Source organism: Eupeodes corollae, chromosome 1 (assembly GCF_945859685.1).
Source record: "Eupeodes corollae chromosome 1, idEupCoro1.1, whole genome shotgun sequence".
NCBI lineage: Eukaryota > Metazoa > Arthropoda > Insecta > Diptera > Syrphidae > Eupeodes > Eupeodes corollae.
Window position 1 is genome coordinate 62,656,201 of NC_079147.1, and position 55,547 is coordinate 62,711,747.

General features: G+C 34.1%; 4 protein-coding genes across 5 annotated transcripts; 1 reads left to right on the top strand and 3 right to left on the bottom strand.

The window, feature by feature from the left end:
• Positions 1-5,477: 5,477 nt before the first annotated feature.
• LOC129939699 (facilitated trehalose transporter Tret1-like) lies at positions 5,478-15,028 on the bottom strand. The gene is made up of 7 exons (XM_056047811.1): positions 14,632-15,028; positions 14,054-14,123; positions 13,820-13,978; positions 9,884-9,958; positions 6,689-6,831; positions 6,506-6,614; positions 5,478-6,436 (listed from the first exon to the last, which is right to left on the bottom strand). Exons 2-7 carry the CDS (start codon positions 14,103-14,105, stop codon positions 5,532-5,534), a joined length of 1,443 nt encoding a protein of 480 aa, XP_055903786.1. The 5' UTR covers positions 14,106-14,123; positions 14,632-15,028; the 3' UTR covers positions 5,478-5,531.
• A 7,531-nt stretch (positions 15,029-22,559) lies between these two features.
• LOC129939705 (facilitated trehalose transporter Tret1-like) lies at positions 22,560-24,657 on the top strand. The gene is made up of 5 exons (XM_056047824.1): positions 22,560-22,773; positions 22,838-23,005; positions 23,313-23,455; positions 23,514-23,622; positions 23,693-24,657. The coding sequence occupies exons 1-5, from the start codon at positions 22,728-22,730 to the stop codon at positions 24,598-24,600; spliced, it is 1,374 nt and encodes a 457-aa protein (XP_055903799.1). The 5' UTR covers positions 22,560-22,727; the 3' UTR covers positions 24,601-24,657.
• A 3,495-nt stretch (positions 24,658-28,152) lies between these two features.
• LOC129940090 (facilitated trehalose transporter Tret1-like) lies at positions 28,153-36,691 on the bottom strand. The gene is made up of 6 exons (XM_056048333.1): positions 36,566-36,691; positions 29,908-30,068; positions 29,679-29,837; positions 29,432-29,574; positions 29,264-29,372; positions 28,153-29,203 (listed from the first exon to the last, which is right to left on the bottom strand). Exons 2-6 carry the CDS (start codon positions 30,026-30,028, stop codon positions 28,293-28,295), a joined length of 1,443 nt encoding a protein of 480 aa, XP_055904308.1. The 5' UTR covers positions 30,029-30,068; positions 36,566-36,691; the 3' UTR covers positions 28,153-28,292.
• Positions 36,692-37,679: 988 nt separating this feature from the next.
• Positions 37,680-47,794, bottom strand: LOC129942655 (facilitated trehalose transporter Tret1-like). Of its 2 annotated transcripts, none has more exons than XM_056051683.1 (6): positions 47,646-47,794; positions 39,881-40,033; positions 39,659-39,817; positions 39,078-39,220; positions 38,907-39,015; positions 37,680-38,842 (listed from the first exon to the last, which is right to left on the bottom strand). In XM_056051683.1, the coding sequence occupies exons 2-6, from the start codon at positions 39,999-40,001 to the stop codon at positions 37,935-37,937; spliced, it is 1,440 nt and encodes a 479-aa protein (XP_055907658.1). In that variant the 5' UTR covers positions 40,002-40,033; positions 47,646-47,794; the 3' UTR covers positions 37,680-37,934. The 2 variants fall into 2 exon arrangements, with proteins under 2 accessions (XP_055907658.1, XP_055907659.1); XM_056051684.1 differs by having other exon boundaries at positions 39,881-40,020; positions 47,646-47,782.
• Between the last annotated feature and the right edge of the window lie 7,753 nt (positions 47,795-55,547).

The window sequence follows — 55,547 nt, forward strand, 5'->3', positions numbered from 1 at the left end:
GGGATGGGACCCACACTGATAACTTCCCATACCGTTTGTCGATTTGTATTGCTTAAGAGTTTGAAGGTTTTCGTGTTGGGTTAAAACAGTTTTATTATTCTTTAAAATTTTAAAATTACCAACAATATTTTGAACAAATTTTACGAATTTAAGTAGTATTCCTTAAATTTTTACAAAGTGGATGAATGAAATTAATTTGAGAGAACCCAACATCAATTTTTCCAAAATTTGCGTACTATTTTTTGTAGATTTTATTTTTTTATGAAAAAATGGACCGTTGGATTTTTATAACAAAAATCTACTGAATATCGAAAACAATACTTTCTGTGAAATAAAAAAAGTTTTAAGACAATATTTTTCAAAATTTTTGAAAAGCTATTTGAGTCGAAAGTAAATTTTTAATAAGTTTTGTTAAATTTTGTTTTGGTTTTTAGTTTTTTGTAAAAAAAAAACCGTCTATTAAATTTTTCTCAAAATTTTACCAGATGTTAAAAACGTTATTTTTCGTTGCTAAAATTGTTTTGGAGACGAAATCATATTTCATTAATAAATTTTTTTTTTAGATTTTTCGATCTATAAAATAAACCATTAATTGGATTTTTTTGAAAAAAATATTTATTTGGTATCACGTTACAATATATAATATAAAATTTAATTCAATTCTCTAGCGTTTTTGGTTCGTAAGATATTTAGGGTTAACCAAAATTTGCACCTTTTTTTGAAACTGCTATGGTAAAAAACCACCCACATCTGATAAAATTTTGAGAAAAATGAAATTGACAGTTTTTTTACAAAAAATAAAAACCTAAAAAAAAAAATAAAGGTTGCTAAAAATTGATATTCATGCCTATCACGAGCTACGTCGTAATAGAAAAAAGACGACGAATCCCGAAAACTCTATTACAAGTTCCCTTCGTAGTGGAAAATCTGGTACGAAATTCGAAATTCGTAAAATTTGGTATCACCAGCCCCGAAAAAACTTGAAATATGTTGTCCTTTTCTACGGCAGGTTTTTTCTTTCGTAGACTAACAAAATCAGTTATTTGAAACAGTTATTTGAAAAATTTGAGTTCTTTTAACTTAGTCTTGTTATTTTGTATTTATAATTTTATTTATTTACGATTTTAAAGGTTGAAACAAAAAATAAACACCAATACAATAAACTGTATGAAGCACTGTCCCGGAAACCAGACATTGCCAAAGGATACACCAAAAGAACAAAAGAGGAAGTTAATTTGTTTTGGTAAGAATTAAAAACAGATTTAGATCTACTTGGACCTCCAATAAAAGACGCAGGAACTTGGAGAAAAGTAAGCCTTTAATTGGTGTAAACAATTCCTTAATTTCTTCAACTTTGTCTTTAGGTTTGGCTTGATTGGAAAGCTTATGTTAAAAGAAAACTAACGGAGAATCAACTTGAACATAATGCAACTGGTGGTGGTAGCTATAAAAAACTAGTTTTTCTATGTTAGAAGAAGGAGTGATTCAAGTCACCGGTCTCCAAATATCTACTGCTGGAATAAGAGAAACCATTTCATATGGAGTCACAAACCAAAAACCGGTCTCTTATTTAGAGAGTTCAATTATTGAAAAGAAGGAACCGTCACCTCAAAGAATTAAATCCCCTATCGATGTATCGATGACCTCAGAACGCGAGTCGTATTTACACAGCCAGCCATCTACATCAAATAAGGCTCAAGTTAGTAATGTGAACGCGCTTCTTGAACGTCAAATTAATATGCAGAAAGAATTTTATGAAAACACACAAAAGTACTACAAGAGTCCGCAAAAAGCAACTGATGAACTTTTGCTCAGTACAAACAAAAATATACAAAGGCATCGACAAATTGTGTGATTTGGGAAAAAATCATATTATTATCATGAAAACACACACCTCTATAAAAGAAAAACTTTTAAAACAAAAAGTTAAAATTAAAGCCCAGATTCTCGAAATTAAAAAATCAAAGTATGGATTCCAAAACAATCAAGACTCTGAATCAGATTAATATTTTTTAAATTTATTATTATTTTTTAAGACTAAGAAGCAAATTGTTTAGTTTTCAATTTTTTTCTTAAGATGAATACATTTTATTTTGTTTTTATATGAACGTATTTTTATATTTTCTCTTATTGTATTAGCTGAATTACGATAAGTCTGCTGGTCATGTTCATCTTGGTGGATTTCTTCATTTAGACTGACTTCAGGAAGTGTGTAATTTTCTACTTTGAAATGAATACAGATGTTGTGAAGAGCACATACCACATCCACAATCTGTGCAGCTTTTTGTGGACTGTAATGGAGTTGGCGTGCACCAAGAATGCATTTAAATCTATTTTTTAGTACCCCAATGGTTCTCTCGAATATATTTCGTGTTTTACTGTGGCTTATATTGTACTTTGTTTTCGACCTGTCGTCACCAACACATGGTTCCAGAGGGTAACCAGCATCTCCTTAAAAAAAAACTTGTTTTTCTCAAATTACCTATATGCATATATTTATAAAACACAAACCCAAAAGCCAAGTGTTCCTCTCGCCTTCGTCGTACTTCTTCTTGAAATGCATTTTTGCATTTGACAGATTCCAAATATGCGAGTCGTGGTTTGATCCGGGGTACTTTGCATCAACGCATCTTAATTTCATTTTATGATGGCAAATCTAAAATAAGACGTTTTTATTCCTAATTTGTTTGTACATGACTTAACATTTTAATTAACAGCCTTACATTAAGGCTAAAATTTCCTTTACGATTATAAAATAAAGCCTTTTCTTGAACAGGCGCTACTATGTTTTTGTGGGTTCCATCGACGCACATAACAACGCTCGGAAAACCAGCCTTGGAATAAAACTCCCCCTTTGCTTCCATCGTTTCCACGTCATCCATATACAGATTAATCCACTTGGGACATAACTTTCCTTCTAAGATCTGTAACACTTTTGATAGATTTGTAGAAGTTGTTGATTGTGCCATTGCGATTTGCGATCTTAAAATCATTGCCAGTACCAAGCTGGTAGCCACCTTCAGCCAAAAATATTGACAAATTGGTGTCATCGATGTTGATAACACACCTGGCTCCAGCTCCGCTTCAAGTTCTTCCAACACGTATTTGAAGGCGTCTTTGTTGAGCCTGAAGATCTTTCTAAATCTGCAACAGATATCAAGGAAATGAAAAAATTTAAGTAATTATAGTTGAATACTTACAAAGTTGCATCCAAATCAAAGGGATTGCATGTGTCCCTCAGTCACCTTCTTTGTATTTTTAACTCCTGTTGCTGCACTGCCTCTTCATCAACTGCAGCAATAACTATTCTAATGGTATCCATTTATAAACACAACTTCAATTTTCAACTCAAAATTCAAATTAAATTTAACAAACAAAACACAATTATGAATTTGACTAAATGCAAAAAGGACAATGCCGCCAGACCATTAGTAAAGACAGATCGACAGACGGGATGGGAAGTTATCAGTGTGGGTCGCATTACAGCCTCTTTTTTTTTAATTAGGCCTGATATGCAGTTAATGTAAATGGTGTTTGCTATCGTGCGATAATATGTCGTGAATTAATTGGAAGACAGATGTCGTTTCAACAAGACGGTGCATGCCACTTGCTGCAAAAGCTAACGAAACACCGGTTTTAGGCAGTGTTATATCATATGGTGTCGATGTCAACTCGCCGACAATATCATGTAATTTGACACTGATGGACTTCTCTCTTTAGGAGTTATTTGAAAGAAAAAGTGTACGTCTATAAGCGAGCAACAATTCAAGAGCTAGAGGAGGATATGTTAAAAATGGCATCATTGAACCTTTATTATGCCACTATCATTTTAGATTTTAGATTAAATAGATTTGTATTGCTCGTCATAAATAATTTACATTGTTTTCAAAAATCAAAAACAAAAAAAAAAAACATGCCATTCTGCCGTCTGCCTATTATGCCTCTATGTGGACCGTCACATTTATCGGATAATTTTTGCCATCCATAATTGAACCACACCAATATTATAATAATAAAAAGAAATTACAATAACTTCGTATTTTCACTTCCTTTTACTTGATCTGAATTCCTGCTTTTAAATATTTTAATTTTGAAACCTTCTAAGAAAAATACTCAATAAAAAAAAATATTGCCAACATTTATAAATAGAACAGATCATTTTTGCGATTTTGGAATAACGAGATTTTAGTTTTGTTTGGGTTTTTTGAATTTGTTTGATTTTATTTTTTGTCGGGATTTTGTCCGTCTTCCAAATTCGAGTAACCAACAACGTAGACCGTTAAAAAGTCCTTCTCTACGAATGAATAAATTGCGAATTACATAGTTTGTCTTGAAGTTAACGAATGTAAAACCAATATATCGGAAGTAGTTCGAATGTCACATTAGCTGAGATTCGGCGAAGAAATACCCTAAGACACCGGTGCTTCTTCAGTTTGTGAAAACTCCTCACTCGAAAAATAAAATACACACTCTACAAAACTCTTATATTGCCAGTGCCAGTCTATTCGATACGGAGATATGTGCTGGACAATAAGCGGAATGAAAGCACTATGGTGCTAAACTCTTTCAAAAGGTATTTCGTCCAATGGAGGAGAAGATATTATCATGATTTCTATGAGTTGTACAAAGCTATGTCAGGCTATATCGAATAAATGGAAAACGCTGCATTTAACAGAAACCTCGAATCCCAGCCCTCAGATTCAGAGACGACAACGAAAGCGGAATTGTAAAGTTTTCAAGTATGATTGACTGGATGCAACGTGTTGGGAATTGTAGAGGATGGAAAGCTATCGTGTCTCGGGCAGATGCTTCTCATGGATCGGGATCCCGAATAAAAGACACTCGTGTCCAAATTCGATTTTTTAGCTTTTTACGGCCAAATTTTTTGGTAACAATTATTTATTATTAATATTTATTATAGAATTATTTCGCTCACATTTTTAAGTTGTTTTTTTAAATTTGCTTAAAAATCATAGCTAGCGGCAGATTTTTGTAAAAATTCCTAACAAGAACTTTATAAAAATCTTTTAACAAAAGTCGAAGTTTAATTCTTAGAGGGGGCAGGGGGTGGCATTGACCTTAAACAAACTGTAAATAAGTCAGTAGTAAACGATCTTAAGATTCTCGGCATAGGTTGCAATCAATACAATTATTAGGAAGACTACTTCTTATAATAAAAATGTAAGAGCTACGAGTATGCTTGTCTGAACCCTTTTGAATCAACTGTTTACAGAGATTTGTTTTAATTTCCACCTAAGATCGTACACCGACTATTATCTTTGTTTTACGGTCACATTGAAGCACATATCTCCTTGGGATATGCAATATTCATCAATAACTCTAGAGATCTTTCTAAGTTGAGTCATACGAAAGGGAAACATTTGTTTTAATGTCTGCAGTTAGGCTATGTGCCATTAAACAATTGTATCCAAAAGCTTTAACAAGTGCTTTTTTAAATCAAACATTCAACTGCCAAATATTTTTTTAAAAGTACATTCTACGTTTCTTACTTTATTCATACAAAACTCAATTCACGCCTGTAATTTTTCTTGAATCTTCTGCAAACTAATTCCTTTGGTTTCGATAACTACAAACAACACAAAGAAAAACGCCAATCCGCACATTATCGAAAATAACCAAAACGCATAATATGGTCCCAACGCATTTAGTTCCGGAAACCATCGCACCACAGCAAAACTTGTCAACCAAGTTAACGAACAAGTGATTGTTGTAGCACTTGACTTGATATTCGATGGAAACATTTCGCCCAACACTGCCCACGGAATAGGGCCAAATCCAAAGCCAAAAAGTAAATTGAAGCCAATCAGAGTCGGAATTGGAAGCCAGAGGATATACGAAACATCACCATGTTTTTGAATATAAAAGAACGTTCCTAATATCACAAGTGTCAAACACATTCCACACGATGAGATCAGCAGAACAATTTTCCTTCCAGCTCGTTCGACAACATATGGAGTTAGCAGATTCGAAACGAGTTGGCACAAGCCAACGATAATAGTGGCAATGGCAGGATCAAGACTCGAATTGGCACTGGTGAAAATCGATTGACTATTTACGAGTACAGCTTTAGTGCCACTTAGTTGTTGGAAAATCAAAAGTCCAGATCCGATTAGAAGAGCCTTTCTGTAGGCACGATTTCGGAATATATCTGCAATGCTTCCCTTATTCAACATTGACTTGTCGACTTCATTTTGAATGTGTTCCATTGTGATTTCAGTAGTTTTCGAGTTTTGTCCACGGAGGTATCGAAGCGATCTTATTCCATCTGCTGTTCGATTTTTCATGGCATAGTAATATGGAGTCTCTGGCATGAAGCAAAAAGTTCCGAAAAATAGAACCGGAATCGAAATACAAATCCATTGCAATGTCATAAAACTGACATATGGACCAATACTGTATACGAAAACGAGGCCACCTGTGCGTGGAAAATAAAACATTTTAATTTCTTTAGAAACAATGTGGGTATTTGTTTTATGAAACTTACAACTCATGAAGAGTAATATCAATGACCCTAAAGCTCCTCGAAAGTCATCAGTTGCTATTTCACCAATATACATAGGAGTCAATGTTGTTACGATTCCGCCTCCCAATCCCTAAAAGAAAATTTAAGAAATTGAAAGTTTTACATAAAACTGCATCAGTCTATAGGAAAAAAACAAATATAAACCTGAAGTATTCTTGCAACGTAAATGACCCCGATACTTCTACCAATTATCAGACACATGTATGAGGAAATGAAAAATAATGAACTTGACAAAAGAGTAAATTTTCTTCCAAATTTGGATGCGATCAGTCCCGCTGTTAGTGCACCTTTAAAGAAAAAATAAGTTAGTAAAATTTAAAAATCCATGATGGTAACAAAATTCCATGAAGACGGAAGAAATTTTAGTCAAAAACGTTCTTATCCAATACAAAATTTCGAATCCAGGTTAGGCCATCTAGTGGTTTCTTTTTGAATCAAAGGTTATCTTGACACTGACAGCTATCTCTCGATCCAAATCTTTACAGAAAGCCAGTGTTATAACTTTGTGAAATTAAATGGTTGGCTGAACTTTCACTTTTGACTTCATGCTGCCCAGATTTTTGACACTTGTATGGTTTTTATGGTTAGTTGAGGGATCAAGTTGAAAATTTTTTAACTTGATGTGCAAATTTTTGACACCTTAACTTTTTTTCAAAAAGTGCGTTTTTAATGACACCTTGTGTCAAGTTTTTTTATAAGCTTCACCAATTCTGTACATGCGGTTATCCAAAAGTGTGATATCACGGACATTAATTAGGCATTGATCTCAAGTCTCAACAGCCCTTATTTTCAAGCTGGGATGAATTTTACAGAAAGATCTCTAGCTTTTAACTAAGAGGGCTTAGGTAAGGTAAGGTTAAAGTGGCTGCCCGTGATTGAGTAGGAAAAACTTAGACCAATTTAATGGACCACATGCATCTTGAGGCTTTCTTAATGATTGAGATCATTTTAATCGTTATGGAAGAATTCTTCTAGGTAATGCTTGCGTTTTAAAGCTCAACCAGGGCATGTACAGAGGATCTTTAGCCAAAATCTGAGGAATTCATCTACCTTACAATTTCCTGGAATGTCTCTATGGCCCGGCACTCAGTAAAAGGTAATATTAAACTGTTGTGCCATCTTCATTAGAGATGAACGACAGTTATGGATTGTTATAGAATATGTAGAGACAGAGTCCAGAGATTTGAAAGCGGGATAGCTATCTCAGGAAATACGGATATGAGATGTTCATATCACGTTTTCTGTCAAGACAAGACTTCTTTTTTCGAAAAAGTTCCACCTGGAACACGTGAAAATGATTGGGAAGGCGCAATGAGAGGCTTAATTTCAGTAGTTTAGAGTACCACCAACCCCTTCTATTGCTTTTGAACCATCCGTATAAATCGGATTGACCCATCTTCCAGGAATGTCATATTCTCCCAGAAAGATCTAGGAGGTATAGGAATCTCGAAGTTTCTGTCGAATAGCAGTTGGGGGTTGGTGTAGTCTGTGTACTTGGGAATCGATTCTAAATACCTAAGAATTACGGATTGGCCAATGTTGTTGTTAGACTACTGTCACGAAGCTTTGAGGCGAACAGCAGAGCTTGCAGCTATTGTTTGCTAAATATGAGGTATTAGATAGAGTAAGGTTTCCAGTGCCGCAGATGGGTTCGTGCTAAGAGATCCGCTTATCCAAAGGCTAGCTGAACGTTGGACTTTATTTAATTTGTCCCGGTTTATACCTTTCTCTAAATCAGTCCACCATACTGCCACACCGTACATTAAAATCGGCCTGATTACCAATGTGTATAGCCAATGCGTGAGACTGGGTAGTAAGCCCCATTTATTACCAAAAGTCTTTTTTCAAGAAAAGAGAGCTATAGTAGCTTTTTTTACTCTTTCCTTTACGTTGCGTTTCCAATTTAGTTTTTATCTAAGACAAGACCCTCGTCTTTAGCCTCGTCTGAGAACTTTAATTGGATTCCTTTAATATAGGCAGGGTTGACAAATGGAATTTTGTATCTCCCCGAAAATAAGACCAGATCGGTTTTGAGTGGGTTAAAACTCAGTCCACACCGATCAGCCCAAAGTATTAGTCTGCCCAAGGCAATTTCTAAGAGTTCTTTTAGGGTGTTAAGATGCTTTCCTGCAACTGCTATAGCAACTTCGTCCGCATAGGCTATCACTCTGAAGCCCTCCGCATCCAGACTAGTTAGGATTTCATTCACCACTAGGTTCCAGAGGAGAGGGGATAGAAAACCACCCTGCGGTGTCCCTCTACCAACGAATCGTCTGCCAGAAGAGTTGCCCAGTTTTCAGTTAATTAGTCTGCTAATCAGCATTAAATGAATTAACTCCCGAAGCGAACTCTCTACATTTAGAGATTTTAGTACAGATGTGTCCACGTTGTTAAAGGCACCTTCAATGTCCAGGAAAGCAACCATAGTGAACTCTTTATAATAGAGGGTATATTCGATGGTACGTACTAAGGTGTGTAACGCTGTACCTACAGATTTACCTTTACAGTAGGCATATTAAGACGGAGACAGAAGTCTTGTATCAATACTTGCCCTTAAATAAATATCAATCAATCTTTCAAAGGTCTTATGAAGGAATGATGATTGACTTATAGGTCGTAGCTATTAAAGATTGACTTGCGAGCATTTACCTGCTTTGGGTTTAAAAACAACTTTAACTTCTCTCCATGCCGAGGGAACATGGACCAGGTAAGGACAGCTGGTAAAAATTACCCCAAGGATTAGTGCAATTATGTCAGAAGTCTTTTGTAGCTCAGCTGGTATTATTCCATCTGGTCCTGCAGATTTAAATTGTTTGAAGCTGTTGAGAGCCCATTGTCCCTTAAGATTAGACGGAGTGGCCAATGTTGTTGTTAGTCCACTGCGACGAAGCTTTGAAGCGAATAGCTGAGTTGCAAGTATTTGTTTGCCAAATGTGTCAAGAGGTGTTAGGTACAGTAGGGTGTCCAGTACCGCAGATGTTTCCATTTTAGTTGATTTGTCTTAAATAAGACTCAGGTACATAGCATTACTGACTTTGCAATTGAAGACGCGTGACCTAATTTATTCTGGATTTGCAGTTTGGGACTTAGAGAATCTTGAGCTGAACAACAATTTGGGCAAGAAATAATTTTTTTTGATAAGGCACTTTTCATCTCAGCGGCTTGTTACCAACAAAAATTAACCACATTTGGGGACTAATAAACCGGAACAATAAGACTGGGGCTAGGACTGATTCGGACTCGAAACAGGGCTTATTCTATACCTTCTTTAGACGGTTGAAGAATATTGATTGGTAATTGAAAAAATGAAAAAAAAACTAAAGAACTGATAAAACTTACCAAGAAAGGCACCAATTGATACTAACGCACCAATCCAACCTTCCTGTGCTGATGTGCAAATTTTTGACACCTTAACTTTTTTTCAAAAAGTGCGTTTTTAATGACACCTTGTGTCAAGTTTTTTTATAAGCTTCACCAATTCTGTACATGCGATTATCCAAAAGTGTGATATCACGGACATTAATTAGGCATTGATCTCAAGTCTCAACAGCCCTTATTTTCAAGCTGGGATGAATTTTACAGAAAGATCTCTAGCTTTTAACTAAGAGGGCTTAGGTAAGGTAAGGTTAAAGTGGCTGCCCGTGATTGAGTAGGAAAAACTTAGACCAATTTAATGGACCACATGCATCTTGAGGCTTTCTTAATGATTGAGATCATTTTAATCGTTATGGAAGAATTCTTCTAGGTAATGCTTGCGTTTTAAAGCTCAACCAGGGCATGTACAGAGGATCTTTAGCCAAAATCTGAGGAATTCATCTACCTTACAATTTCCTGGAATGTCTCTATGGCCCGGCACTCAGTAAAAGGTAATATTAAACTGTTGTGCCATCTTCATTAGAGATGAACGACAGTTATGGATTGTTATAGAATATGTAGAGACAGAGTCCAGAGATTTGAAAGCGGGATAGCTATCTCAGGAAATACGGATATGAGATGTTCATATCACGTTTTCTGTCAAGACAAGACTTCTTTTTTCGAAAAAGTTCCACCTGGAACACGTGAAAATGATTGGGAAGGCGCAATGAGAGGCTTAATTTCAGTAGTTTAGAGTACCACCAACCCCTTCTATTGCTTTTGAACCATCCGTATAAATCGGATTGACCCATCTTCCAGGAATGTCATATTCTCCCAGAAAGATCTAGGAGGTATATGAATCTCGAAGTTTCTGTCGAATAGCAGTTGGGGGTTGGTGTAGTCTGTGTACTTGGGAATCGATTCTAAATACCTAAGAATTACGGATTGGCCAATGTTGTTGTTAGACTACTGTCACGAAGCTTTGAGGCGAACAGCAGAGCTTGCAGCTATTGTTTGCTAAATATGAGGTATTAGATAGAGTAAGGTTTCCAGTGCCGCAGATGGGTTCGTGCTAAGAGATCCGCTTATACAAAGGCTAGCTGAACGTTGGACTTTATTTAATTTGTCCCGGTTTATACCTTTCTCTAAATCAGTCCACCATACTGCCACACCGTACATTAAAATCGGCCTGATTACTAATGTGTATAGCCAATGCGTGAGACTGGGTTGTAAGCCCCATTTATTACCAAAAGTCTTTTTTCAAGAAAAGAGAGCTATAGTAGCTTTTTTAACTCTTTCATGTACATTGCGTTTCCAATTTATTTTTGTATCTAAAACAAGACCCAGATAATTTAGCCTCGTCTGAGAATTTTAATTGGTTTCCTATAATATAGGGAGGGTTGACAAATGCAATTTTGTATCTCCTCGGAAATAAGACTAAATTAGTTTTGTGTGGGTTAACACCCAGTTCACACCGATCAGCCCATAGTATTAGTCTGTCCAAAGCATTTTGTAAGAGTTTTTTTAAGGTGTTAAGATGCTTTCCTGAAACTGCTATAGCAGCGTCGTCAACATAGGCTATCACTCTGAAACCCTCCGCATCCAGACTAGGTTCCAGAGGAAAGGGGATAGAACACCACATTGAGGTGTCCCTCTACAAACGAATCGTCTGCCAGAAGAGTTGCCCTGTTTTGAGTTATTTATTCTGATATTCAGCATTAAATGAGATAACTCCCGAAGCGAACTCTCTACATTTAGAGATGTTAGTACAGATGTGATTGGAGATGTGTCCACGTTGTTAAAGGCACCTTCGATGTCAAGGAAAGCAAACCATAGTGAACTTTTTATGATAGAGGGAATATTTGATGGTGCGTACTAAGATGTGTAACGCTGTTTCCACCAATTTACCTTTACAGTAGGCATGTTAAGACGAAGACAGAAGTCTTGTATCAATACTTGCCCTTAAATTGATATCAATCAATCTTTCCAAGATCTTAAGAAGGTATGACGATAGACTTATAGGTCGTACATCTTTGGGATTGACTTGCGAGCATTAACCTGTTTTGGGTATAAAAAAAAACTTTAACTTCTCTCCATGCCGAGAGAACATGGACCAGGTAAAGACAGGTGGTAAAAATTGTCTCAAGGATTAGTGCAATTATGTCAGAAGTCTTTTGTAGCTCGGCTGGTATTATTCCATCTGGTCCTGCAGATTTAAAAGGTTTAAAGCTGTTGAGAGCCCATTGTAGCTTGTCCCTTGAGATCAGACGGAGTGGCCAATGTTGTTGTTAGTCCACTGCGACGACGCTTTGAAGCGAATAGCAGAGATGGCAGCTAACTAACGAGCAACGCTTGCAAATCATTGAATTTTATTACCAAAATCAGTGTTCGGTTCGAAATGTGTTTCGCGCTTTACGTCCGATTTATGGTCTACATAATTGACCAAGTGAGCAAACAATTAATGCGATTGTGACCAAGTTTCGCACTCAGTTCACTTTATTGGACATTAAACCAACCACACGAATACGTACAGTGAGTACAGAAGAGAATATTGCGTCTGTTTCTGAGAGTGTTGCTGAAGACCGTGAAATGTCGATTCTTAGCCGTTCGCAGTAATTGGGTTTGTGTTATTCGACCACATGGAAGATTTTACGCAAAGATCTTGGTGTAAAACCGTATAAAATACAGCTCGTGCAAGAACTGAAGCCGAACGATCTGCCACAACGTCGAATTTTCAGTGAATGGGCCCTAGAAAAGTTGGCAGAAAATCCGCTTTTTTATCGACAAATTTTGTTCAGCGATGAGGCTCATTTCTGGTTAAATGGCTACGTAAATAAGCAAAATTGCCGCATTTGGAGTGAAGAGCAACCAGAAGCCGTTCAAGAACTGCCCATGCATCCCGAAAAATGCACTGTTTGGTGTGGTTTGTACGCTAGTGGAATCATTGGACCGTATTTTTTCAAAGATGCTGTTGGACGCAACGTTACGGTGAATGGCGATCGCTATCGTTCAATGCTAACAAACTTTTTGTTGCCAAAAATGGAATAACTGAACTTGGTTGACATGTGGTTTCAACAAGATGGCGCTACATGCCACACAGCTCGCGATTCTATGGCCATTTTGAGGGAAAACTTCGGAGAACAATTCATCTCAAGGAATGGACCGGTAAGTTGGCCACCAAGATCATGCGATTTGACGCCTTTAGACTATTTTTTGTGGGGCTACGTCAAGTCTAAAGTCTACACAAATAAGCCAGCAACTATTCCAGCTTTGGAAAACAACATTTCCGAAGAAATTCGGGCTATTCCGGCCAAAATGCTCGAAAAAGTTACCCAAAATTGGACTTTCCGAATGGACCACCTAAGATGCAGCCGCGGTCAACATTTAAATGAAATTATCTTCAAAATGTAAATGTCATGGACCAATCTAACGTTTCAAATAAAGAATCGATGAGATTTTGAAAATTGTATGCGTTTTTTTTTTTAAAAAGTTCTCAAGCTCTTAAAAAATCACCGTTTATTTGTTTGCTAAATGTGTCAAGAGGTGTTCGGTACAGTAGGGTGTCCAGTGAAGCAGATGTTTCCATTTTAGTTGATTTGTCTTAAATAAGACTCAGGTACATAGCATAACTGACTTTGCAATTGAAGACGCGTGACCTAATTTATTGTGGCTTAGAGAATCTTGAGTTGAACAATTTGGGCAAGAAATAATCTTTTCTGATAAGGCACTTTTCGTCTCAGCGCCTTGTTACCAACAAAAATTAACCACATTTGGGGACTCAAAAGATGGAACAATAAGACTTGGGCTAGGACTGATTCGGACTCGAAACAGGGCTTATTCTATACTTTCTTTAGACGGTGGAAGAATATTGATTGGTAATTGAAAAAATGAAAAAAAAACTAAAGAACTGATAAAACTTACCAAGAAAGGCACCAATTGATACTAACGCACCAATCCAACCTTCCTGTGCTGTACTTACGCCAAAATTCAATGGACTGTCAGCACTGTTAGCTCGTAATTTTGGTATAACTGGTGAAGTCCATCCAACGTAGATTCCAACGGAAAAGCTTCCCAGATTAGCTGATCAATTTTACAAAGTTTTAAAGGTAGAACATTAGACTTTATTTTTGTACATAATAACTTGTAATTTCTTACCACAGCATACTATGAGAAAAATCCGATATTTTTTGACAGGGTCCAAGTCCATCTTGAGTTAATATTATTTCTAAAAAAAATAATGGTTTCAATATCTTATCCATGGTTCAGAAATGTTTACTAAACGTGGTTTTGGTAAATAAATTCTGGTTAAATCGAGGTTGGAGAATATAATATATTGACTTTTCAGCGATTGAACTCAAATTAATTCACCTGATGTGGAGTACAATTTTTGAACGTCTTGTTACTACTTTTAATGCAATAAAGGCATAATTGCAACTGGAATTTCAGTGGACACATACAAAATTAATGAGAAGAACAATATTTTTGATAGCAAGTTACAACCATTTATTGCTCTTATTCAGGAATCGTTCTTGTAATTATCACCCTGAGTATTGTGACTACCGTATTTGATCTTTCATTTTATCAAAATAATCTTATTTATCAAAGTGGGATAATTTCCATTGGAACTTCAATAGAATGTAAGAAAAAGCTTTATACTTTACGAAGTAATCCACATTTAATATAGTTTTAAATATTTATACAACCGTAACTATCAAAATACAATTAACACGTACCTACTCCTTGTTTTAAACTTTGAACACAACTATATGAAGTTCGTTAAGTCAGTACACATTCGTCACTAGATATTACTTCAGTCACTGAGCATTAACTTTACACTTTAGGAAGCCTAACAAGCCTATATTAGACTTCTTATATTTACTGTAGTTTTTAAACAACTATAAAAACTTTTGATTACGTAGGTTTATCGAATACAAAACTCGAGACATTTTATTAAAAATAAATGATATAAATCTAATCACAAGCAAAATCATTTATAAATCATAATAAACACTAAAGCACACTTAGTTTCTTAGTACAATCTTTACAACTCCGCCTGTTATGTGAAAGTAAGATGATGAACTTTTTTTTCTAGCAATAATTGTTTTCTTAAAAGCCTACATAAGTTTTGTATTTTTGTTTAAATTCACTTTAAATGAGATACTTATAAGATACAATACAACTATTAATAGAAAAAAAGCCAAAACAATTTATATCTACCTCATATGATTCAGGGCTAAAATATCTTTATCAAAATAAATGTAATTAAAATTATTGATTTTTGGCAGGAAATTGAATTGGCTAAGATACCTGCCCGAGCCTACAACAGGAGCGGACTTATTTTTTTAACCAAAACCCAATTTCTTGACTTGCACTTGGTTACATATTCATACATTTTCTATAGATACGTTTCAACTTAAAAACAATGTTTAGAACAAAGAGCGTGCAATATTCAATCGGGTAAGTGCCGCATTTGGTAAAAAACTGATATTTTTAAGTTTTAAGATGTTTGTAAATACGTATAGCATCGTCAAAATGACAAATGGACCTTAAACCGCAAACAGTTAAGTAAAATATCCTTTCTTGATTCAAATTTGTCAGCATTTGTTTAAAGTGGTAATTAAATTGTTATCAAATTGATCGATAAGCTCTCTAAGTAAAACTACAACAACTAAATAAATAAATATAGCAACCAAATTTATTTTTAATAGTCTGTGCGTCTCAAGCTTTTTATAGGTAGGCTCCGTTTTACTTCCCTCTTATAAAGTTAGCTAAACCGTTTCTTAGTCGTTGGACTTTTACCCTTCTGGCTAAGACTATGTCGCTGTACAGCCCGTACAGCTCGTCGTTCCATCTTCTCCTCCACTCCCCTTCGATGCATACGGGACCGAAAATCAAACGTAGAACTTTTCTCTTGAACCGACCCAAGGTGCTTTCATCCGCTTTTGTCATAGTCCATGCTTCTGCACCGTATATCAGGACAGAGATGATAAGGGTCTTATATAGCGACACTTCGGTCCCTCGAGAGAGGACTTTCTTAGCTCAAAAAAACAGCGGTTAGCAAGAGTTATTCAGCGTTTGATCTCAGCGCTGATGTTGTTTTCTGCGTTTACAGCGGAGCCTAGGTAGACGAAGTCCTTGACTGCCTCCAAGTCACGTCTGTCGATGGTGACGTTTTGATCAAGACGTCGGTGTTATATGTTCTTTCTTGACGACAACATGTACTTTGTTTTGCCCTCATTAACCGTTAAACCCATTTTTGCCGCCTCTGCCTCAATACTCACAAAAGCCCCATTTACATCACGCTGAGTTCTTCCGATTATGTCAATGTCATCAGCATATGCCAGTTAATGGACAGACTTTTGAAACATAGTGCCTCTAGTGTTGACGTGTGAGTTCTGCACTATTCTTTCAAGCATGATGTTAAAAAATCACATGACAGCACATCACCTTGTCTAAAATCTTTTTTGACATCGAAAGGTTCTGTTAAGTTGTTTCCAACCTTTATGGAGCAGCGTGAATTCTACATGGTCACCCTGCACAAACGGACGAGTTTGGCAGGGATGCCAAAACTAGACATGGCTGTATATAGCTCCTGTCGAGGCTGTCATATGCGGCCTTGAAATCGTTGAAAAGATGGTGGGTGTCAATATGGTATTCTTGGCTTTTTTCTAGGATCTGCCGTAATGTGAATCTTTGATCGACTGCAGACTTTCCTGGTCCAAAAACACACTAATAAGGACCTACCACGTTATTGACAATGGGGTTTAGACGTTCACATATTACGGCAGAGAAGATTTTATAGGCGATGTTAAGTAGACTTATTCCTCTATAGTTGGTGCAGTTTAGAGGGTCTCCTTTTTTCAGGATCGGGCAAACAATACTGAGTTTCCATTCATCGGGCATGTTTTCTTCCGACCATATCTTATAGATAAGTTTGTGCATGCTCCTAACCAACTTATCTCCAGCTGCTTTAAAGAGCTCGGCATTCAAGCCATCTGCTCCAGCGGCTTTATTAGACTTCAACTTAGATATGGCAATCTTTACTTCGTCTAAGTCGGGAGGACGGGATTGTTGGCTTTCGTCGTCTATATTGAATTAATCATCCTACCTGACAGCGGAATTCGCTTCGTCGTTGCCGTTATACAGTCTGCAGAAGTGGTCCTTCCATATCCTCAGCATTGACTGCGGTCCCACTATGATGTTTCCACTTTCGTCTTTGCAGTATTCGGTTCTTGGTGTATGGACTTTTGAATTTCTTTTCACCTGTTGATACTTTCGAACTTCATTCCTGCTTTTAAACCTCTCAACATTTTCGACCGCACGCTTCTCTTGCCCTCTCTTTTTCCTTCTGAGAAGTCGGTGTTCCTCTCGCGTCTTCTGCTCATAGAGCTCATGAGCAGCTCTCGTCCTTTTATGCAGCGTCGCTATGCGTGCCTGTTATTTGGCTGCATTTGCCTGCCGACATTTCTCATCAAACCAGGTGTTCCTTGTTGGTGGCTACTTGAAATTCAGCACATCAGAGGCGGCTTCTCTGATTGCATCTTGGCAATATTGCCACTGGTTTTCGATACACTGTGTTGGCGGCAGAGAACTTCGAGAGAGGTTACTTGTAACTCGTTCGGAAAAGGATTTAGCGATTTCTTGCGATTGTAGCCGTTCGACGTTGTACCTTCTCAGCACCTCCCTGTTTTACCTTGGGTCTGGAAACCCGAAGTGCTACCTTAGCTACAACGAGGTATTGGTCCGTGTCGATGTTAGTTCCTCGGAAAGTTCGGATATCCATGATGCTGGAAGCGTGTCTGGCGTCGATCGCAATATGGCCAATCTGGTTGACGGTTGATTGATTTGGAGAAGTCCAAGTTCCTTTGTGGATGTTGAGGTGTGGAACACGCGTACTGGCTACCATGACGTTTCGTCCCGCAGCAAAATCTGTGAGCCTGAATCTTTGGTGTTGTCATCTTTCTCTTCTGTGGGGGCGTGCGAGTTAAAGAAAAAGAGTTTTTTTTAGTTTTCTGCTTTTTAGTTCTGTTTATTGCGGTGGTATATTCACGATTGAATTTCTATATCTACATTTTGTAGTTTGTTCGATCAGATATATTTCACATTTATTTTTAATATGCTGATCGAACAATTTACTTCATATATTATTTTACAATTTGATATTTCATTAATTGTCAATTTGACATTTTAATTTACTCGTATTACATTTCATATGGAGCTCATTGCATATCCGTTTGGGGTTGTTGGACTACAGTGGTGACAAAGGTCACCATACAAATATGTAACTTGCGCACTCCCGTTCTACCGGGTTCTTGTTTGACGTGACATAAAGCGTCACAAAAAATATAAGACACTTTAAAATGTGGTATAACAAAAACGCACCTGGTTGTAAATTTATAATTACATATATATTTTGTAAAAAATTAGTTATAACCTATAATTTGTATTCTCTTTGAAACCTAGCAATCAGAAAATCATCATCGGAGATGAATGCACAATGAAGCATAAAAGTACATTAGAATTGCTCATCCGAACATTGATTGTGTAAAAATTAATATAGAGCAACCAGCTTGCCAATTGAATTGTTTACCACCGCTTAATTTAAGTTTTAAGGTTGGCTATCATAGCAATCATGCTTCTTCTTCAAAACATAAAATAACCAAAACTGTGTAATAGTACGGGTTTGTCCATCATGGAATGAGAATTAAAAATGAAAATTAAACTCATTGAAATACAAAATCTGCTTTTTTACCGTCTCTAGGGTGAAACAAAGTTCGGCGGGTCTGGTAGTTATTAAATGCAATATATTTTTCTACAAACCACCTAAAAATTAGTGAAATTACATCGAATTTCTTGAACTAAAGTCAGGGAATTGTATAGCATTCAATTATTGTAAACTAAAATCTAAAATGAATAAACAAATTAGAACATTTCTTCTTAGTTTTTTTTCTCGAAAAAGTAATTTTGATTATATCAATGAGATCTTAACTTTATTATTATTGATTAATGAATTTTCCGTCAGATAAAAGGCGGTTAACAAGAACACATGACTTTTGACAAGGTTGAAAATTGTTTTTTCCATCTTCATATTTTCAAAAATTTCGAAAAATATTCGAAATAAAACACCTTTAGGATTTTAGACGACTTGAGGCAGTACAACATTTTGAAAATAATAAGCGGTATATTCGTATGGTGTATAACTCAAAACCGAAATTGCTTCTTTAATGGTCTGAGCAATTCGTCCCAGTCTCTTAGTTTCAAACTAACTATGTATGTATTTAAAAATTACTAATTTTAATTATAACCTTGGCTTTTTCTATTTTGTTTCTACATTTTCATATCATGACAATAAGGTAGTATTGGCTCAAAATCAAGGAAAGTGGATACTTGAAATTTAAGGACAAGAGTATTCAAGACAGTCTTAACTCTCCTTACCAGAGCTGAAAATAAGAAGAGATCCAAAATGCACCAGCAATTTTGAATCATTTGTATATCTGCAAATCAAGCTGTGGCTGACCAAAACGAAAAACAATTCGAAACGATGTTTAAAAAATCCAAACGAAGATGCAGAAATAACAGAGGTTGCTTAAGAACTTATACAGAAATCGTCGGGAAGTCTGTATGTTTGGAAAGCTCTTTTTCGAATTGAAAATTTTGAAATTTCTCGACGTTTCAAGAACCCTATAGTCGAAATAAAAGATTTTTAGAAAGATGTCTGTGCGTGCGAGTGTACGTACGTTCGTGATGTTTTTTTCGTTGTCTATAGCTCAAAAACCAGAAGAGGTATCGACTCCAAATAAATCTTGTTATACAGATAAAAAGGCATAAAGATGCAGAAAGGGTTTTCAAGAAAATTGCGTGGGCGGTTTGTTACCATTGAAGTTTAAAAAAAAGAGGCTGGGTTGCGAACCACACTGATAACTTCCCATCCCGTCTGTCGATTTGTCTTGCTTAAAATTTTTACCAAAATTGCGTTCTATTTTTTGTTGATTAAAAATTACTGAATATCGAAAACAATATTTTCTGTGAAATAAAATAAGTTTGAAGCCAATATTTTTAATTTTTAAAAAGCTATTTGAGTTGAAAGTAAATTTTTACCAAATTTTAGTATTGTTTTTCTTTAGAGTTTTATTTTTTGTAAAAAAAACTGTCACTTCGATTTTTTTTAAAATTGTACCGAATGTTAAAAACAATATTTCATATAAAATAAAATTAGTTTGAAGCCAATATTTCAAATTTTTGAAAATCGATTTTCACCAATTTTTTTTTTAATTTTTTTTAGGTTTCTAATTTTTTGTACAAAAACTGTCAATTAGCTTTTTTTCAAAATTTTACTGAATGTTGACAACAATATTTTTTGAAAGATAAAAGTAAATTAAAGAAAATATCTCAAAGTTTTGAAAAGATATTTGAGTCGAAAATCATTTTTTACCAACTTTTATTAATTTTTTTTTAGGTTTTTATTTTTTGTAACAAAAATGTCAATTCGATTTTTCTCAAAATTTGTCCTGATGTTAAAAACAATATTTCTCATTAGTGAGAAGCTATTATCTCAAATTTTTAAGAAGATATTTGAGTCGAAAATCAATTTTTACCAACTTTTATTAATTTTTTTTAGGTTTTTATTTTTTGTAAAAAAAAACTGTCAATACGATTTTTCTCAAAATTTTATCAGATTTCAAAAACATTATATTTCGTTGCATAAAATTGTTTTGGAGATGAAATCATATTTTAGTCGTAAAATTTTGGAGGTGACGCATTTTTTTTCAGGTTTTTTGATTTATAAAAAAAACGTTAAATGGATTTTTTTCCAAAAATATACTGGTTTGATATAACGTTACAATATATTATATAAAATTTAATTCAAGTCCCTAGCGTTTTTGGTTCGTAAGATATTTAGGGTTAACCAAAATGTTCACCTTTTTTTCAAACTGCTATGGTAAAAAAACCACCCACGCAATTTTCTTGAGAGCCCTTTCTGCATCTTTCTGCTTTATTATCTGTACAACAAAATGTATTTGGAATAGATATATCTTCTGGATCTTGAGCTATGGAACACGGAAAAAACGTCGCGAACGTACGGACGTACGGACGTACGGATGTACGAACGTACGTACTCACGCACGCACAGACATTTTTCCTTGAAACATCGAGAAATGTAAAAATTTTCAATTTGACAAATCGGACCCATTACAATAATTTCCTATGGGAAGTTATAAAGGTGAACATTGTGTCTATCCCTAAATATCTTACGAACCAAAAACGCTAGAGACTTGAATTAAATTTTATATAATATTTTGTAATGTGATACCAAAAAAAACCAATTAATGGTTTTTAGAATAAATTTAAAAAAAAAAAACTAAAAAAAAAAAAATTTGTCACCTCGAAAATTTTGAGAATACAAAATGATTTTATCTCCAAATCAATTTTGTGCAATGAAAAATTACGTTTTTAACACCTGATAAAATTTTGAGAAAAATTGAATTGACAGTTTTTTTTATAAAAAATAAAAACCTGAACAAAAAAATTAATAAAAGTTGGTAAAAATTAATTTTAGATAGAAATATCTTTTCAAAATTTTGAGATATTGACTTTAAACTTCTTTTATCTTTTAAAAAATATTGTTGTCAACACTCAGTTAAATTGTGAGGAAAATCTATTTTTTTTACAAAAAATAATAACCTAACAAAAAACAATACTAAAACTTGGTGAAAATTTACTTACGACTCAAAAAGCTTTTAAAAATAAAAAATATTGTCTTCAAACTTTTTTATTTCACAGAAAATATTGTTTTCGATATTCACTAGTTTTTTTCTATACAAATCTTACAGTTTTTTCATAAAAATATAAAATCTACAAAAAATAGTACGCAAATTTGGTAAAAATTGATATTTGGTTCTTGATCACTCATCCAATTTGTAAAAATTTAAGAAATTGGTAAAACATAAGATTTTCAAACTAAACAATTTCTTTTTATGAACAATATTGTTGGTAATTTTTAAATTTGTAAGAATAATTCAACTAACAACTTTTTTAACAAAACCCGCAAACCTACAAACCTTTTAAGCAAGACAAAACGACAGACTTTTTTTTTTAATTTTGACTTTTTGTCTAGTAGATGAACTTAAATTATTAAGGCCAAGGAAGACAAACAATCATAGTCATAAATAGTGGTTTTTAGGATGTTTGAAAAGTTAAAGATTTTAAAGCTTAAGATGAAGTAATTCTGAAAGCGAGAAAAGTCCTCACAAAAGTAAAGTTTAGTATCATTAAAAAAATAACTTCTTGTCCAATATTGATATAAAATAACAAAATGGGATATCACCCTGCAATTAAAACTTAAACTACCTACAAACACAAACACTTGAATACAAAATTAACCAATTTAGTCTTAAAATTTTCAACCTTATATACAAATTACATACAAGTTAATTAGATTTATACATAAACAGGTACTCTTGTAAAAATGTAAACAGAGAATATGAAATGTACATCGTAACTCTTTCAATTATTGTGGACACTTCTAACTGATAAGGCCTCCTCTAAAATTTCTCAATGCAGTTTTCAATTCACACTGAACTAATAAACTGATATAGCACTGGTAATGCGCTTTAGATTTGCTGAAAATTCAAGTTTTATTTTAACATTTAAACTATAACTTAGTTTTCTCCAGACCAGTCTTCTAACATAATTCCCGAAACTCCACAAAGAATTAGTTTCGTTTTTAAGATCTTACTTGATTCGTTCGAAAATTTTGACGAAACTTGAATGTCTTAGGTAAATGTTGTCTGGTTAAATTTGTAAGTGTCTTATTTTCTAAGAGGTTGAAATGAAAACTAATAAGAAACACCGAATTTTCTTGATCGCACTAAATGGTGAGTTAAAATGTATTCCCTTTATTTCCCCAAATGATTCACATTTTTATTTCTGTTTTCTAAGCAAACTTAGCTAATTTTGCCTTTGGAACGTGCCTTGGATGGTCATCACCTATTATTCCAAAACTTAAGTCTACTAAGGAGGAAAATTTAGGAAATCCATTGAAGTTTCCGATTGGCAGTGAAGAAGAAGGATGGATAGCATCAATCATTACTCTGGGATCGTTGTGTTGTAAGTTTCAAGTCAATAGTTGAACGAAGAAGAAGGAGAACACTTATATATTTTTGATTAGAGAAAACTTCGTCAATTAGTCACTAAACTAGAGCCTTTTCGAAAATATTGGGTTATCAAAAACATTTACGATATGCTGTTTGAAGTACCAATCTCTATCCAGACAAACAATAAACCTGAATTTATTTGGGATAAATTGTCTTCTTGAGAACCATTTAAAGTTTGTTTCATGAAATTCTGCCAACATATTTTTTCTTTGGTCGCCATTTTTCCATATTCTTCCTATTAATCAATATTTTCCTTCCAGCCTGCATCATTGGTGGTCCTCTTGGTGGCTTCATTGGACGCAAATGGTGTCTTGTAGCTAGTTCATTATTACTTTCTGCATCGTTTGTTTTGATGATGATTGCAAACAAAGTTTCAGTAATCTACTTTGGTCGTACGTTGCAGGTAAAATAAATAAAATCCATTTCAAAACCAAAAGTTCAAGCTTAACTTTTTATTACAGGGCTTAGGTGGAGGACTAATTGTGACCAATCTGCCATTGTATGTTGGAGAAATAGCCACAGATGATGTTCGAGGAGCCCTGGGATCTCTTATGGCACTTAATTTACTTGGTAACAACACACACACAATTCAAATGTTAAACAAAATTAATTGTATTTTTTTTATTATACTCTTAAAAAGCTGGAATCATTTACGTTTACTGTATTGGTCCATATGTAAGCTTCTTCGCACTACAATGGTTTTGTATAGCTATTCCGATTTTGTGTCTTGTAACATTCATGTTACTGCCAGAGAGCCCTTATTTTTTCGCAACTAAGGGAATGCGATCAGAAGCAATAAAATCCCTGAAATTTCTACGTGGTAAAGAAGAATCCGAAGTCGAGGAAGAAATGGACAAAATAAAAACCCACGTCGACGAGGAAATGTCACGAAAAGGAAAACTAACTGATATTTTCCTCATCAAAGGCTACAGGAAGGCACTAATCATTTGTTGTGGTCTTCTTGCTCTTCAACAACTAACCGGTACTTCGGTTATCACCTTCAATAGTCAATCGATATTTAGCAGTGCAAAATCTACTCTAGATCCAGCTGTATCGACGATCATACTCGGAGTTGTGCAAATGTTATCAAATTTACTAACACCCTTTGTGGTCGAACGAACGGGCCGTAAAATAGTTCTTCTTATATCAGCATGTGGTATGTGCGTTACTTTGGTAGCACTTGGAGCGTTCTTCTATATTCAAGCCTATGGCAATGCCACCAGTATCAAATGGCTTCCAGTTCCAGCCTTGGTCTTATTTAATGTTTTGTATTCTTTTGGCTTTGGACCTCTGCCTTGGGCTTTACTTGGAGAAATACTTCCAGTTAATATAAAACCAATTGGGACTTCGATTGCATGTGCTGTTTCTTTCATTACGGGATTTGTGGTAACACGATTTTTTCCCAGTCTAAATGCTTTGGGTCCCTATTATGCTTTTTGGATTTTCGGATCAATGTGTATTGTCGCAGTTTTTTTTGTAATTTTTGTAATGATCGAGACAAAGGGATTAAGTTTACAAAAGATTCAAGAAAAACTACATTCATCATAGAAAAATGATAAAAAAAATAAAAGTTTGTCTAATAAGATTAAAAAATTAAAAAAACCTTAAGGTTTTTATTTATTTTTATAAGATAAGAAGTTACAGACCGGTCTTGTGTTCACCTCTAATTACTCGTATCATTCGGTGACGAGGAAATCGTACGTAGATAACATGCTTCGTGACATCATTGTTTTCTTCACTCCGCATGACACTTTTCGAACTTCAAACGCAAGCTTTACAAAAGATTGACCCAGAGTTAAAAGATGCATACGAGACAACGTAAAAAAACTTTTTCTGCGATCAAAGAGGACAATAATGAGATGGAGGTAAATGCATTATCGACCTAAAAGGGATGTTCTCAGCCGCGCACACAATCCGATTAAGCCAGAAATTGGGGCAGCCAAAGTGCTGTTCTAAAACCAAGTCTCTCCAAGCATACGGAAGAACACCACTAAGGTTAAAAGGAGAACTGGTTGTGCAGGTGACATACGAAAATTCCACACATAATATGAATTTGCTCGTAGTTGATGGCAATGGTGCAAAGACTAGATTGGTTCAAAGCTTTCAGCTTAAAGGTTTAACACTCTATTTTACAAATTAAATCTAATGATTTTCTTGTCAACAGCATTGAGACGTTATGCAAGAAGTACGTCTGACTTTTTGTTCATCGGGGCTAGGCAAGTGTACATCCATTCAAGCTCATTTAAAATTGAGGAGGGTGCAGTGCCAAAGTTTGTACGTTATCGTCAAATTCCCTATGCTCTCTTAGATGAAACGAAAAAAGAACTACATCGCTTGGAGGCCGAGGGAATTTTGTCGTGGGTTCAGCGCACTCAATGGGCCGCACTGGTAGTGATCGTCGAGAAGGCTTAAGGTGGAATACGGATTTGTGGTGATTTTAAAACAAAGGTGACCCACAAATCGTATGCAATCGTCATCTACTTCCTCGACTGCGAGATTTATTTCACAAGCTTCGTGGAGTAAAATCGTAAAATCGATCTATCGGGAGCTTATCTTCAGATTGAACTGGGCGAATCTTCGATTTCGTTTGCCGAACGGGATAAGCAACGCACCATTCAAGGTCCAAGGTGAAATGGAACAAATTTGCGGATCTGCCTGTGAGTATTTATATTAATGATATAGTCAGCGCTGGCACTTTGGAAGAGGAGCATCTGCAAATTTTGGAAGAAGTTCTTAAAAGATTGGAAGCAAATGGATATCGATGCAAAAAACGTAGGTGTACGTTCGCAGCAGCAGAACTTGAATACCTGGGGCACACGCTCAATTTGAATGGTACACATGCCTCCGAAAAACAATTAGACGCTTTTCGTAACCTACCTCGACCAACGAATGTGAAAGAATTGATAGCAGTTATTGGTAAATTAAATTATTATAACCAATTTATTTCGAACTTTTAGCAGGTGGCAGGTCCATTAAATTCAATTCGTGCCAAAGGGGTTAAATATGTTGTCTTTGGACTGCCATCAGAAACTCTATAGTCAAATAGAGAAGTAGGCGTTTTCGATTATTTTCGGCGTCAAAAAATTTCATTGTTACATGTATGGCCGTATTTTCGAGATGCAGACGGATCACAAGCCTCTAACGTCGATATTCAACCCGAGTAAGCAGATTCCCGAAATGAGTATGCGACGTCTTCGGAACTGGGCTTATATTTTGATGGCTTAAAGATACCAAAAAAAGTATCGACATACAGCGAAACATGCCAACACAGACGCTTTTTCACGACTTCCAATTGGGCCACATGTGTCTTTCGACGAACAAGATAATAATTTGCATAAAGTAAACACTTTAATTCTGGAAGATTTAGACACCACTCCAATAAATGCAACAGTCATTGGAAATCTCACCAAGAATGATAAATTATTAAGTACAGTTTCTTCGTACATGAAGAAAGGGTGGCCGGTTAAAATAGCGAGCAACGAAAATGAGCTGAAACCATTTTTCGAACGTAAGTTAGCTCTTTCTTTATTTAATTACGTGATTATCTTGACTTTAAATTATGATCGTGTCATCATTCCGGAAGCTCTGCAGTCCAGAGCATTGAAATATATTCATGAAGGTCATTGGGGCTGTTCACGTATGAAGCAGTTAGCAAGGCGGTATATATCGTGTCCAGATATGGACAAGCAGATCGAAAAATTGGTAGCTAACTGCGTCATATGCCAAACATTAGCATCGAATCCGAAAAAATAATGCGTGAATTGGCAACCAGCAGAAAATCCTTGGGAAAGGATCCATTCTTCAGTAAAATGTGGCTGATCTACGTGGATTTTTTCCAAGTTTCCATTCGTGGTATCACTTTCATCGGTGACTTCTGAGTCCACAATAAGAGCTTTACAGATGATTTTCGCCATCGAAGGACTTCCAAAGACGATAGTGACTTACAATGGTACGCAATTCACCGCTCAGGTTTTTGAATACAACATTTAGGAACAGCACCGTTTCATCCTGCTTCTAACGGTCAGGCCGAAAGGTTCGTGCGAACATTTAAAGAAGCGTTGAAGAAGATTTTCGAAGAGGAGAAGAATACTGAATACTGATGTTGCAGTCAACGTGTTTCTATCGACATATAGAGCAACACCGAATCCTATTTCTAAAATGCTTCAGCGGAGCTGTTGTACGGACTTCAACATAGGAACCTGCTTTCGTGTTTTCTACCGAGCCAACTTAAAATGTCTTTTTCAAGACAAAAACCTAAATTCCAACCAAATCAACAAGTTCTAATCAGCTAATACATGAAGTCCAAGAAGTTGTGCAATGGAGTTATTATTAGCGTTTTGGGTAGTAACATGTATGGTATCCAAACTGATCGAGGATACATAAGGCGTCATCAAAACCAATTACGGTTATTACGGAAAATAATAAAATTGAACCGAAACATGAATCATTTGAGCAAGTCACACAACCAACTTCAGAAGTGCACCAGCACGCTTCCAATCATGCGGATATGGATTCACCAGCTGGTCCACTCGAACTTAGAAGATCCAAACCTTCTTAAAATGCTCCTGTACGGTTCCCTCAAGGATGCTAATTGCGTACATCCTTTGTTATTGTAGCGGAGGAGATGTTGTAATAGCAACCTTAATATTAAATGTTGTAATCACTGTCCTTGTCATCGACTTACTCTGAATTTATCTGTATAACTATTTTGACATTAAAACTTTATTTGTTTTCCCAGATTAGGCACAACAAATATGAAAAATAAATATGATTTTGTCATGTGTGCCAGAGCACACTCTTCGCATATCTCGCAATCTTTAATACAAACCACAGAATAAATACTGGCTTACCACAGGGCTCCATTTTATCTACGAATCTCTTTCGTATGCATTTAGCGGCACACTATTTTTTTTCTTATTGTAAACACTGTACTCTCATCTTGAAAGTCTAGGACACCACACAATATGCAACAATTTTGATGCCGAATTTAATAAGCTTCATTTCAAACATCAGAAACAAAATTTGAATTTCTGTATGATTAGACACTCGTTGCTAGAAGGTCACATGTAATTAATACTTCCAGAAATAAAACAAAGTCGATTATAACAATTTCGATCACATTTTTATTTAATACAATATTTACAACGCATTACATACAACTGTAGCCTTTTTAAATTAACAAATAAAGTTAAGAATAATCAAACCTTATTCTAATGGAATTATCCTTAACAAAGCTCAAACTATCTGCGATTGTTAAGTCTGTTTTGAATTTCTTGCAAACTCATGCCCTTTGTTTCCATAACAATGAACAGTGTAAAGAAGAAAGCACATGCACAGAAAATAGCGAACAAGTAGAACGCATAGAACGTGCCCAAAGCGTCTAGAGCTGGATACCATCTTGTGATGATAAATCCAAATATCCAACATGTTGATGCAACAATTGATGAAGCAATTGGCTTAACATTTCCAGGGAACATTTCGCCCATTACAGCCCATGGCAATGGACCGAAACCAAGACAATACACAATGACGAAAAGAATCAAAGCTGGAACGGGAAGCCAGAGAATTCCAGAAGCATCTCCGATATTTTGAATTAAGAAGAAAGTTCCCAATGTTGCCAGGCCAACACACATCACACTTGAAGACATCAAGAGAATAGCTTTTTTGCCCAATCGATCGGCAATCAGAGGTGTTACACCACTCGATACAACCTGGACAATACCAACAATAATGGTTGCGATGGCGGCATCAAGTCCAGTATTGGCCTTATCGAAGATAGCCTGGCTGTTGAAGAGCACTACGTTGATACCTGACAATTGTTGGAAAATGATCAATCCGACGCTGATTAAGAGAGCTTTCCTATTTCCGGCGCCCTTGAACACATCAGTGAAGCTTCCCTTGTTGGACATGCTCTCTTCGACTGTTGCCTGGATTGTAGCCATCTCATCTTGAACTCCCTCAGAGCTTTGACCACGAAGGAATTGCAGGGACTTGATGGCGTCAAGCTTACGACCCTTCTCAGCGAAGTAATAAGGACTCTCAGGGAAAAAGAAGAATAGCACCACGAAGATAACTGGAATCACAATACAGCACCACTGCAGAGCAAAGTATGATACATATGGACCAATTGCGTAAACATAAAGGATTCCAGCTGAAAGAAATAGAGAAATTAGCCTTGATGTGTGAAGAACTTGCAATAAATTTAACTTACAAACAATGAACAGTTGCATGAAAGATCCCAATGCACCTCTGCAATCGTCAGTGGCAATTTCACCAACATACATTGGCTGAACAGTCATGACGAAGCCAACTCCGAAACCCTAAGCAAAGTGTTACCGTTTAGGATATTGTCAAAATTGTATTTAAATACAAAAAATACCTGAATTAAACGAGCCAAATAAATCAACCAGATATTGCTTCCGAACAGCAACAAGGTGTAAGCAATGACGAAGAAAATCGAACTTGACAACATGGTCCATTTTCGTCCAATACCACTGGCAAGTGGTCCAGCAATAAAAGGGGCTAAAAGAATATTATGAATTTAAAAAAAAGTCCAATGATAACAAAAAAACCAAAATGTTGCTTCTAATAAGATTTAATAAGACTTCTTATCGGCGATAACTTACTTACTAAAGCTCCAAGTGCAATTAATGACGAGATCCATGCATTCTGTTCGTCACTAATTGAAAAATTCAACGGACTGTCTTCAGAGACATTTATCAGTTTTGGCAACATTGGTGATGTCCATCCTATGCATGTTCCCGCAGAAAAACTGGATAAGTTCACTATAAAGGTTTAGATTCATTAAGTTTAAAAATGTTTAAGATATGTTTAGTTAATTTGAATCAATCTTACCGCATATTGCAGTTAAATAAATCCTTAATTTCTTAATCGGTTCGACTCTGCCTCTGCGACCGTGCTCCATTTCAAAGGGATGTACTTCCGTGTATCTCGCTTGGTGTTCTGTTGAATTCATTTAGTTGTAGTCATGTGTAAATGACTTGATTTGAGAATAACTGTAATACAAAATTAAATTTAATATACCTACTTAAATAACTTAAGTAAAAGTTTTTATGAACACCTTTCACAGTTAAACCTTTTCGTAAAATGAGTGGATAAGTCAAAGTCTGTCAAAAATGTAATCACGACAAAAGTTAAAGTGTCATAATCTCTAGAATTTTTAATTTACTGATTTTGTCAACTTTAATTAAGGAAAACGTATATTTTTATCATTATCAAAATATTTTTTAATATTTAAAAATATATATTAAATATTAATTTTATCGTTTCTGCCAATCTATTTAACTTGATTAATTAGTATCTATAAGTTTTCTTTAAGACCAAGGCTAGATTTAATACATTGATTACTTTTTTAATAATAAATAATTTGGTAATAGCCACTCATCTTGTTTTAATCAGATTTGCCAAAAAAAGAAACTCTAATAGAAATTTTTATTGAGATAAAATTAGACACATTAATTAATTTTTGTGGTACCCGTGGCATGGTGGTTAGTGAGTTGGACTGTAATGCCAGAGGTCTTGGGTTTAGATCCCTGCCTGCGGCACTTAAAGTTTTTTCACTGTCTTTTGTGAGGAATTGACAAATTCTCCAAGAGTAGTTCTTATCATGAAAAGTACTTTCTCAAATTAGCCGTTCAGATTCGGCATATAAATTGTAGGTCGCCTCCATCCCTGCAAGTACTGTTTTCAGTGATGGAGGGGACCTTCAGCCTTAAGCCGAATCCGAATGGCAAATTTAAGAAAGCACTTTTCATGACAACAATTACTCTTGGAGAATTTGTTAATTCCTCACTAGAGGCAGTACCCGTGACAGTGACAGTCCAACGCACTAACCATCATGCCACGGGTATTACTCCATTAGCTTAAATTTTACAATACATTGAAATTCTTAAAATTCACTCGAATGCAATGACAGTTCGCCAAACCCAAACTTTTTGGGGCCATTGTGAAGCAACTTTAATAGTGAAACTGTTAAAAAAAAATAATAGTTCTTGGAAAAAGTAATTAATTTGAATTAAAAAAGTGATAATCGTTTACAAAAAAACTGAGCATATTGCTACTACATAATTATATAGTCCGTAGTTTTACCGAAAACATAAGTTTGGTGATACTACGTTAATATTAAAAATATAAACCATTTAACAAACGAAGTTTTTCATAAACACAGTTAATTAAGCCAGTCGATTACGAAAAATGACTTATCTTCTCTAATTGTGTACTGAGAGTGCATCATAATTATCTGGATTTTCATTCAAAAAGTCATCTTCAGTAATGAAGAACATTTTCACGTTGGGTTAAACGATTCTTGTTGTTATGCCTTACCCTTTCAAAAATGAGGCTAGAGTAAATTTTAAGGTCAATGGATTCCAATACCGAGCAGTTCTATGGCCTATATTGATGTGGGAGTCGTTTGTTTTCACCAAGACGTTGAAAATGCTGTTTCTTATACCTGTTCCTTGTCCCGAAGAGGTGATAACAGTTGGCCACACATCTCCTGTTAATAACACCTGCTCAATAATATATTCCAGCAATGAAGATGAAATTCGTTACGTTGTTGAAGACATACAGCCGCAAACGTACGAAGAGGTTTTAAATAATATCAATTTGTTCCTTCAGAATCCATTGATTTCTCTTTAAAAATTCTCCTTTTTTTAAATATCTATTTTAAAATCCCTAATCAACCTTATGAATAGGTATGACAATTATTGTTTTTGAATTATAACTAAATCTCGTTAAATAGTCTAAGAGCTGAGTGCTAATTTTTGCCGTGAAAGAAAACCAGTTGATATTGAAATTGCTGGTAGTCGCATTTTCCAACCAAACGAAAATCTTTGGACGTAGCCAATAAAATATATCGCATTTGAAAGCTCTTCGATACTAGAGCATATTTTGTTCAATTTAATGTTTAGTAATGGGATTTTAAGGGAAACCACATCTGTTATATGTTAACAGAAATATATGAACTCAATTAAAAATACCATTCAAAAAACTATAATTTTTCCAATCCATAAGAAAGGTGACCTTAATGCAGTTGAAAACTACCGAGTCATATTCTTCGGCTCCCTGAAATTACGCCATAGGAAATCACGCCAAAAAAATAAAATGGAAAAAACGCCAAAAATTCTCCATACAATTTTTTGGCTTTTTTTCCTAGGAAAAAGGACCTTAAGATTTTGGTGTAAATTCCGGATTTTTTGGCTTTTTTTTCCGAAAATTTCTTGGCGTTTTTTCCTTTTAGAATAATGACTTTGGACTTTTTTTCCAAACAAAAAAGGAAAAAACTACCAAAAATAAACTTTTTTGTTTTTTTTTCCAAATCTTAAAGCAAAAAACGCCACAAAACAAACTTTTTGGCTTTTTTTCCTTATCGAATAAGGAAAAAAAGCCAGAAAGTTAACCGTTCGTTCTTCCAAATCAAAAACAAAAAAGTACATGTTTGTCGAATGTATTCATATATGGTATACAAAATTATTATATAACGGCAAATAACAGTATTTTACATGTTTTTCACGAATTTTGAAGACCATATTTTGTTAAATTTTTTAACGTGATCAGTAGTGATTGATAGTTTGTTGTTTCCCTACCGTTAGTAGAAGAGCATTTTGATAAAGCGATGGACAAAATGGAAAGTTTTGATTATGAAATTTTAAGTGGTAAACAAAAAAATAGCAAACTTTTGTACGTAACAGAACTAAAACAAATACACAAAAAAAATGAGTGTATAAAAAAGATGTTCTTTACATTTGTTATATTAACAATTGTGGTGCTAAAATGAAAGTAAAAAGTGAAGGATTGTGTGTAAAAGCAAAGAACTTCGTTGACCAATGTCCGTGTTGTCGGGAAGGAAAATGTGGCAGATGTCCTTCAGGTTTATATTTAATACCCATACAAAAATTGACAAATTGAAATAAACAAAGTCATAAGAAAATGTGTTCTACAAAACAAATGCACAAGTACCTATGATATAATCAACGGCGGGGGAGGCAGCGCGTACGCGTCGCGTTCGCCGTTGCGGCGCGACGCGCGCTGCGCCGCGCCACGTGGGTTGCACCGCTCGCGCCGCTCGCGCCGCTCGCGCCGCTCCATGTTACGTCGTACGTCGTACGTTCAGATTCTTTTATAGACTTTTTGGGCTTTAATTCCAAATTAATTTTGGAAATTAAGCCAGAAAAAGCTCTGTTCATTCTTTAAAGGCTTAATTTCCAATACCAATTTGCAAATTACACCAAAAAGTTCTTATTTTTTGGCGTTTTTTCCGTTTTAGTATTTTGGCTCTTTTTCCAAAAGTTTGGCATAATTTCCACACTTTTTGGCATATTTTCCTTTTTGTTTTTGGGCGCTTTTTCCTATTTTTTTACGCCAAAATTATTTGGGCTTTTTTTCCAAAACAGTTTTTGGCGTAATTTCCTATGGCGTAATTTCAGGGAGCCATATTCTTCATGAATGAATTGCGAAGATATTTTGTGGTGTTCTCATTAACAGGCTTCAAAATTGGGTGGATGTAAACAATATTCTTACAGAAGTTCAAACAGGCTTTAGAAAGAACTATTCGACTGTTGACCACATATTTACTCTATCATCAATAGTAAAAGCATTTCAAGCAAGAAACAAAAAAGTATACACATTGTTTGTCGATTTTATTTGGTGAATAGAAATGCTTTATTTTTTAAACTTTCCCAACTTGGAGTGTCGACAAAATTCATCCAAATAATCCGTTGTTTGTACACAGATATTGAAGTTGCAGTCTGTGATGGCAAAACTTATTCAAAACCATTTAAATCACTTACTGGAGTAAAGCAGGGATGTCTACAAAGTGCTCTTCTATTTGCTCTTTTTATTAATGATATAGCTACGCACATTCCAGGAGGTGTCCGAATTGCGAGTATCGTAATAAATGTATAACTCTACGCTGATGACCTTCTTTTGTTATCCGAATCTGCAGAAACCCAACAATTGATGGTAAATCTATTGTGTCAAGTGGGGTCTAGTCATCAACACAGAAAAACGAAAGTAATGGTCTTTTCGGGATCTATTCGGAGTGAAGTTAGGAACACCTGGATACTCAATGGAAGTCGTTTAGAAATATCGAAAGAATACAAGTATTTGGTAGTTTTACTAAACCCAACCCTGCATTATAGCAAGCACCTTGTAGAAAAAGCAAAAACTTCACAAAGCTTAATTAATGTTACTTGGATCACATAAAACTTTCAACAAAGTATAATATTTTCAATGCAGTCGTAAAATCTTCGCTTTGTTATGCGGCACAAATATGGGGTATGCAAGAATACGAAGAAATGGAAAAGTTTCAAAGAAATTTCCTAAACAAAAAAATATTCAATATTCCCTTAACAGTACAACACTATTCAATTAATTTGGTCTGTCATAACTTTTTACTTTAAGTTTAAAGCTACAAGCTGGTTATTTAATTTAAGTGCTTGGTTTAATGGAAACTCGTTTATGTAAGATAATGATGCTCTACGAAATTCAGAATAAGTATTGTTGGATGAGGACATGGGATAAAATTTCTGCTTCCTGTGGAGAAGTTTTGCAGATCAACCTCAAGAATATTGTTCAGATGCAAACAAAGTTCTACGAAATCATCCAAAAACTTAAAGAATATAATCGAAATCAGATGAATGAAAATGCCCGTCAATCGGAGAGCAGACTACTCTATAGCCAGCTTAATTATAAATTGTGTGACAAGAACTACTTCCAAGATTCTCTCTCCTATAAAGATATTTCCCTAATTTTAAAATCAAGATGCGAACTTCTACATTTAAATGGAAAACCATATAACAGAAACTTTGACCAATTTTGCATTTTATGTAACTTGAAAGCTAAAGAAGATTGCTTTCATTTCATCAGTGTGTGTCCAATTTTTAACCATCAAAGAAGAGTATGCTTTGGTAAACCAGCCCTATCAGAAAAAGAAACAATTGAATTTTTAAATGGATTAGATTGGGCGAACCTTGTCAAATTTGTCAGGTCTAGCTACCACCACAGAATGCTTATAATAACGGAATATACATAAGTCATGTAATGAAATTATTTATACAATCAAATCATACATAAAAATTCATAAAAGCTGTTGTAAAATTTATAATGATTACTTGCAATAAATGAATATTTGAATTGAATTGAATTGAACATTAGAAGTTGAAGTTGTGCTAAACTCTTGAAAAACGCAAAGTTGTTTGAAATAATTTTTATGACAACATATCGTAAATTACATTAAATTTTAGATTAATAATCCCAACAATTTAAAGCTTAAAAATTATTTTAAAACTTTCAGACGTCGAAGTTTGGCAAAACTTTAAAAAAGGGAAATTAAAATACAATTCTCTAATAGTTATAATTTCGACATAGTAAATAAAAATAATGTTACTATGAGAATTTGTAATACCTTCGAAATTGCGTTTTGAAGTTTTAAAAGAGATAATATCACGTCTGCAGTTGAACCATAAGAATTTAAGTACTACGTAAGGAAAGAAACCATATAGAGATTTCAAGAGAATATTTGCCAACATATAATATTGGCTACTTGAATAAGACTATGAACATAAGGCCTTCTAAATAAAATCCATGAAAATGAATAATTTTGTCCACGTTTTAAAAAAATCATTTTTGATAGTTTATTCGATATTTAAGTTTTATGATTTTCTTTTATCTGTACTGAGCAACCCATCGGGTTCGTGTATTGTATGAAAACCATGTATGGGCAAAAGCCCCAATATTGTTATTTATGCTTTTAAGCTCATCTGGGTGGGACATATTGCCCAACTGCAATTTGGGCTTTATGGCGGGCCGTTCATAGATTTTAATGAACAGTTTTGTTTTATTAAAAAAACTATATAAAACCATTTTATGAATTAAGAAGTTTAATTTTGTATTGATGCTATGGTGCTGCTTTATTCCCCATGCCCCATCCTTATTCCACCTCGTATTCTCAAATAGACTTATATTTCAAAATGTTTATAAAGATCACCATGGTTTATAACGTTACCGATTTAGGTAATTATCTGAATTCTATTGAGTTATGTCTTTTAACTATAAAACATCGGAAAGTTTTTTTATGCACCTAACCCACAGTGAGCCCTATGTATTTCACGAATCACAAACTTTAACAATATAACTTTAACAAGGCGCTATGAAAACCTGGAAGGTCCGATGACATTTAAATACAAAAGTACACATCATGACAATCGTCGTGTCCGAAGAAAATCAGTCTCTCCATTTTAAACCTCAAAGGAACTTGTTTTTATACTCACTGATATGTTTTTTAAAAAAAAAAATTAAATGGATGCCATTTCTAAAAAATGTACAAGTTTTGAATTACAAGGGCAATATAATGGCTTAAGTATCCAAATTGTTAAGAAATGTTTAAATTATTTTAAAAAAAAGATTATAGGAAATTCAAGAAATCAGTATTTTCAAAACACACTGAACAACCGGGTTCAAAAAGTTTATAGATATTATTTTTTTTAAAACTTACAAAACAACCTTTCCGAAATCCTCTGCGTATTCACGACGACTACGACGACGACGATGTTCGCTAACCGAATTTCTAGATTACAATAATTAAATCGAACCTAATCAAAACCAATTTAAAGACATTTAAAAAAAAAACAAAAAACAACAAACCTTCAGAGTCATCAAATCTCCTGAAGATTATCAGCTTTTTGGATTGTTGTTCACATACTTCAGTATTTCAACTTCAATAATGATTTTGTACAAAGGTACCAGATATACAAATACAATAGTATTGGATTTTTTGAACAGTAGTCAAGAACCTACGCTAAGGTGTTTTGACTTATAATTCCAGATATGGAACTTTTCATGTTTCAACCATGATGCATGCTTTGAAAACGTGCAAGAATATAAGTTAATAGGTAACTGTGACATCAGTCATCGTGGAAGATCTTGAGTTCGAAGAAAATCATAACTTTTTTGTTTCTGCGAAATTCGAACTCGTATGAATTTGCAAATATAATCGATGTTGGATCGGTGAAGTAGAAGATTTGGTGTTTTAATTGGTGTTTGTTTTTGATAGGTTATTTCAAGATAATAGTTTTAATATTTTCTGTTTTTGTTTGTTTCTTTCAGTTTTTGGAATTTAATCTGTAATTCACACGCGATATCAGAGTATTGCTCACAGAAGTTGTTTTTGCGGCCTTGGGGGTTGTAACAATTAAAATAAAGTTGTGTTCGGATCTAGTGAGATTAGGTTGAACACTAATGTAAAACACTTTTCCTAGGCCCATGACTCAAGGAACCATAAGTGTTTCATCTAGGGTTGTGGATAATATCGCCATTAAATAGGCATTGGACACAATTATTTTAGAAAGATTTATATTCTTCGTTTAAGCTGGCATAATATAAGTCGTTCATCTTCATCTCCTCACCAATATTCAATACTTCCAAATTGCAATCTTGAACATTTTAACCCGTTTTTTCCTAAACATAAATTCAAAGTAATCTTTGGGATAGTCATATAAGCCTAGTCAAATAGTTTTTAGATCATGGCTTAGAGACTCAACGATAAATAGTTTACCATCGTTTTTGTTTTGAAGTTCTCAATACGACACATTTTTAAAAAACTACAATAATCATTTTCGATCACATTTATTTGAAAACATCAATCAATTAATTGAATCTAAAATCGCATGCAACTTTATTCAATCTTAAATCTATCAAAACTTTGCGCAAAATTTTAATTTATGAACAAATAACCACAATCAGCTATAAACAAATTATAGCAAACAAAAATACAATAATATTCTTATAAAATTTAAGAACAAAAGAAATCAAACACATTAAATAACTAAAATTCAACCTATAAATGGAATTATTTGTTGGTATAATTATTTTCCATTGAGTTTGTCTTGAATTTGTTGAAGACTCATTCCCTTGGTTTCCATTACAATAAACAGCACAAAGAAGAATGCTACTCCGCAGAAAATACCAAACAACCAGAAGGCATAGTAGGATCCAAGTGCATCGAGAGCTGGATACCATCGAGTGATAATGAATCCAAAGATCCAGCAAGTTGATGCAACAATAGATGAGGCAGTGGACTTAACATTGGCTGGGAACATTTCACCCAGCACAGCCCATGGCAATGGACCGAAACCGACACAGTAGACGATATTGAAGACAATCAAAGCTGGAACTGGCAGCCATAGAATGCCCGATGGATCACCATTAATTTGAACGTAAAAGAAGGCACCCAACGCGGCTAGCGAAATACACATGACTCCAGCCGAAACCAACAGAATGATCTTACGTCCCAATCGATCAGCGATGAGAGGTGTCAGACCACTCGATCCCACTTGAACACATCCAACGATAATGGTTGCAATTGCAGGATCCAGACCAGTGTTGGCTTTGATGAAGATTGTCTGACTGTTGAACAGGACGACGTTGATACCGGACAATTGTTGGAAGGAGATCAAACCAGCACAAATCAACAGAGCCTTCCTGTTACCCTTGTTCTTGACAACGTCTGCTACTGATCCCTTATTAGCAATTGATTCGTCTACGGTTGTTTGGATCAAAGTCATTTCGTCCTGAACTCCCTCGGCACTTTGGCCACGAAGGAATTGAAGGGCTCTCACAGCATTACTCTTTTGGCCCTTGCCGGCGAAGTAGTAAGGACTCTCTGGCAGGAAGAAGAAGCACACAGCAAAGATGATTGGAATAACCAAACAACACCACTGCAAGGCCATGTAGCTGACATATGGACCAATGGCGTACGCATAGAGAATTCCAGCTTAAATTCAGAAAAAAAACGTCAGCTCCTGGCTTTTCGAGAAACTCTAGATTTTTCAACTCACCGACAATGAAGAGCTGCATGAAAGATCCTAGCGCACCACGTGAATCATCTGTTGCAATCTCACCAACGTACATTGGTTGAACTGTCATAATGAAACCAACTCCAAAACCCTAGAAAAATCACCTATCTTAAAGTATGTTTTTAAAAGTGTTTTAAGTTTGTAGAAAGATACCTGAATTAAACGGGCTGCATAGATCATTCCGACGTTTCCACCAATCATCATAAGTACATAAGCTAGTACAAAGAAAACCGAACTGGAGATCATTGTCCATTTTCGTCCAACCATGTCAGCCAAGGGTCCCGCAACAAAAGGAGCTGTTTAACAGAAAAAAAACATGGAATTTTATTAAAATGGCGCCCAACGTAGGAAATTTATTGCTAACAGTACTGTTCTACAGTACGGAAAACAAAAAATCAATTTTATTAGGCACCCAATGATAGTTTGCTGGTTTGTTAATTGATTATCCATGAGCCTTAAAGCCAACAAAGATCTAAACAAGATAAATGGCGCCCAACATGAGACCCGTGAAAACTATATTTCGTACTGCTTTCTTTTTAAAACTGGCATAATATAATTTTGTGCATTACAATAGTCATTCCTGACTACTTATAACAGCTTTAAGTTTAAAATTAAATGGGATGTAATCCAGTTGCTCTAAATGGCGCCCAATTCTTGTTTACTCAAACTATCCAAATTGTTATCTTCTGAACATGACCAAACGTTTCAATAAACATGATTTTAATTCTACTTACTAACTAAGGCACCAATTGCAATTAAAGATGAGATCCAAGCTTCTTCTTCTTGAGTAATCTTCTCCGACAAAGGACTATCTGATGTTGCCTGTTGTAGTTTTGGCATAATTGGCGATGTCCATCCAAGACATGTTCCAATTGCAAAACTAGATAAATTGGCTAAAAAATAAAAAAGAATTAAACAATTGTTGTTGTTAACTTTAAAAAAATGTATAAACATACCGCAAACAGCAGCCAAATAAATTCGTGATTTTTTAACTGGTTCCATTCTGCTTCTACGTCCGTTATCAATTTCAAAAGGACTTACTTCACTATATTTGATTTGTTGTTCCGTTGAACTCATTTAGTGATAGTCATATGGCCTGTTTAGAAGGACTATAAGGGTAAACATTAAATGTAACAGTTGAACAAAATAGTTAGCAATATTAACTACAACATTATTTTAATTCATCCCTTGAGACGCGAGCTGTTCGCTCTGTTGTGAAGTATACTATGATAAATTTTAAATGATCTGAAAAGCTATGCAACAAAAGTTCTTTTTCGCACAAAGAATTGAATTTATAATAAAGGGCGGGTGTAATAAGTACAATAACTTTTTATCCATTAACATTGAAATGATATCAACATTATGTAAGTGCAAAGTGCGTAGAAGCTGTGTTATCTGTAGTTTTGTTCATTTTTATTTTCATAGTGTTGCAGTTTTATGAGAGGAAATTCTCTTGGGGTCATTAGCAATTAGAATCACTTTGTTTTCGTTCTTTACACCATAAATAAGAAAATATTTCTTGAAAGTTAAATTAAAAATTAAACCTACCAAATTTTTAATAATAATTTGTTGACCTTAATAAATAATAAAAATAAAAACACTAAGCTAAAGCGTCTTAAGGAAAAAACTGTGTTTTATTATTTGGTGACAAGGCGCTTATTTCCACTTCATTTTTGAAATTCAAAAATCGTTGAACAATTCAACCAAATTTTAGCAATGATAAATATGAAGAAATATTATGAAGTTTTCAATTGGTAGATCAAATCATTTTTTTTCTAGTAATTTAAGGGGGTATTCTGGTCTAGAAATAAAAAATTATCGATTTTTTTTTTATATTTTCATAGTTTAACTATTTAAGAATATGTCTACGAGAGGATTTTCCCAAATTCAAATTATTTTCGGAGAAATAAGTATTTTGCTGAGCAGCCATTCAAATCGGTTGCAACAAATCGAACAAAAGACATGATGGGGTACTTTAATCACGTTTTTCTCAGAACTGTCTTTTTGAATCTAATACCCACGATTTCTGATACCGAATCGATTTACTTGAAATTTTTAGGGAGTCTTCTTTAGCGACTTGTCTACGTCCGGAACTACTTCCATCCCCAAATTTTAATTTTTACTATTTTTAACAAATCAAAGAATGTTTAAAAAAGTGGTAAAATGTTTTTTGTTTATCTTCTATTATTTCCATTTGACAAAATAAATTGATAAATTCAGATTTAAATTTTTGAGGAAATGTCACCTAAGCAATAACAACATTTTATCTGTCACCTTGACAGATGTGATTTGGGATAATATCGATTGTAAAAGTTGTATTTAAAATATGTTAGAAGTAAACCGTTTTGAGAATGTTCTATGCTTGTGTCTTTTAAAGGCACTTAAAATGACACAACAAGAAAGGGTGGTTAAATTTTAATGACCGATTTTGAATGGAAACCACACCTAAAGTTTAAGTCGTTAAGGGAAAAACTTCAAACTCAAAATGCATATCGTGAACTTCGGGATTTTTTCGGTCAATTTAATTGCCCAATCATGCTCACAGTCAAAAACACGTGGACAAATTTGAGCAAACCGGGTCTGTACGAGACTTGAGAAACCGATGCATGTCTAGCTCGAACTGCAGGAAATATTGCTGCTTTTTGGGATAGTGTGGCAATGGGCTAGTTGCTTAAAAACCGCCCACCTCATCTCGTTGTCGGTCGTGCCCAACAATTACAACTCTCACGCTCGTCGTTTATGAACCTTATACATAAAAACTTGCATTTACACACTTACAAGGTGTAGTTGGTTTAAGTACTAAAGCCTCTTGACCATTTCAAGAGTCGTCAATGGTCAGAATTGTGGCAAGAAATGTAAATAAAGGATGATCAATTTTCTAAGAAAATCATCTTCAGTGATGTGGAACATTTTCAATTCAGTGTATTTGTCAATAAGCGGAATTTCCGCATTTGGCGAATGATAATCCAAAAGCGTTGTCGAAAAACTAAGTGCGGCTGTTTGGTGAGGTTCATAGACTGACTTCATCATCGGGCCGCCACTTGGTGGCGATGTCAGTTGGCCGCCAAGATCATGTGATTTGAGCCCGTTGGGCTTATTTGTTTGGTGGAATTTGAAAGAAAAGGTGTACCGCACTAAAATGTTAATGATCTTTAAAAATTTAAATAACAGTATGTGTAGGTATTTTAACCTTTTATTTACATACTTTAGGGCTAAGGTGTCAACTTTAATTATTAGACTTTTGTATAACACTGTTGTCCAGCATGATATGGTCTTACTATTTTATTTGGACGACTTCCGACGAGACTCCTACAGGATTCTAAATTTTCAATATTTAAGAGCTAAAATACAATACTTAAGAGGATTTTGGTGCATTTGGTGTACTGACGCAGCTATAAGACAAACTAAAATAATGTTTTGCGTGACCCTTTTGAACATAGTTTGAGTAACCAAAACTTAAAAATTGTTACGAGAAAAATGTTTGGTTGAATTTAATGAAATAGGTGCATTAAAGTACAACATTTCTCTAATAAATAAATAAAAACAAATTAAGGTAAACAAATAAGTTGGGAAGAAACTTTAGTGTGGCACTCACAAACTACATGTTGCAGAATCTCTTTTCACTTCAGTTCTCCAGAGATTCGAAGCTTCTATATTGAATTAATAGATATAAAACGCTCATTTAGTTTAAGGAAAGTGTCACTTTTTCTGTTTTTGAGAAATTTTTTTTAAGATCTTATAAGTTTTTGAATTTTATAGGAAATTAATTTGAAAGGAAAAAAAAACACTTTGTCTATTTATGCGCGTAAAAATAAAAATTATAAGGAATTGAAGAAGAATTTCAGGAATTTAAAGGCAACTTAATATTAAATTAGTGATCTTTTATTTGAAGTTAGTTCTTAAAAACATAAATATTTGCTCTTTCTCTAAGAAAATATCTTATGAAAATAATTTAAACCATTACTCAAAATTTGTATCTTCCCATAGGAAGTTATTGTAATGGGTCCAATTTGTCAAATTGAAAATTTTGACATTTCTCAACGTTCCAAAGTCCCTAGAGTTCAAATAAAAGATTTTTAGAAAGATATCTGTGGGTGCGTGTGTAGGTTAGCATGTTCGTACGTCCATCGACTTCAAATAAATTTTGTTATAATAAAACAGAAAGTACTCTCAAGAAAATTGCGTGGGTGTTTTTTTACCATAGCAGTTTAAAAAAAATGTGAACATTTTGGTTAACCCTAAATATCTTACGAACCAATAACGCTAGTTTGATGAAGTATGTTGGCAGGGAAATGCAGCCAAACAACAGGCACGCAAAGCGGCGCTGCATAAAAGGACGAGAGCTGCTCATGAGCTCTATGAGCAGAAGAGGCGAGAGGAACGCCGACTTCTCAGAAGGAAATAGAGAAGGCATGAGGAGCGTGCGGTCGAAGATGTTGAGAGGTTTAAAAGCAGGAATGAAGTTCGAAAGTATTATGAACAGGTGAAACAAAATTCACATGTACATAAACCTAGAACCGAAGGCAGCAAGGACGAAAGTGGAAACATCATAGTGGAATCGCAGTCAATGCTGAGGATATGGAAGGACCACTTCTGCATATAACGGAGAAGACGAACGGAATTCCGCTGTCAGGCAGGATGATTTATTCAACATAGACGACAAAAGCCAACAATCCCGTTCTCTCAACTTAGACGAAGTAAAGATTGCCATATCTAAGCACCAACTTATCTGTAAGATATGGTTGGAAGAAGGCATGCCTGATGAATGGAAACTCAGTATTGTTTGCCCGATTGTGAAAAAAGAAGACCCTCTTAGCTGCACCAACTATAGAGGAATCAGTCTACTTAGCAACGCCTATAAAATCTTCTCTGCCGTAATATGTAAACGTCTAACGCCCATCGTCCTTATCAGTGTGGTCTTAGACCAGGAAAGTCCACAGTCGATCAAATATTCACATTACGGCAGATCCTGGAAAAAACGAAAAAACGCAAGAACACCAAATCGACACCCACCATCTTTTCATCGATTTCAAGGCCGCATATAACAGCCTCTACAGACGAGATGTAAGAGCCATGTGTAGTTTTGGCATCCCTGCCAAATTCGTCCGTTTGTGCAGGATGGCCATGGAGAATTCACGCTGCTTCATAAAGGTTGGAAACAACTTAGCAGAACCTTTTAATGTCAAAAAAGGTTTAAGGCAAGGTGATGCACTGTCATGTGATTTTTTTAACATCGTGCTTGAAAGAATAGTTCAGAGCTCACACGTCAACACTAGAAGCACAATGTTTCAAAAGTCTGTCCAATTACTAGCATATGCTGTTGACATTGACATAACCGGAAGAACTCAGCGTGATGTCACATAAGCCCCTTATGTTAGTATTGAGGCAGAGGTGGCAAAAATGGCTTTAACGGTTAATGAGGGCAAAAGAAAGTACATGCTGTCGTCAAGAAAGAACATACAACACCGACGTCTTGGTCAAAACGTCACCATCGACAGACGTAACTTTGAGGTAGTGAAGGGCTTCTTCTACCTAGGCTCCGCTGTATACGCAGAAAACAACATCAGCGCTGAGATCAAACGCAGAATAACTCTTGCTAACCGCTGTTTCTTTTGGGCTAAGAAAGCAATTGATTGAAGTATTCTCTCGAGTGACCAAAGTGTCGCTATATAAGACCCTTATCATCCCCGTCGTGCTATACGGTGCAGAAGCATGGACTATGACAAAGGCAGATGCAAACACCTTCGGCCGCTTCGAGAGAAGAGTTTTTCGTGTGATCTACGGTCATGTATGCATCGAAGGGAAGTGGAGGAGAAGATGGAGCGACGAGCAGTACAGCGACGTAGACTTAGCCAGAAGGGTAAAAGCCTAACGACTAAGATGCCTGGGTCACGTAGAGCGCATGGAAACCAATGCTGAGGCACGGAAAGTCTTCGAATCCACACCCACAGGACAGCGCAGAAGAGGAAAATAGCGGATCTGGTGGCAAAAAATATACTGAAAAAAAAAATTGTCACGTCAAAAATTTTACTAATAAAAAATGATTTCATCTCCAAAAGAATTTTGTCCAATGAAAAAAAAAAAATGTTTACTTTGTGGTAAAAATTTGAAAAATATCAAATTGACAGTTTTTTTTACGAAAAAATAAAAACCTAAACAAAAACAATTAATAAAAGTTGGTAAAAATTAATTTTCAACTCAAATATTTTTTTTAAAACTATGAGATATTGGCTTTAAACTACTTTTATCTTTTAAAAAATGTTGTTGTTAACATTCAAAAAAAAAATTTAGAAAAATGGAATTGACAGTTTTTTTTACAAAAATACCAAAAACCTAAAAAAAAAAGTACTCAAAATTGTTAAAAATTGATTTTGGACTCAAATATCTTTTCAAAAATTTGAGATTATGGTTTCCAACTAAGTTTATCTTATAAGAAATACTGTTTTCAACATTCGGACAAATTTTGAGAAAAATCGAATTGACAGTTTTTACAAAAAATAAAATCTTAAAAGAAAATTTGAGGTAGGTTCGTAAAAATTGATTTTCGACGCAAATGTCTTTTCAAAAATTTTAAATTATGGCTTCGAACAATTTCTAATTTATAAGAAATATTGTTTTCAACATTTAAAAAAATTCTGAAAAAAAGTACGAAAAATAAAAACCTAACAAACAAACTTGGTAAAAATTTACTTTTGACTCAAAAAGCTTTTCAAAAATTAAAAATAATATTGTCTTCAATTTTTTTTCATTTCAAATTAATATTATCGTTATTAGAAGAAATGCCAATAATTTCCTAAATAATTGGAATTTGATTCGAAATCAATATCGACCATACAAATTTAACCATCCGTGACAGAATCAAAATTAATAAAGTGCTGTGATGCGGTCCACATTCGTACCCGTGTCTCAATTAAGTATTTCCGGAAGTTTTATACATTTTTTGTTTTAAAGCAATTTATATCGTTTTTTAGTATTAACAACATTTTTTCTAAAACATTTACTAAATATTAAAAAAAAATATTTTGTACATAATAAAATACTTTTGAAGTGACTTATTCTATTCAATATTGAGACTTTCAGGTCCAAAACTATTTTTTCCAACTTTAGTAGCAATATTTTATGAAAAAAAAATAATCATTTTGATTTTTCTAGAAAATGTACCAGATGTCGAAAACGTTATTCTTCTATGCATGTAATTACTTTCGAGGTAATATAATTTTTTGTTCGCAAAATATTCGAGTTGATAAATATTCTTATGCTTTATAGAAAAACGTAAGTTGGTGTTTTTTAGAATGTTTACCAACTTGGTATTACGTTACAAATAAGTGTCAGTTTGTGCTTGAGATATAGAAGACGAAAAAATGGATAGCAAAACATTAGAACATAGGAACTTAGAACCCCTTGACATTGATTCTAGAGACGTCGAAATGTCCAAATTTTCAATGCAATAAATCGGACCCCTAAAATAATTTCTTATAGGAAGTAAAAAGACGTACGTACATATATTTCACATTTATCAATATTTAAAGAATATCATGTTTCCCAGTGTGTAATACCGCGTTTATAAATAAAAATAAAAAAGAATCAACCACTCCAATTATTATTTCAAGTGTCTATGCAATTGTATTTTTCCAGGAACTTTTTAAAGGCGTTAACATTTTGCATTACAATAAATTTACTTGGTGATAAACTACTTGACATTAGATCTTTTAGCACCACTTATGTTAAGGATTTTTCAATAACAACTCTTCTTTTGGTTGTCCAACTATTTCGTCAGCTGTCAGTCTTGAAGCTGTTATCTTTGATGTTTCAAAACTACTCCATTACTAAAATATGGAATGATCCGTGTTTTTTTTGCAGTCGCACATAGTTGAAAGAAAAGTTTTCGATGGTGTTATTTCTAGAAGTGGTGATCACAATTGAATGAAATCTTGTGATTTAACACCTTTAGACTTTTTTCTTTTCTGCCAATTAAAAGATGAGCTTTTTGTTCAACGCTCGATCCATTCAAGATCTTGGAGTTGTAATTCGTCATTTTTTGTTTGATTTTTCTTTGAATAAAAATAGTGTTTTTCTTAATGAAGATTCTTATTGGAAAACTCTGTGTTTGCTCATATGAATAATTCTAAACACTTTTACAAAGAACCCGAACTTTGAACACCAATTTAAACCACACAAAACCTGTGTGTCAATGATCTTATTTGAACTCGCGAAGCCTCTTTTTCTTCTTTAAATTGTATTAACCATGAAGCTTATCTATGACGATAGATTTGTTTTTTTTTGTAATATCAATTTAAGTAGCATTTCACTTTCCCTTCTCAAGCTCACTTAAAAGGCATAATAAAGTCGAACTTATTCCGTCACCATCAGCGCCACTATAGAAATAGGTGATGTCTACTTAAAAAATGTCATGCCAAGTAGACACATCCAGACAGAAAATTTTATTCATTTTCACTCAATTAATCTGTGGCTTTTGAAAATCACTTGATGAACACAATAACTGAGCAATTGAGTGTAGCATTTCAAGACTCCCATATTACAATAATGTGATTTAGGTTGAGGAGGTTAAGGTGTCATTTACAAAATCTATCAAAATACTTCACAATGATGTTTTTGTCACAATGGAAAAATGGAAAATAAGCAAAGCACAATTTATTTGAAAAACACAATTTAAATTCTTAATGTTTCACAACTTCTCTTAAAAGGCACGAAAGGACTTACACAATATTTCTATCTTTTCTTGTAGGCCGTTTTTAAAAAACGGTCTTGCACGTCTTTTGCTAAGTTCCACGACTTTTACTAACCGTATTCTTTTGAAGCTATGGTTCAATTCGTTGCAACGCTACCATATATAAGACTTCTGAGGGTATTTAAAAAAAAAAAAACAGATAGTTATGAGAAATAGAGAATTCATCAAGACTTATTCTCCTTATCAAAATTGCACACTTGAATTTTGAGACTTCAGAGCAAAAGAAAAAAGAAAAACTTTAAAAGATATCAAATATAGATAAATTGGTTACATGATATAGTTTCGTCCACTTCGGTAGCCTTATAAAACAAACGAACCAACATTGATTTCAATAGTTAAACACATGCTTGAAGATCGTGCAAATATTAATATTGTTGTTATCGAGAGTCAAGATATACCTACTTGCTGAGTTAATGTAAGGTTACCTACTACGTTACGTACGTTAACACAAGAGCATTGTAAATATTAGATCACATTAGAAACATGTCGGAAATATGATAAAATTTCAGACGTTGTAGTTTCTCTCTTCCCAGGTGGTGTTGTAAAAATTTGGTGAACTAGAATTCGAAGAAGACTTGGAAAAAAACGGAAATGATTTACTCATCATGCATGGTATTTCTCAAATCAAAAAAGTGTGCTTTTGGCAAGACTATAAAACTTTGTGTTAGAAAAGTGACTAATCAAAGGCGATGGAAATTGGAGAAAGGAGATACGATGAAGGTGGCAAATACTTGGAAAGAGTCAAAGGACAGGCATAAGGCAATGCGTTATGAGATTTTATACAAGACACGTCTCGGAACTTGGTTTCTTTAAACAATCGACCAAAAACCAAAAATGATTGTCTTTATCGGCTTTTTATTTAAAATCTTAAAAATCATCCAGACTTGCTGAATTAAACTTTGCTAAAGCATGTTGCCTTATTTATACTTGTTTACAATTTATTTCGAAGACAGTTGCCCGTCTACATAAGGTAACAAAAAAAAAACAATTAAAAAATTAGGTTTGTGTTTTAGTTTTGAATGATAAACAAATAAGAATGGAATCTTTCTCTGATCGTTTAGAAATTTTCGGCAATTTCTATTTGCCCACTAAGCGTTATTTAGTTGAAAATAAACGTAATCCACATCACATCTCCCAAATGCGATGATTTTAAGACCTTGCTCTCTATAGGAGCAAAATACGATGAAATGTCTTTTGTGAACTACCTTATTCCAAAAATAGATGAAGAATTGGGAAACTGGAAATTTATTCAATCATTTTCACGATTTTCAACCGCGCAAGTGCTTCACGTTTTAGTTTTGCAAACTAGGATTTACAAAATTTGAATGCGCTGTTGAAGTACGTTTTGTTTGTTTATTCAGTAATGACTTATTTTATTTATTTATTTATTCTAAACAATTTACAAAATTAATTGTTGCTAATTTAATATATCTTAAAGATTCATGGTTGGCAGGATCTAGTACATTTTCGTCCATTCGCAAGAAAGTTTGACTTCTTTTCCCAATGTGGTTACCTCTTTCTCTAAGTGTGCTGCTAATATTTTTTTAATCAAACGCGATAATTCTGGTACTTCAATTGTTAATGGTAAAGTTTCCTTAGCTGCGGTGTTAGCATCTTTGTTTCCCCTTGATGTATACATGTCAGGTACCCAAGCCAAGCAAGTATCTTTGGAGTAGTATAAGAGACTTCTCACATTTTCTAAGGACTGCAATTTCTTGAAACCACTTTTAAGGTCGTTTAATATGCTGAGGTTGTCAGTGAAAATTATTTTTTTTTTCAGATAGATCCTTGGTGAAAATTAAGCATTTCAGAATTGCAGTAAGTTCTGAAATATAACTTCCAGATGAATCGGGAAGAAGTCCTTGGCAGATTATTTTTGAATTTTCATTTGATTCCAATTCCACTACTGCATAAGAGGAGTTTGGATCCTTAAACGAACCATCTATACAGAAAATAAGATCGGCTTTTTTATCAGCGATCACCTGACTATTAAGTCCTTTTAATTTTTGATCCGGTGTATTGTTTTTTCTTATTACTTGCTAGGGAAGTGTCGATTAAGAGCAAATTTCGTTTCGAAGGTGGAGGAGGAACCTGAACTACCTCATCTCAGAATATGTAATCTTTATACAATATTATACATACAGGAAACATTCCACATGGTTGGAAAAGTCAAACGACTTTTGGAAGCAATCGACTCAGCAAATCATCAAGGGCACAAGATAGAGGAGCTTCTATTCCCCCAAATAAGATCGAATCTATTCACATTTGCAGAAAAAGAAAGTGCTCCTGATCACCTCTTTTTCTGCGAAGTTCTTCAATTCGACTTTAAAGAGAACTCAGGATACTCGGCATACTTTTTCTGGAAATTTGAAATGGAATTTCAAAGAATTCTCAAATAAAAAAAGCAACAATTTTACTTAAACTACGCAACAATGCCCTCAAAATAATGTGCTCCAAACGAAAAGGCCCCCATATAGAAACCGCCATCCGACTAGCAAAGACCTTTTTATTTGGTGCTCTTTAACGTGGTTTGACCACTTTCAAATGGACTTCAAAGAAAAATTTAGAAACTATTAATGCTGCCATCAAACAATGCTTCCGAACGGCAACAGGTGCGCTAAAAACAACAACTATATTAGCACTTCGAAGAGAAGCTGGTTATCTACCATTTGAACTCTTAGCTAAGAAAAGATCAATTTCACTTGGATGCAAGGCTCTTGGAAATCTCTTGCACCCTTTACACAACGCTACAAACCAATCGCTTAGCATAGGAAAACCTTGCAAGATTTCAAAAACGGACTACACTGATGAAACCTATTGTTGAAATAACTTCAAATAATACGAAATTACGAAACCAATAGCGCATACAGGACTGTAGAAGTCGTGATCCCATGGAGATAATTTATTTTTAATTTTTTTAGGAATTCCCTTAAATTCTAAAAGTACTACTTTAAACTGAGGAATGGACCAAGAACATAATATGATTTGAAAATTCAGCCCTAATACAAACGCGCAGCACAAATTTAACAACTTTTGACTATTGGACATATGATCCATAAAACTCAGACATATAATTTGTATGAGGAAAAATTTCAACTATGATGATCAAAAACAACTAAAATCTTGGCTTAAACAAAATTTAGAATTGGAAAAATCTCTATTTGGACTTTAAATTATTTTCATCTTTTCTGAAAAAAAGAGTAAATAGTCAGGTTCTTAAGAAATAACCTTGAATAAAATAGCGCTTATTCGATACTAGCTCTTAATTCTGAAACTTGTCGTCAATTTCATCGAAGGTAAGCGGCTTTCTTTTTTCCTTTCAAAACCGATTTTCTATTAAATACAAAAACTTTTAAGACCTTAACAAATTAAATAAATGTACTTTTTGAATCGAATTTGCTTTGGATGCTAAAAACTGAAATTAAAACACAAATTTCAAGAAGATAAATTTCCCAAAAACAGCAAAAGTTACATTTTCGTTAAACTAAAAGCTAATTGTAAAACATAATGAGCGTTTCGTATCTTCTAAGAACTGAATTGAATAGAGATTCAGCAAAGTGTAATTTTTAAGTGTTAAACTTATTTGCTTACTTTAATTTGTTTTTATTTTATTTTTAGGGAAATTATGTACTTAAAAGCACCTACTTCCCTAAATTCAAGAACCAGGAATTTTTCTCTCTACAATTTTAAAGTCATGTAGAAATTTTTTTAAGATCAAAATATTTTCCATAGGTTTACGCAAAAAAAGTAATTTTTTTAATTTGTATCATCGAATTATTTCCAATCTACGAATAAGTATAGACTTATATTGATAGTAATAATAAACTCCCGAAAATTGAGTCCAAACAAAATAAAAAAAAGAGGCTGGGATGCGGCCCACACTGATAACTTCCCATCCCGTCTGTCGATTTGTCTTGCTTAAAAGTTTGTCTATATGTACTCGTGTCAATTTTTACCAAATTTGCGTACTATTTTTTGTAGATTTTATTTTTTTATGAAAAAACGGACTGTTGGATTTTCATATAAAAATTGCTGAATATTGAAAACAATATTTTCTGTGAAATAAAATAAGTTTAAAGCCAATATTTTTAATTTTTGAAAAGCTATTTGAGTCGAAAGTAAATTTTGACCAAGTTTAAGTATTGTTTTTTTAGGTTTTTATTTTTTGCAAAAAACTGTCAATTCCATTTTTCAATATTTCTTATAAGTAAAAATTAGTTAGAAGCTATTATCTCAAATTTTTGAAAAGATATTTAAGTCGAAAATCATTTTTTTACAAACTTTTGTTAATTTTTTTTTCGATTTTTAAATTTTTTTACAAAAACTGTCAATTCGAATTCCTCAACATTTTTCAGGATGTTGAAAACAATATTTCTTATAAGATAAAATAAGTTTGAAGCCTAAATTTCAAGTTTTTGAAAAGATATTTGAATCGATATTCAATTTCTACCAACTTTGAGTAATGTTTTTTTTTAGATTTTTATTTTTTTATAAAAAAAACTATCAATTTGATTTTTCTCAAAATTTTATCAGATGTCAAAAACATTATTCTTCGTTGCACAAAATTGTTTTAGAGATGAAATCATATTTCAGTCGCAAAATTTTAGAGGTGACAAATTTTTTTTCAGTTTTATTGATTTATAAAAAAAACCGTTATATTGATTTTTTTTTAAAAAATATACATATTTGGTATCACGTTACAATATATTATATAAAATTTAATTCAAGTCTCTAGCGTTAACCAAAATGTTCACCTTTTTTTCAAACTGCTAAGGTAAAAAAACCACCCAAGCAATTTTCTTGAGAACCCTTTCTGCATCTTTCTGCTTTATTATCTGTATAACAAAATTTATTTGAAGTCGATATCTCTTCTGGTTCTTGAGCTATGGAGGACGAAAAAAATGTCGCGAACGTACGGACGTACAAACGTACGTACACACGCACGCACAGACATCTTTCTAAAAATCTTTTATTTCGACTGTAGGGACCTTGAAACGTCGAGAAATGTCAAAATTTTCAATTAGACAAATCGGACTCATTACAATAACTTCCTATGGGAAGTTAATAAACCTACTTTTATAAGTGCATTTGCTTGGATGCTCTAGAACTGAGATTAAACACACAAATTTCAAGAATATAAATTTACCAAAAAAAGCAAAAGTGACACTTTCGTTGCAATCTGCGAATAATTATGAACTTATATCGATTGTAATAATGAACTCCAGAAAATTGAGTCCAAACAAAATTAAAAAAGAGGCTGGGAGGTGACCCACACTGATGACTTCCACTCCCATCTGTCGATTTGTCTTGCTTAAAAGTTTGTAGGTTTTCGTGTTGTTAAAAAAATTTTCCAGCTGAATTATTCTTAACAAATTTAAAATTACCAACAATATTTATCATATAAAGAAAAGTTTACCAATTTTAGTAGCATTTCTTAAATTTTTACAAATTGGATGAATGAAATTAATTTGAGAAATATCAAGAAACCAAACATCAATTTTTACCAATTTGGCGTACTATTTTTTTTTTGTAGATTTAATTTTTTTATTAAAAAACGGACTGTTGGATTCTTATAAAAAACTGCTGAACATCTAAAACTATATTTTCTGTGTAATAAAAAGAGTTTGAATATTTTATATTTAAATTTTTCATTTTTAAAAGCTTTTTGATTCGTAGGTAAATTTTTACCAAGTTTTAGTATTGGTTTTTTATTAGGTTCTTATTTTTAGTAAAAAAAACTGTTAATTAGTTTTTCCCAAATTTTCTTAAAAGAAGTTACAAAAGTAGTTTAAAGTCAATATCTCAAAGTTTTGAAAAGATACTTGTATCGAAAGTTAATTTTTACCAACTTTTAGTAATGTTTTTTTTTAGGTTTTTATTTTTTATAAAAAAATGTCCATTCAATTTTTCTCATAATTTTAACAGATGGTAAAAACGTTAATCTTCTTTGCACAAAAGTGTTTTAGAGATAAAATAATTTTTTATTCGTAAAGTTTTAGAGGTGACAAATTTTTTTACAGTTTCTTTTGTAGGGTTAACCAAAATTTGCACCTTTTTTTTTTAAACTGCTATAGTAAAAAACACCCACTCAATTTTCTTGAGAGCTCTTTTATTTGAAGCCGATTCTTCACGTTTTGATCTATGGACGACAAAAAATAACGCGAAAATTTTCATTTCGACAAATCGGACCCATTAGAATAACTTCCTATGGGAAAGTAATAATCTAATTACAAAAGCCTTTTTTTGCTATTCTAGCCCTTGAAATATGTAAATTTTAGGCTTATATAAACATTACTAGCTTTTACCCTCGACTTCGTCCGCATTAGAAGTTTTTTTTCGGTGCCAGTACGTACGTATGTTTGAATTCTGCCGAGATGGGATGACGCCACACTAAGTGTGATTGTCATAGGTTAGGTTAATTTTAATAAGAAGATAGGTTACTGCAATACATTTTTACATACGACGTTTTTTGTTTTTCCTTCCTTGAACGTAAAGATTTTGTGGGTTTGAGACTCGTGAGCACGCTACATATATTTGTAAATGTGAAAAAATGTTGTTTATCCACATTTACACCTGCAACTTTCAGCGTTTGCCCTGAACTTTATTTATTGTTATTTTAAATACCACTTTCAGAGGAAACTGCACTCTTTTAAACTGAAATGGCAAATCGGTTGGAATGCTTTTCCAGTTATGATTAAAGCTTTTATAATATTTCGTCATAGGTGAGTAGATAATCTGAAGCCGTGTACCATTACATAACTTTGGTGCGTCAAGACTTCTTATTAACAGGACTGGAACACCAACCCTCGACGATATCTTCCTCAATGTCCGATATAATTTGTTCGTTTACCGGTATACCTCTAGTAACTACCGGCAGGGTATGTCTTAAGTCGGTAGCTAGGAAAACCACCATTCCCTCCATGATAGCTCGGTTTCCTCTGTAATTATCTGCTATGGAGTATCATAATTAAATTCTCGATCTAAATCACTGCTCACTTCCCCAATTCTCTGCGGCCTTGTCATCCCTAATTCAGACAAATCATTTTCAGTAGCGTAGAAAAGTTTATGTTTAAAATTATTATTTGTGGAACTTGATGGGAGCCAAAGTTTGGGTCTAACGTTGAGGGCTTGAGGCACGCGTTAATATACGTGTATGATAAGCTTAACACGTTTGAAAACTTATTTCATAACGGTTGGGAATGCGTTGTTTTCCCGTAATACCAATTTTATCCAAACAATATTCTTTGGAGTGAAAGCGATCAGATTCCCCGGAAAGTAATTTTTTCCATGAGAATGAGAATTTTTTCCCGATCTCCTTACCAAATTTTATTTAAATCTGTTCAGTAGTAAAAGCGATCGGGCCACCTGAATGTTCCCATAGGAATGCGTCATTTTTCCGCGGTAAAAAGTAGACTATGTTCTTTCTCGGGTATCAAAATATCTAAATTCCAATTTTCATTCAAATTGGTTCAGTAGTTAAGTCGTGATTGAGTAACAGACCCCACCACCCTGATTACAAGTCTGGATCCGGCCTTGTGCAGTTAATTCGACCATTATAAACTATAAAGGATGTGTAAGATGTCCTTCAAAGCTAGAAAAAACAACTTCTTTAGCTTTTCCATCTATGCTAAAAAAGAGCATGTAAAAGTGGCTAATGTTCATCCCCTTAGTGTCGTCCAGTTGCCACCTTATTGTTTCCATGATCATGGAAACGCTGTTTAATTTTCAGCTTATATTAACATCAGTTTTGAGAAACTAAAAAAGAATCGAACTTAATATCTCAAAAAGATTTGATAGGAAAGAACTAAGTACTCTTATCGAAAATGCTTACAAGTTTAAGGGATGATTCTTTTCTTGATTGGATTAGAATCTAA

What these genes read in the sequence shown, in the direction of transcription:
- LOC129939699 (XM_056047811.1), bottom strand. Translation starts at nt 14,105, where the DNA reads ATGGACTTGGACCCTGTCAAAAAATATCGGATTTTTCTCATAGTATGC. An exon ending in TTTTCTCATAGTATGCTGTG is followed by an intron (nt 13,979 to 14,053) that starts GTAAGAAATTAC and finishes AAAATTGATCAG; the next exon opens with CTAATCTGGGAAGCTTTTCC. An exon ending in ATCAATTGGTGCCTTTCTTG is followed by an intron (nt 9,959 to 13,819) that starts GTAAGTTTTATC and finishes TTTGAAAAAAAG; the next exon opens with TTAAGGTGTCAAAAATTTGC.
- LOC129942655 (XM_056051683.1), bottom strand. Translation starts at nt 40,001, where the DNA reads ATGAGTTCAACGGAACAACAAATCAAATATAGTGAAGTAAGTCCTTTT. An exon ending in TTATTTGGCTGCTGTTTGCG is followed by an intron (nt 39,818 to 39,880) that starts GTATGTTTATAC and finishes TTTATTTTTTAG; the next exon opens with CCAATTTATCTAGTTTTGCA. An exon ending in TGCAATTGGTGCCTTAGTTA is followed by an intron (nt 39,221 to 39,658) that starts GTAAGTAGAATT and finishes TCTGTTAAACAG; the next exon opens with CTCCTTTTGTTGCGGGACCC.
- LOC129940090 (XM_056048333.1), bottom strand. Translation starts at nt 30,028, where the DNA reads ATGAATTCAACAGAACACCAAGCGAGATACACGGAAGTACATCCCTTT. An exon ending in TTATTTAACTGCAATATGCG is followed by an intron (nt 29,838 to 29,907) that starts GTAAGATTGATT and finishes AAACCTTTATAG; the next exon opens with TGAACTTATCCAGTTTTTCT. An exon ending in CATGCAACTGTTCATTGTTT is followed by an intron (nt 29,204 to 29,263) that starts GTAAGTTAAATT and finishes TATTTCTTTCAG; the next exon opens with CTGGAATCCTTTATGTTTAC.
- LOC129939705 (XM_056047824.1), top strand. Translation starts at nt 22,728, where the DNA reads ATGAAAACTAATAAGAAACACCGAATTTTCTTGATCGCACTAAATG. An exon ending in TACTCTGGGATCGTTGTGTT is followed by an intron (nt 23,006 to 23,312) that starts GTAAGTTTCAAG and finishes TTTTCCTTCCAG; the next exon opens with CCTGCATCATTGGTGGTCCT. An exon ending in TATGGCACTTAATTTACTTG is followed by an intron (nt 23,623 to 23,692) that starts GTAACAACACAC and finishes ACTCTTAAAAAG; the next exon opens with CTGGAATCATTTACGTTTAC.